This window comes from Anolis carolinensis, chromosome 5 (genome assembly GCF_035594765.1).
Source record: "Anolis carolinensis isolate JA03-04 chromosome 5, rAnoCar3.1.pri, whole genome shotgun sequence".
NCBI lineage: Eukaryota > Metazoa > Chordata > Lepidosauria > Squamata > Dactyloidae > Anolis > Anolis carolinensis.
The window spans coordinates 155,512,670-155,584,758 of NC_085845.1; the positions used below are offsets into that span (position 1 = coordinate 155,512,670).

General features: G+C 41.0%; 1 long non-coding RNA gene across 1 annotated transcript; it reads right to left on the reverse strand.

Moving 5' to 3' along the window:
* Nucleotides 1–37,664: 37,664 nt before the first annotated feature.
* Nucleotides 37,665–52,831, reverse strand: LOC134299545 (uncharacterized). Its single transcript, XR_010006763.1, has 2 exons — nt 46,837–52,831; nt 37,665–39,637 (listed from the first exon to the last, which is right to left on the reverse strand). It is a non-coding gene; the product is annotated as an uncharacterized LOC134299545 (long non-coding RNA).
* Between the last annotated feature and the right edge of the window lie 19,258 nt (nt 52,832–72,089).

Genomic DNA, 72,089 nt, shown 5'->3' on the forward strand with positions numbered 1-72,089 from the left:
ATGTCTTTGTTTTTTTGGTTAGTGTGGAAACCAGTATTCAGCTTCTTCCTCCACACTGACAGAAGCCCTCCGTATAACATACAGTAGAGTTATTGCAGCTTCCTCCATGGCCATGGAAATGTCTGCATGTTTGTTGGAGAAATGCCTGGATATGTCAGTGTAGCCAGAAAAGAAATTTAATTATCTGCTGAGACTTTCAGAAGAACCCAGTGGACTGTAGTGGATAATGTAATAATTTTGTATCTGGCTACAGAGACAAAGCTAGACAGTTCTCTGATCTCCCTCCAGTCTCCACCATGAACAGCATGGCCGTGAGAGGAGCTGCAATAATACTACAGCAAATCAGGAGGTTGGTGAATGGCCATCTCTAGCATAGTTCCACATGTGGAACTACTGTGCTACACTGAGCAATGAAGGATGCCAGACTATGATCGTTGTCCCAATAACTTAAAAACAATATGAGGAAAGCATTGGTTTACAACATTGGACTCTCTGTCTGGATACTGGCTAACTTTTTTCATGAATGTTGGACAAGCATGGTCAATTGTCCCTGCAGAGCCATCAAATATTACACTAAAATTCCAGGCCAAAAGCATCATGATCTACCACATATTATTTATTATTCCCAAAGACATGCAATCCCTGCTAGTTACGCATCTGTAGCCCAGCTTCACCCTAAGCATTGCCAATAATTTAAGAATGCATATACAGAAGCCTTTGGAATTGGCTTTCAGATCTGTATTTGTCTCTGCTGCCATGTGGCTCAATTCTCATGTGCCCATTGCTAAAAATGAGGCTAACAAATGTTACCCATTTTAATAATTAAACTTCACAACTCTGCAGAAAGAATGCAAGTTTTTGATTTTTAGTTTTTCTATTGCATTTCCCCCCCTCACTAGTATCCCAAGTGGGTAAAAACTTAAGAATTGAAAGCAGTCAAAATACTATAAAAACTGTGGGAAGGAGAGCCTATGGGCATGCAATTTTTTTTGATTAAAATTATCTTTAATTTAGTAATGAGCCAGACTGGGATGACAAATTGCCAAGTGTAGATCAGATCTGGACCAGGAAACTATCTAATCTGACCGCTGATTTTACCTTACTAAAATTGTATCAAAGTTTACTCAGGAACCTAAATATCCATGAAAGGGCTGGATTTTACAGCAAGTAACATATGTTTGGAGACCAAAGTAGCCTCCTGGACTACACTAATAACTCGTGCCTCACTTTATCAAGATAGGATATTCCTATGAGACAAATTTGCTCTTTGCAATACATGTTGTTCTGAACTCTGAAGCCCAAACTGAGATTGCCTAGAGCTAATTATGGGCTCCATGTTTATCAAAAGAAGCACTTTCAAATATCATGAAGATTATGCAGAGAAAAGTTTTGTTTATAAAGCTGATAAGTTCCATAGCATAACACATAGCATGGCTGAAGATAGATGATACTGTAACCTTGTTGAAATTAACCAGGCATGGCACTGCCCGAGTAGAAGATCACCTTATATGTATATTACATTGAATTCACTGGAAAAAAGTTAGGTGCAAGCATCATGAATAATATAAACTGTTTTATGTTATCTGAAAATATTTCAAGAAATATCCTAGAATCCTTTAAAAATATTTTTGCAATTCAAATTTCTTACCACATTAAATTTACTGAGATCATTTCTGTTCTATTTAGATTAGTTGAGTGAATTAATTGCCAGTTGTTTATAGTAAAAAAAAAAATCCTGATCATTATCCCTTTCCCACCAATCTTTCTGTTGCCTGTAAATGTATTATTCATTGCATTTTATATTTTGCATAAATAACATCCAGTCAACCTTTAAGCAAATTTAAATGAGGAATGTTCCTGTGGACTCTTATAAAGTATCCAATACTTTTTCATATAGGAAATCATAGCATTATAGAGTTGGAAGAAACCTCGTGGGCCATCCAGTCCAACCCCCTGCCAAGAAGCAGAAAAATCGCATTCAAAGTACCCCCAACAGATGGCCATCCAGCTTCTGCTTAAAAGCCTCCAAAGAAGGAGCCTCCACCACACTCAGGGGCAGAGAGTTCCACTGCTGAACAGCTCTCACTGTGAGGAAGTTCTTCCTGATGTTCAGGTGGAATCTCCTTTCCTGTAGTTTAAAGCCATTGTTCCGCATCCTAGTCTCCAGGGCAGCAGAAAACAAGCCTGCTCCCTCCTCCCTATGACTTCCCCTCACATATTTGTATATGGCTATCATGTCTCCTCATAGCCTTCTCTTTTGCAGGCTAAACATGCCCAGTTCTTTATGCCACTCCTCATAGGGCTTGTTCTCCAGAACCTTGATCATTTTCATTGCCCTCCTCTGGACACATTTCAATATCTCCCTTAAATTGTGGTGCCCAGAATTGGACACAGTATTCCAGGTGTGGTCTGACCAAAGCAAAACAGAGAGGTAGCATGACTTCCCTGGATCTAGACACTATACTCCTATTTATACAGGCCAAAATCCCATTGGCTTTTTTTGCCGCTGCATCACATTGTTGGTTCATGTTTAACTTATCCTTGAGGACGCCAAGATCTTTTTCACATGTACTGCTGCTGAGCCAGGCGTCCCCCATTCTGTATCTTTGCATTTTATTTTTTTCTGCCTAAGTGGAGTATCATGCATTTGTCCCTGTTGAACTTCATTTTGTGAGTTTCGGCCTATCTCTCTGATACTTGGATCACTTAGGTTAATTTCAGTCCTGATTTCTCCAAATGAATTTGGAAAGCGTTTGTAGAAAATTGACCCTAAAGTTTCTGTGACTTTTATGATTTTCAAACCATTTTGTTTTGCCTGTTATCCTGCTTTCTTCCAAATATTAAGATTCTAAGACCCCCTTCCACACACCTGTATAAAATCCACATTGAACTGGATTATATGGCAGTGTGGATTCAGATAACCCAGTGGACATTGTGGATTATCTGCCTTGATATTCTGGGTTATATGGCTGTGTGGAAGGACCCAAACTCATATCAGAAGCAGCATGCCTCTCAGTACCCATTGCTAGAATATAGGATGGTTTTGTTAACTCATATCATTCTTGTGGACTTTCTGTGAGCATCTGTTTAGTCATGATTTTGCTCTGAACCAGTCCAGATCTTCTAATGTTCTTCTTAGGGCCCATCCACACAGCCATATAACCCAGAATGTCAAAGCAGGTAATCTACAATAACTGCTTTGAACTGGATTATCAGAGTCTACACTGCCATATAAGCCAATTCAATGTGGATTTTATATAGCCATGTGGAATGGCCTTAATTTACCCCAGTGAAAAATCTAGTTACGTGAGCTTGATCTTAGATTAAAATTTATCATAACAATTAAAAAATAGGATGCTGTCAGAATCATGGAATGTTGATTATTTACAGTTTATTTGCTGAATAGTCACAATAAATAGAAGCAACGGACAACTGTTTAGACATTCTGATATGTTTATAAACACTACATGCCATTAAACTAATGGGATTGAATGCATCTGGGAAATGAGAACTTTTACTATATTATGAATCTCTTGGTGCATTCAGGTCTGCTTTCTAGTCATGAGTCAAATGTGATTCTAAGTTGTCCTGACGTCTCAGTTAGTTAGTTACATAACCCTTATGAACCCTGAATGCAAGATCCCTCTCAGTATGTTTATAAGACATCAACCACAAGCAACTAAATTTATTTCTCTTTGAAGAATTTGACAAGCATTGTTTAGATTTCTTGCCCATTTAACTGAACTTTATTAGTTCCATTCCATTATATTTTGTCCAGGCCAAAATCAACATAGCATTGTTTTAATGGATCTCTTTGTTTGGAAATGAAAAGAAGGAGATATCTGAAGCTCCCTGATTTGCATTTGTCCTTCAATTCCTCCTCTTACTAATGTATGCACCCCAATTGAAAGCAGCCCCAGTACTAAGTACTCTTCGCATAGAGTTAGGGCCCTTCCACACAGCCCTGTAACTCAGAATATCAAGGCAGAAAATCCCATAATATCTGCTTTGAACTGGGTTATCTGAGTCCACACTGTCATATATCCCAGTTCAAAGCAGATTTTGTTCAGCTGTGTGGAAGTAATAAAAGATAGATCTGAAACAGAAACTGATTGATTTCTTTTCTTTCTTCAAGGTCACAATTGACACCAACCAATTTGTTATTAGAGAAATGTCCACCATTTGACCTCAAGTTACAGATGTATAGAAATGTATTAGTATACAAATTGAACATCAGCACAACGATTCATAAAAAGCTGTTTTTATTTCCCTAAAACTGATAGTGTCCTCACAAAAAAGAACACATATTTGTAGGCTTGTAGAGTGTAATGAAGACCATGAGCTCAAGACCTCAATAAAAGCTGAGAAGAAGCAATGGTATTTTGTAAAGCTGATACGGAATACAAAACAGGCATGTTTGATGAAGATATAACAAATAAACCAGTGTGAATCCCAGTGTAGTAATGAGATACATAATTATGCATAAGCAGCATTGTGTCTTGCCTAATTAATCTTCCTTAAAAACCCTATTACTAACTTGCTGTATCAGCAAAATCCTATTACTAACTTCACTGGCTGTATCGACTATGCTTATGTTGTTGTTTTTTAAAACAACCCTAATTGCCATCTGGAAAGTAGCTGAAATAAACCGGTGTCAGGACTGCACCTCTTTATTGAGAAGGCTCAATTACACAGGGAACTGTTAATTCCTCTTTAACAATGAGACTGAAATCCTCCTCTTTTTAATAAAACGTATGAGATGTGAATTCCACCTTAATTCCAAAATAATTTCAAATAAATATGCATAAAAATCCTACTGAGTCTAGTGGACTTATATTCAAGTAATTACTCGTAGGAATAAGATTGAAGCCTTAGCTATTTTAAGTGTATCAGTTAATGAATTTCCATCAATAAAATACATTCAAAGCATTTTCCAGTAATAGATTTAGAATTGGTTAAATTCAGGAGTGTCCCTTGTCTGTGTAGCTGGTGGTGATAGTTGTGTGTCTTCAAGTGATTTCCAACTGATGGTGATCCTAAGACAAAGCTATCATAGGCTTTTCTTGGATTGCCTTTGCCTTTCTCTAAGGCTGAGAAAATGTGACTTGCCCAGGGTCACCCAATGTTTTTCCATGGCTAAGTGGAGATACAAACCCTGATCTCCATAGTCATAGTCCAACACTCAAATCATAGGGATGTTCCTTACCTCTATTTAAAGCAAGAATGTCTATTTAAAACATCCCTAATTTAGACTAGAACCCAAGGCTGATTCCCCATTCCATTTGACACCGAAGCTGTTAGCTGCCACTGCTCCTGAGACAATCTAGGATTTGATATAAGGGAGTTTTATGGAAATAACATACAGTGGGACCTTGACTTAAGAGCATCCCAATTTAAGAGTGTTTTGAGTTAACTGCTGTCACTTGGCCCTGGTTTCACTGAGACATATGAGCAGCATTTTGAGTTAAGAGTTAGAGCAAGAGGGAGCACTAGTGCGAGAGTACAGGGTTTTAGGGCTTCAAGGAAGCAGTCTCCGTGCCTTCATGCCTTGTGCTCTTGTCAGCTTGGAGAGATTGCTGTCTGCTTTGCTCTTGCCTGCTTTGAGGAACTGTAGGTTATTTTTTTAAATTTATTGTGTCAGAAACAAATTGAGGGTACAATTGTAATGTATTTTTAAAACACAAAGTTAAAAACTTGACATTATACTAGGTTTCCTTTGCCCAGAAGCTGGCCACTTGGAATGCCTCTGGTGTCACTGTGAGAAAGTCCTCCATTGTGCATGTGGCAAGGCTCAGGTGGCATTGTAGTAAGTGGTCTGTGGTTTGCTCTTCTCCACACTCGCATGTCATGGACTCTACTTTGTAGCCCCATTTCTTAAGTTTGGCTCTACATCTTGTGGTACGAGAGCCCAGTCTATTCAGTGCCTTCCAAGTTGCCCAGTCTTCTTTGTGCCCAGGAAGAAGTTTCTCATCTGGTATCAGCCATGGATTGAGGTTCTGGGTTTTAACATGCCACTTTTGGACTCTCTCTTCCTGAGGTGTTCCTGTGAGTAATGTAGGTTAGTTGATTTTGGGCCTTTAACTGAAACCAAATTAATTCTCAACAAAGTAGGGTATTAATTAGATACCTGTTAAGACCAGGCCTTACAAGTTGTGGCATGATCCCAGGCCCAATCCACATAACCTTCTTGGTTTTTTGGGCTCCATGAGCCCGAAGAACTGAGAGGGCACCCACCTCCCTCTCCCAAAATAATCGCTAAAAGTTTTGAAAACTTACTGGGCACCATTATTTTCCTCCTCACACTTTCCTAGCATGAGGAAATGATGTGCCAGGAGACCGGGGGAGGGGGCGGTGAGTAGGAAAATCACTCCTTTTTAGGGGTTATTTAGGGGGGCTTCAGGGAGCTATATGCCATCCAGGTAGTTACCAGGATGGCATGTAGACACCTCACATGAAAGCCCGAGTTTAGGGGGGTGGGGTGGGGACTTAAACACACGCCGAAGCTGGTTTCTTAAACCTGCTCCGGCACACGTATAAGTCTAGTGTGGACGTGGAAGCATCCTTACTGTGTTTTTTTTAAATTTCTGGTATGTTTGGCTTCATGAAAAGAGAAAGAGGGAGACAGCAAGAAAGGGAGAGAGGCCGGAATGAGTATAGTATGAAGAAAATGATGCTTCTGCCTCTTCACTTTGTGCTTTGCGCTTCCTTGCCACAAATGTGTGCTTCTACCATTTTAAAGTTGTTCTTTTTTATTGTCCTATGTGAATGTGCATTTAGACATTATTTGTTATTCATAAAGTACAAACACTAATCTATAGCAACAATTCTACTGGTTAATCTTTATCAGATTGTTTTGTGGAAAGAAAAAAAAGAAGAAATAATGAGCAAAAACATAACAAAATACATAGGTGTTGGGGGCATTTTGGAATATATATATTCCATATATATATATAATAAATATAAATGAGGGGCTGTTCTTCAAGATCTCCTAGGGGCCTAATGTACCCCTTCCACAGATGCCCACCCCAAATTTAGAAGTCATTTTATTTGTTAAAGTCAAAGCACAGGAAATATCAGGCAACAGCTGATGCAAGAATGCCTGAATGTTGGAGTGGGAGAGATGTCAAGCTTGCACGGTCTGCTATATTTTTTATTAGAAACTACCAGCCAGAGCCAAATTCAAAACAGAAACACAATAATATGGATATATGCCAAATAATTCAGAACAGTTCTCCTTTCAGCACCTGTTAGTCCAAGAATGTGTAACCAGGATCAGAAAGCCCTTATGCATACAAAATATATAACTCTTTGGTTTTGCCAAGTGTTCTTTTTCAGCAACATATTTTTGATAAGGGGAGTTTTTTAGTTACTATTTTCAGACAAGTGCTGAGAATCAAAAACCCTTACTGATCTGCTGCAAATCACACAAAAATGCCTGCTTATCTTCTTCCCACTTCTGCTGTGAATAATCCCTCCAGCCCAACCATCCCATCATTTATCTTCCCCAAATGTTGAACTACTGGAGATGTCAGCAGACCTCAGAAAATTACTTTTTAAAGGCAACTTGTTAGCTAGCCTATTGCAACCACCCCTCTTTATTTGCTGCTGCTGCTGATAAATTATTAAGTTATTATGTTTACCATTAATTCAAGCCACCTTTGGTTGAATAGAATAGCGTAAGATTGGAAAAACTTCTCAAAGCACCTTTGAAAATTCCCTCTAAAATAAGTTTTAGAAATTGTGTTGTTCCTCACAATTAATTTTGAGCTCATGTTTTTTCTTGTTCTGTTACTTTTGAAATGTACGACTGTTACACAAGAGTACATTTCAAACATAACACAACTACTGTTGTTGTTATTTATATAGAACTTGCTTTCCTTTCTTAAACAGGCTTAATTTTGTGGGCCCAGCAAGTGGTTCCAAAAATAGAACAGATGGCAAATCCACTCTGGATTTCAGTTTAAACTTTAAAGGATCAATTCAAGGTCCCTTACCTACTTTGTTAACAGTCTAAACAAACCTGAGGTGGGTTGATTACCCCATTGACATAAAAGCCACCATCAATACCACTGGTCACAAATAAGTTGCAGCTTTTTATGTTCTGGGAAATGTGGAAAAAAGAAAACAACAGACATCACAATAGCACAATCTGCATAAACAAAGAACTATTTATTGTAGTTAACAAAGATATATATTTAAGTCAACATATATATTTAAGTCAACAAAGTAGACTTCCTGCACATTATCTCTTCAACAGAGGGGCTGCAGTGGCACAATGGGTTAAACAGTTGAACTGCTGAATCTGCTGACCTAAAGGTTGGCAGTTTGAAGTCATGGGTCGGAGTAAGCTCCTGCTGTCATCCCTAGCTCCTGCCAGCCTAGAAGTTCAAAAACATGCAAATGTGAGTAGATCAATAGGTACCGCCTTGGCGGGAAGACAATAAAGAAGCCTATGCAGCCATGCCAGCAACATAATCCAGGAGGTATCTACAGACAACAGGCTCCTTGGCTTGGAAATGGAACAAGAGCACCTCTCCATGGCCAGAGTTGAGCACCGTCTCCAGAAGGCCGGAAATGAAAGGGAAGCCTTTAAGTTCGTTCTGTGTATGTCATTGTTATTTCACTGTATTAAGGCACTGAATGTTGGCCTACCTGTATGCTGTGATCCGCTCTAAGTCCCCTCGGGGAGATGGAGCGGAATATAAATAAAGGGTGTTATTTGATACTAGATGTAGAAATAACAAGAAAAAACAGCAATAGGGTCTTTTGCCACTAAGAAGAATACTTTGTGTTTCATCTATTTTTATTCAAAAGAAACAGTATAGCATGTTAAATTAAACAAACAGGTCTGATAATCTTGCATAATAAATAAATAAAAACTGGACCTTCCATAGATCACCAGAAGGCTTCTTCCAAAATACAAGGATGCCTATCTTGCCTCCCCCCTCCATTTCTGTTATATTGTAGCATCACAAGTAACAGTCTAACTAAATCCAGTTCTCCAAGACTTCTGTTGAAAGATTCATGGTTAGTCACCGAGAACTTGAACCAAAAATTCATATGCTACCTTCAAGGTTATACCACCATAAAGAAAGAAAAATGGTAGCATAAGCTTTCATTAAAAGCCCATCTACATGAGCCACATACCCCAAATCAGGCCAGAAGTTACTCTTGGACTTCTACACAATGTTCAGGGACTTCTGAGCCTGAGGGCAGGTTAACCTGGTTTTCCTCCATGCTAGTAGAAGTTGGAGAATGCTTCAGAGCTTCCCTGAAAGTCCAGATCACCCTGCACATCTGGTTTGATGTGAATAGCTGGACCAGTTCCAGTTCTGATTATGTTCTTGTGGGACAAAAGCAAGAGGAAAGGTGTCTTAAGCCAGAGTGAGTTGATGAAAATATGAATAGTGGATGCAGTTATTGGGCTGGGCTGTGAATTGGAGTATCTGGGAATCAAAAAGGTGATGTAATATACTGGCTAAGAGAGCTCCCATAAGGCTGGGGTGTTGACTAATGTTATACTATGTGTACTGTGCCAGGAAATACTGTCTTTGTTCAACCCAGTGTCAATGGACTGGAGTTTGTGGAAATATCCAATTCCACTGTTTCTCTTTCTAATCTTCCTTTGTAGTTTTTGTTTAAGGACAGCTGTTTTCAAGCCAAAGATGGATTGCCCAGGAATAATTAAGTATTTTGCAATTATTTTTTGTATATTCTCTTTCCTAATGTCTGATTATACTCATTTTTATCTTCTGGCATAGAGACTGGTCTGTTTGCTCAATACAGAGTGAAGGGCATTGTTGACAGAGAATAGTATATGTTACATTAGTGGATGAACATGAGAAATATTATGGATGATGTGGTTAAGTCTGGTGATGACATTTCCCAAGTGGATGTGTACAGAGTTGGCATCTGGGTTTGTGGCAAGGCTCCCCATCTATACTGTGTGTCCCCCTATGGATAAGTGACTGTTTAAGCTTAGGAGACTATTTCTAGGCAAGTAAAGATCTGTCCCCAAGAAGCTTTGAAATGGCAGTATTATTTTCCAGAATAGGTTGTACTTCATTGATGATGCATCTGAGTGGTCTAGTCTCAATTGGGAGCTACATGTGACAACTAGTTAGATCCCACCACTCCCTGTCTTCAGTCTGTTCTGTATTAGATTACTTCTGATACAAGTCTTGCATTATTGATTTATTTATTTTATTTTTTTGCTTCATAGTGTGGGTACTATAGATTGAGGAATGGTTCTTGTAATTTGATGAGTTTGACATCTTTGTCTTGTTGGTCTGAGCACATGCAATTGTATTGAAGGGCTTACTGCATACTATGAATTTGGAGGCTTTCAGAATGGAAACTGGAGGCATGTAAGTAAGTGTAAAGGTCAGTCAATGGTGATACAGTATAGTGCATGGATGTTTATTGCTTAGCTTGTAGCTGTGTCCAGACTACCGATATTCCAGATGAACTATTTCTTTGAATTAAAAAAAAAAAAGATAATCTCTGTCCTACTGAATTTGGAGGAGACTTAAGGAATCCCTTACAGGAAGTTCCTCTACCTGTCTCTCCTTCCAATATGCAAGTTTTTGTTCCAATAAACATTTGGTAGAATCCTATTTAATCTGCTGTATGATTCTTCATTATATATTGAAAGTTGATTTGTCACTACAGCTTAAAATGTGATGGGTTTGCTGGCACCAATGGGAGGCTTTCTCTTACCCTGAATAAAAGCCTATTTCTAGCCATGTGTACCGTGTTTCCCCAAAAATAAGACAGTGTCTTATATTAATTTTTGCTCCCAAAGATGCTCTAGGTCTTATTTTCAGGGGATGTCTTATTTTTCTATAAAGAAGAATTTATATTTATTGTTGAACAAAAAATGAACATTTATTATATACTGTACAGTAGTTGTCATCACAAACCAGCATAACCAGACAAACTGTAAATCCTATCAAAAATTTCTTGTAACTACCATTATTTCTATGTACAACAATCTATGGTATGTACATTTACCGATCCTGCATGCTCTGGTGTTCTGTTCGATGGGCATGCTTCCAAACAAAAACTTTGCTAGGTCTTACTTTCGGGGAGGTCTTATATTTAGCAATTCAGCAAAACCTCTACTAGGTCTTATTTTCTGGGGATGTCTTATTTTAGGGGAAACAGGGTACCCAAAAGACTTCATAAAAGGAAGCTTTGTTCGCAAAGGCTTCACTAAGAGCCCTTCCAGACAGGGTCCAAAATTTGGCCCCTGTGGTACTTTTACCTGAGGCATCCAAATGACGGTAAAAAGATAATTAATTCAGGACAAAGAAGGAAAACCCTATTTTGTTCCAAATTAATTAGATACCCCATTAGACTCGGGTCTTCCTGAAAGATTCAGGTCCAATGGGGTATGGGCCCGGGAGTCAGTCCCCATAGCCATCTTGCACCTTTTGGGCTCCTAGAGCCCAAAAATGTGGGATAGCTCCCACCCTCTTCCCAACCTATCCCCAAAAGCCTTAACATTTTAAAAACCCTTAGTGGGTTGCTATGAGGCTGCTCCAGCAGCCCTCCTGCCATGTAAAAATGATGCGCCAGGGGGCATTGGGGGGGGTGGGTGCTCCAGGAGCAGCTGGAGCACCCTCATGGCAACCTGGTAAGGTTTTTAAATTTTTTAAAGGCTTTTGGGGTGAGTTGGGATGGCCCCATTCCAGCATGGTAGTTGCCACACTGGAATGGGAACATGACCTGTTACAGTCATAACCTTTTGGAAGAAAACATTCATAACCTTTTGGACACAAAACCTTTTGTGAAGGCATGACTTTCAGAGAAGAGATTAAAAATACATTTGAGTGAATCTTCTCTTTAGTGGTAAATATCCACCAACATCCACGCAAGGCAATGTGGCTTCAGTTACTAGACTGAACCTATAGTCTCTGATCTGTTAGGAACAGAGATATGCCAATGCACAAAAAATATAGCAGAGTTACAGAAGTGTTACAGTAGAGTCTCGCTTATCCAACGTAAATGGGCCGGCAGAATGTTGGATAAGCGAATATGTTGGATAATAAGGAGGCATTAAGGAAAAGCCTATTAAACATCAACATAGGTTATGATTTTACAAATTAAGCACCAAAACATTATGTTATACAACAAATTTGACAGAAAAAGTAGTTCAATACACAGTAATGCTATGTAGTAATTACTGTATTTACGAATTTAGCACCAAAATATCACGATGTATTGAAAATACTGACTACAAAAATGTGGCTTCAGTTACTAGACTGAACCTATAGTCTCTGATCTGTTAGGAACAGAGATATGCCAATGCACAAAAAATATAGCAGAGTTACAGAAGTGTTACAGTAGAGTCTCGCTTATCCAACGTAAATGGGCCGGCAGAATGTTGGATAAGCGAATATGTTGGATAATAAGGAGGCATTAAGGAAAAGCCTATTAAACATCAACATAGGTTATGATTTTACAAATTAAGCACCAAAACATTATGTTATACAACAAATTTGACAGAAAAAGTAGTTCAATACACAGTAATGCTATGTAGTAATTACTGTATTTACGAATTTAGCACCAAAATATCACGATGTATTGAAAACACTGACTACAAAAATGCGTTGGATAATCCAGAACATTGGATAAGCGAGTGTTGGATAAGTAAGACTCTACTGTATTTCAGTTGCCTAAAAACATCTACTCTCGCTTAAAACATCTTGGTTTAAATCATGCTTTCAAGAGACAAAAATAAAAAAATCTTTATTAAAATAACATAGTTGGTTTACTTACAAACTTCATGTATTCAGCATTGCTTATCAATCCAGTTACAAATAGATTTGAAGTCGTTTCTCTGAGTAGATAACACGGGGTCTCTTTCTTAGAATCAATGGTCCAAAGTCTAAACCATCTCTCAGAGTCTTTACCCTCATGAAGTCTGTACAGCCTGAGAGTCTGTCCTCTAAAAATGGAGTCTGGAGTCTGAATAGTCTCAGTTCTGAGTCACATGGTTTATAGTCCCTCCCACAACATAGAGTTAACATAAAACTGCATACCAATACACACATATACAATACAGTAAGCAATCTAAATTATATACATAAAAAATTACCGGTACTAGTATATAATACTATTCTAGTATTGTAGAAGGTTGCTATCTCCAACACGGAGCAAGTTTCTTAAACCCACTTCATTGTGGTTTTAAGTCCTGTGTGGAAGCATCCTAACAGAGGTATGTATGCCTGTATGTCAAACTCCATCTCAAACAATATCCTAGAACTCAGTATTATAAGTGAAATGACTGCTCTGCATCAAACTTTAAATATGCACATAGATGCAAACAAATGCAAAGGCTCATGTAGTACTGTATATAATTCAGAGCAGGGTTTTGCAGTGCAGTAAATGTGGTTTATATTAGATCATTTGAAGCATCTGGGAAAACAGCCAAATGGGGCTTTATGTTACTGCTACATATGTGAAAATAACTGTCCCACTGACTAGTGATATACTATTGTTTTACTTTAGTTTTCTTCAAATGGCTTTGAAGCTTGCTTCTATTATGTTGGAGAGACAGTGGTTCACGTCTGCTCCAAGAGAAGCAGATGGTGATTTGTGCTCTAAGCAATTGCTTTGATTGACATTGACATCACAGCCAAGCAGCTATGCCTGCAGCTCATTAAAGGACAAACCCAAATATTCCAAAATCCAATCAGCCTTTATTCATAACTTTCATTCTTATTCAGTAGAGTGGGGGGAAGGAAAGGAGGAATCCCATTTCTGTCCATTTTCATTAGACTTCACTGCGTTACATCATACCAACCTGGCAACCATTCTTTCAAAGATAGTAATTACCGCCCAAGTCAGCAGACAAATTCTATGAATTATGCAGTGTGCTACAATTTGTTTGATTTTCTGCTTCGCTAACTGCTTACTTTAACAATGCAGCAAATGTGTCAGAACCATTTGTCACTGATATCTAAATAAAGAATATAGAACAGGCAAAATTTTGAAAATATATACTGTAGTATACTTTTATGTAGCTCAAGAAAAAAAACAGTCAGGTAACCTCTCAGTTCATAAGAATCGGTGTAATTTTGTCCACTTTGACAGAAATGTACATCTTGACTTTGCCTTGAAAGTATCAAATTCAGCAAAGCAATATTGGCGACCTGTCTCACTTAGAATTTCTTAATTGTCTTTTAGAATTCCAGCTTTAGGATCAGATAATCTCTGAAATATAACAGATCCATCACCAGAATTCAGAAAAGTTATCTTTTGAACACAATGAAACAACAGGAAATAAATGTAACCCAAAAAATAATAAGCCTATCCTTAAAAAAAACTCCTTAGGTTAATCATACAAGCCAACATCATCCTTGTCCCTTGTTGTTACAAGAAGTTATCATTGGACAGTTTTGGTTTTAAATTGCACTGCCATTTAATATGCCCTCATTTTATCTTCCAAGTAGAGAAATATGTGACACAGCTCACAGCCAAAGATGGCATTCCCTGTACTGACATACTCCAAGCATGTCATGTGGTATCAATGAGGAAATGAGATCATACATTGGACCAGTTCTTGTTAGGGCAACGATTAGACAAATTCTCTTCCAAGAAAAGCTGCTCTTTATCTGCTTTCCTCTTACGTTGTTTCTCACCTTTGCCACTGTCTACGCTCTGCTGTGGGCTTGTGAATCTCCTGAGATTTAATAAACAGCTGATGTCAGTGTCACATCCTTCTTTGCAAGCCTGACCCATACACACTATATCGGTAACTTACTACCTCTACTGTATGAAGTTTAACATAGGCAAAGCAAAAGCAATGCTTCTGCTCCAAGACTGACACATGGGTTTCAGTTTAGCACATATAATTTGAATTCTATTCCTCAGCCCAGTGGTTCTTTATCTTTGGTTCTCCTGATGTTTTGGATTTCAGCTTCCACAATTCCATGATGCTATTTGGTGCTTCTCTAATGTGAAGCCCAAGACTAAGGATTGAAGACCACAGCCTTAGCCAATATTCAGAGCCAGCTGCCTGGGGCAAAGCTGCCTGGGGCAAAGCAATGTGTCCATTCCACATATAGAATCTAAGTGGAATAGCAACTTATTTTAACAATGGTGAAAGGGTGACTTCACATATTAGAGTGGACAATGTTGGATAACTTAGGACATATGGTGGGGAACTGCTATTCTACTCCAAGCATCTGCCATGAGAGTGAGTTGCTAGACCAGTGGTTCTCAACCTATGAGTCCTCAGATGTTTTGGTCTACAACTCCCAGGAATCCCAGCCAGTTTACCAACTGTTAGGATTTCTGAGAGTTGAAGGCCAAAACATCTGGAGACCCACATTAGATTCTGCCTAATGCAGACTCGGGAATATGACTTCCTTGACTGGGTTTATCCATCTCTAATATGATCATTCTCTTTTCCGACTGCTTTCTACCTTACCAAGCATTATTGTCTTTTCTTGTGAGTCATGTTTCCTCATGATACAGCCAAAGTACAAGTCTCAGTTTAGTTATCTCGGCTTCTATGGAGAGTTCAAGTTTGATTTGCTCTGGGGCCCATATATTTGTCTTTTTAGCACTCCATGGTTCTTCTCTACATTTCAAATGAGTTCAGGTTCTAACTATCAGCTTTCATGACTGTCCAGCTTTCACAATCATACATAGAAATTGAAAATATAGTACAACTCCCATTTCCACATAAATATGTGAAACCACAGATAATAGCAAACTGTTATTTTCAATGGGATTAGTGATGGAGGCATTGAGAAGAGGGTGTAGCTTGTATAGGAGGCCCTAAGTTAATGACTGAACAAGTGAAAACATGGATAAGTGAAGCTGCATATATCGGTTCCATGAATGGATGTGAGGGCAATCTGGCTGCGACATATGTCACCCCATTGATCACCAGGGTTGATTCTAGCTGGCTAGATGGGTGTCCCGTTCCATGTGCGTCCCACCCGAAGCTGCGCGCTCAGTGGAAGAGGACGATGTCCCAGGTTCCATGAATATGGAGGCTGTACTATACAATGACATGGACCATCCTAACTTGAGTATTCAATAATATATCTTTACTCTTCAGGATCCTGTCTACATCTTTCATAATTGCCTTCCAAGTTGAATCTTCTGATTCAACTACAGGTTTCATTCTGATTCATAACATGGTTTGGAGATCTATTTCAATGTACGCATAACAAATGCATGGATTGAATCGAGGAAGCCATGTTCTTGAGTATACAAGATTTGAAAGTGACCTGGAGGTTTCTCATTTATAGCATTGCCATAAGTCGTAGCTGACTTGACAGCAGTTAACAACAAAATGAGACTACAACTTCCATGCTTGTTTATCAACATACAAGAGTATAAGCGCACCAAATTCTCCCCTGTTCTTCCACTTAGCTGTTAGGCAAAAAGAAGCCAACTATAGAGACTAGGCAATGAGTGTGGAAATTTCTGACTGCTGGAATTAATGTGGGAGTGAACCAGTGTTTCAAAAAGAGGACCATATGGCCCACCTCACTTGCTGTGCAGTGCTATGAATCATGGTGTAATCAAAATATTTATATTCAACGTTAGGATCCATAATGAAACCCATGCAACTAATGGATCACTACTTTTCTTTTTCTGTGGGCGGTGTCCTATGTAGAAAATGCAGAGTTTAGGCTGAGTAGAATGACATGTAAGCATTAAGGCAAAATCTGTAACTCAGATTTGGAGAACAAGCATTCGTGACTAATGACTAATTGATTAGTCATCATACCTTAGCTCCTTCCCCCTTAGTTTTAATAGCAATTCTTGAAAGCAACTATTTCTCAACTGATGTTTGAAGAACATAGGAGTTTTCTGCTGTTTTGGATGGCAGAAGTGGGAAGGACATTGTCTTGTTCAATCTGTCTGGTGTCTTTTTTGCAACTTCCTTGGGGGTATCACAGGGCAATGCTTACATGCGTGGGAAGGATTTCTGGAAACAGATGATAACATTATTTACACAAGCTTGGGAAGCAAAAAAATTGCACTGAATGATGAAAGACAGGAACTAAGTACATTGGGAAGGACAAGCGAGTTTTGTTTCACTATTTGTTTTAAAGTATAAATATGGCCATTTGTATTCCATCTGGGCTTTAAAACTGTGCTGACTTTTTCAGTCATGGCTCTTTCAGATGAGCAGTTCCCAGCAAATCATTGCTTTTCTATATAAACTGCAACCTCGGTTGATTATTAGCTTTTCAAAGCAGAGTCTGCAGCTCTTTCCAGACTGGCAAACAGAATAGAATATCCGGTAAAAAAGAACATTATTTTGGAACATTCTCAAACCTCAAATGCTGGTGTCATTTATGTTATCCTGGCATTACATTAATAAAGAATGGTGATGAAATCTGATCAGTTCCAAGGGACTGCTTTAAAACTAATCTGCTTCAGAAGGCTAGAGCCTGCTTCAAGCCACATCTGTTTATTTCATCTTTAATATAAGCCGTTGTTACCTCCATACTGAACATTGCCAACTAGAACACAACTGTAAGAAAAGATTCATTCCCTCCAGAGGCATATGCTGCAAAAAATAAAAAACATAACCTTATCTTGATTTCTGTTTACTATATTTTTGCCAGCTTCCCATCTCAGAAGAAGGTCTTGCCATGTTCAGGATTAGCCCCAGCATGCCTTCCCCAGGTCTTACTGTTTATGTTGTTTTGCAGGTGACTTCCTCACAGTGCGATGAAGAAAGGCAACCTGTGATGGTTTTTAAAGCTAACTCTGGGGTTGTAGAAGGCATTGAATGTTTATCTGTAGAGAATCAATTCACAGAACCAATACATTTTGGAGAAAAACAGCCAAGACTATTTATTCCACAGGTGTACAGATTCATTACCCAATAGTGGAAAGTACAACATCATCAAATATATCTCAAAATACGAAGCTTTTATTAAAGTACTGAATGTGTAGAACAAGTTTCCAGCTTTCATTGTTACAGAGTAGTTTGGTCATGTGAAAATTCTGAACCAGAACAATAGCTCAAGGTTCAAAGGACAGAGCTTGTTGCATGCGTTGTCAAAGGCTTTCATAGCTGGAATCACTGGGTTGTTGTGAGTTTTCTGGGCTGTATGGCCATTTTCCAGAAGCATTCTCTTCTGATGTTTTGCCCACATCTATGGCAGGCATCCTCAGAGGTTGTGAAATATATTGGAAACTAAGCAAGGGAGGTTTATATATCTGTGGAAGGTCCAGAGTGGGAGAAAGAACTCTTATCTGTTGGAAGTGTGAATGTTGTAATTAATCACCTTGATTAGCATTAAAGGCCTTGCCAGCTTCATGGCCCGACTTCTTCCTGCCTGGGGGAATCCTTTGTTCGGAGGTATTAGCTGGCCCTGAATGATTCATGTCTGGAATTCCTTTCTTTTCAGAGTGTGGTTCTTTATTTACTGTTCTAATTTTTGAGTTTTTTTTAATACTGGTAGCCAGATTTTGTTCATTTTCATGGTTTCCTCCTTTCTCTTGAAATTGTCCATGTTTGTGGATTTCAATGGCTTCTCTGTGTAGTCAGACATTACAGTTGTTAGAGTGATCCAGCATTTCTGTGTTCTCAAATAATATCCTGTGTCCAGGTTAGTTCCTCAAGTGCCCTATTAGGGCTGTCTTCTCTGGTTTAGTCTGCAGTGCCTTTCACATTCCTTGATTCGTGTTTGGGCGATGCTGCGTTTGGTGGCCCCTATGTAGACTTGTCCACAGCTGCAAGGTGTACGGTAGACTTCTGCAGAGGTGAGAGGATCCCTCTTGTCCTTCGCTGAACATAGCATTTGTTGGATTTTCTTAGTGGGTCTGTAAATAGTTTGTAGGTTGTGTTTCTTCATCAGCTTCCCTATGCAGTCAGTGGTTCCCTTGATGTATGGTAAAAACACTTTTCCTCTGGATGGATCTTGTCTTTACTCTCATGGCTTGTTCTTGGCCTTGTGGCTCTTCTGATATCTGTGGTGGAGTATGCATTGGCCTGTAGATCCCAGTTTTGGTGGCTTAGTTCACCTTGGAGGAGGTGGGGTTCGCAGATTCTTTTTGCATGGACTGCCAGGGCTTTGATTGTGCCTTGTTGTATGCCTTCAAGTACTTTTCAACTTATAGCACTTTTAAGGCAACTCTATAACGGGATCATATTGGAAAGATTTATTCTGAGAGGGTTTGCTATTTTTTTCTTCAGAGATTAGGGGAATGAAATTTATCCAAATTCACCTAATATATTTCCAAGGCAAAGCAAGAATTTGAACCCTGTTCTTCCAGAGTCCTAATCCAACACTCTAACCATGCTCCTGCCTCTCATAGTTAATAGTGAACACAAATATTTATGACCTCTTTCTAGCAATTAGCCCTCCTTGCTTGTGAATAATATACAGTAGAGTCTCACTTATCCAACACTCGCTTATCCAACGTTCTGGATTATCCAACGCATTTTTGTAGTCAATGTTTTCAATACATCGTGATATTTTGGTGCTAAATTCGTAAATACAGTAATTACTACGTAGGATTACTGCGCATTGAACTACTTTTTCTGTCAAATTTGTTGTATAACATGATGTTTTGGTGCTTGATTTGTAAAATCATAACCTAATTTGGTGTTTAATAGGCTTCTCCTTAATTTCTCCTTATTATCCAACATATTTGCTTATCCAACGTTCTACCGGCCCGTTTATGTTGGATAAGTGAGACTCTACTGTAGCTCCTACTCTGAGTTACAGCCATTTCCCAGAGAATTTAGCCATACTAAATATAATAACAAATTATTTTATTAAAACAATCACATTATCCTTGCCATGTGAATGAAAAGTTTAGTACATTACTGAAACTTATGGACATTCTCTGTTTCCAAGTAGGTTTTGATGAGCTAAAATGATATCTAAAGTTAAATAAAACTAAAATAATAACATGTAGAGGTAGATCATAATAAAACCTCTTCACCTTGAAAGAAATATTTCTACAGCAGGAAGCAAAGGGCAGCCCAGAAATAGAAGCTCTGGTTGAAGAAAAAGCAGGTGTTAGGTGATCCAGATGCAAGTGTTAAAATGTCAATTTAAAATGAAGCTTATGTAAACAAGAGATGGCTCACAAGGCCAATGAACTCAGCGTGCTATAGGAGGGCTTCAGAGTTGTTGGCATCAGTGGTGTTTTCCCACGCAGTTTATCTAAACAGAAGCAAACTAGGATGCTAGTTATCAATTTTAAATTGGATCACTTAATGTCAGCACGTAAACATCTAGGAACTACATTTCTAAAAAGCTACATCAAGCATTTCCCTTCTCCTTGTTTAAATATTGCTGCATAACACAGAGTTTGGAAAAGTTACATTTTGAATTTTAACTCAAATTCCCACAGTCACTATGACAAATGAGGCTCCTGGAAATTGTAGCAAAAAAAAAGTTAATTTTTCAGACTCTGATATCAATTTACCACCCTGGGGAGCCTCAACATTAATACATTGGCCAGATGCACTTGTCTCAACAAGCAAAAATATGCATAAACCGAGGATGCATTCATTCTATCCCTGTCCCCTGTGGGTATAAGCCACAAAACCTATGGGCCCCTGAAAATAATGTGCTAAGAGATATCATATCACCTCAAGAACTGAAGTAAAGCTGCATCTACACTGCTCTATATTCCAGGATCTGATCACAGATTATCTTCTTATTCCTGGGCACCTTGCACACAGCACTATAAAATTCACATTAAACTAGATTATATGGCAGTGTAGACTCAGATAATCCAGTTCAAAACAGATATTGTGGATTATCTGCCTTGATATTCTGGATTTTATGGCTATGTGGAAGGGCCCTTAGTTTCAAGTGGATTTTGCACAAAGGATGAGAAGTGGATACCATCTTCTTTGCCTTAGTCTGCAAAATGTCTTGGGTTGACCATGCTCCTAGAGATCCTCCAACCATTTCCCAATTCATATGTCAACCATCTTTCAGATTTGATTCTTCCATCTTGGTGGCAGTCAATGAATTGAAACCCGAGAAGAAGATACACCTTGTTTTATATAAGTTATCAAAAAAAAGTAGAGAAAAACATGGAGGTTTTTAAATATCTCCTTTTTAAATATCTAGAAATATCTGGTTTCACTGTAATTCAGATCCTCCAAGAGCTGTATGAACTGCTCCTCCAAGATAGGAAACTAAGTCCATTTCTAGTTTTGAAAAAAGTAGCTTTTAAAATGTCAAACAGTCCAGAATCTTGTTAGTGTCTTAAATATGCTTACATTATAGAAGTGAACACTTTTATTGAATATAGCATGCCCATATGCTGTTCAAGAAAACAACAGAAAGAGAGGTGTATTTGTAGTACCGTTTTGCAAACAGATTCTAATGTGCATTCAGTTCTGTATTCCATTGCATAACCTTGCCATTCAACATACGGGGTTCTAGGATGTGCAATGTATAGTTTCACGTGATTACTCAAATCTTCAAAAGTCAAATCTACAAACATGGAGGGAGGACTGTATATGTTTGAATGCACCTTTAAATGGAGGTAGTAAAGTTTTTGCATACTGCTGTTTGTCTTGCTTTCCTAAAACTAGCCTCAGGCTGGATCTACACTGCCATATAATCCAGGTTCAGAATACAGATTAACTACATTGAACTGGATTATATGCAGTGTAGAGTCATATAATCTGGTCCAATGTGTCGATCCTGCCCCAGGTTGGATCTACACTGCCCTATCCCAGGATCTGATAACAGAGTATCTGATTATCCCAGATTATTTGACAGTGGAGACTTATATAATTCAGTTCAAAGTAAGAAATCTGAGATCAGATGCTGGGATATAGGGCAGCCTCAGGCTCACTGCTGTATAAAATCCAGATTATCTGCTTTGAACTGGATTACATATCAGTGTAGATTCATATCATCGCACCAGTTCAAAGCAGATAATGTGGATTATTTACTTCGATCATCTGGATTATATGGCAGTGTAGAAGGGGCCTCAGTAACACTGAAGAGATTCAGCAGTTCCACTTGTAAATTAAGTGAGTCTCAATTGAACCAAACTCCACCTTTCCCAGAAAGGGAATGAACACCATGGGAACCTACTCCTAATCCAGCATGATCCTTGACCAGCACAGGATCCGGCTACTCTGTCAAGCCTGAAATGTTTGTAGGATGCTACTCTGTCCCTTTCCCATCGATAGCCTGCAGGTAATTTTGCTTTGGATGTTCATTCTAATGTCACACTAGTAGAGTTAATATTTTATCAAAGAAAGCTGTTAGTTAGCTTTATTGATGGCACATGATTTCATAGCACGCAGGGCATCTGTACCGCAGAGACAACTGCAATGCACAATTCTTTAATTCTTATTTTTCTGCTAAAATATAGTTATAAAATATAGTTATATAGTAAAACAGTAATACATTATAAAATAATCTATAAATGATATATCTATTTGTGTATGTATACATAATGCCTACAATTGGTTACTCTATTTCTATATTTCAATATCCACTCTGCCAGAAATCCAATTCATTAGTTGAAGGTTCTTCACAGTTTAGTTCTTAAAAATACATTGAAATAGGCAACAAGTCACATCCTACAATTCAAAGTTTCATGTTAGTAATTAATACCTTCAATGTGTAAAATAGGAGCCCCTGGTGGCGCAGTGGGTTAAACTCTTGTGGCGGCAGGACTGCTGACTTGAAGGTTGCCGGTTCAAATCCAACCTGCGGATGAGCTCCCTCTGTCAGCTCCAGCTCCATGCAGGGACATGAGAGAAGCATCCCACAAGGATGGTCAAAACATCAAAACATCCGGGCATCCCTTGGGCAACATCCTTGCACACCAGAAGCTACTTGCAGTTTCTCAAATCACTCCTGACATGAAAAAAATGTGTAAAAATGCTTTATTTGAAGGAGAGAGCTATTGAAAAAATGTAAATGTATGCAGCTTTTTTTGACATCTTTCTAAATCTAACCACAAGCAAAAAAGCTGAATAATAATACATTTTTTTTCTTTTTGCCATTTTTCTGAATCTAACCTCAAGCAAAAGAACTAATAATCCCAATGTTTTTATTTAATCATCTTAGCATAACTGCAGTATTTGTCTGGCCCATCATAAGGGAAGCAATTTAACTCCAAATTGTTGCACTGAGCTCAGAAGAAATCTTTATTTATTTTGCATTTATTTCATCTCTGCGTGTCTGCTGTGGTTGATCATTATTTCCTCCTCACACCTGCCCAGTCATTCGTACTGGCTGTTAGGCAAGAATGTAATTGCACCAGCTTCAATCAAAAAGGAATATTGATTTGTACGTAAATCAAAAACAATCCATTCATCGCCTAGTTTTATTCACTGGAAAGACAAAGCGCACTTAAAAAAGCAATGAAACCAAAATCCCACATTTAAGAATGAATGTGCTGTCTGCCTGTCCTGACAAGGTCTTTTTTCCCTTGAACAAAACATAATCAAAGGAAAACACACACACAAATCTCCTCCACAAAGAACAGCCCTGGCTCAGTTTGCCTCCCAGCATTCCTTAAGGCATCAACAGCTTTTGTTTCCACTTCTCTATGCTCAACCTGTGAAGTTTTCAGTTAAACACATCTGCTTTTTTTCATTAGCAAGGGCTTTGTCCTATTAATGCAATGGATCTTTTCCTGCCTTTTTAAAGTACAAACTCAGTGAGGTTGGATAAGGTTGGAGAACGTCTGGTTGTCCATATTTTTTGGCATTATATTTCCCATAATTTTTCACCATTGAGTATATTGGCTGTAACTTATGATTGTTGTTGTTTATTCGTTCATTCACTTCCGACCCTTCGTGACCTCATGGACCGGCCCACACCAAAGCTCCCTGCCCACTGTCGCCACCCCCAGTTCCTTCAAGATCAAGCCAGTGGTTTTAAGGATACCATCCATTCATCTTGCCCTTGGTCTGCCTCTCTTCCTTTTTCCTTCCTTTTTCCCCAGCATCATGATCTTTTCCAAGCTTTCCTGTCTTCCCATTATGTGGCCAAAGTACTTAATCTTTGCCTCTAATATCCTTCTCTCCAGTGAGTAGCCAGGCATTAATTCCTGGAGTATGAACTGGTTGGATCTTCTTGCGGTCCAAGGCACTCTCAGAATTCTCCTCCAACACCACAGTTCAAAAGTGTCTATCTTCCTTCACTCAGCCTTCTTTATGGTCCAGCTCTTGCATCCATAGTTTACTATGGGGAATATCATTGCTTTAACTATGCGGACCTTTGTTGTCAGTGTGATGTCTCTACTCTTCACTATTTTATTGAGATTGGCCATTGCTCTCCTCCCAAGAAGTAAACGTCTTCTGATTTCCTAGCTGCAGTCTGCTTCTGCAATAATTTTTGTGCTCAGCAATAAATAGTAACTTATGGGAATCCCTTCAAAACATCTGGAAGCCAAAGCCTCCCTTCCTCAGGTCAAAATGCTCTAAGTTCCTCTTTTAACCAGAAGTTGAGAGAAAGTCAAGTTTTTCATGACTGTTTTGCAATCACTTATGACACATCTGCACTGACCACTTATGTGATCATCCCCACTGCAACTATACAACGCTGGGAGTGGTGGATTAACCCAGAGGAAAACTGGATAGATCTAGAGCAACTCAGTTGTTCCCAAAGTTAGGGCCTGTGCAGACAGCTGAGCCCGTTCCTAAATATAACCGAACACAACTGTCTTGATAGCCATCCCACACCCTCCGGGCTCAGCTGGCCCAGGGATGTGGGGTGGCTGTTCCTTCCTATCCCTTCCTCCCATGTCACAAAGTCCACAGCCACAACATCACGTTGGGCAGTGGAGGCTCCCTGCCATCTAGGAGGCAGCTTCGGGAGTCCCGTTTGGATAACCATGTGGGCTCGATCCTGCATCTAAGATGCTGGGACAGATCCACATTATCGATCCATGTTCAAGGGCCCTTATTCTTAGGTATTTTTTCCTACATGAGGCTTTTTTTCTTCCATGAGTTCACCATACAGATGGAATCATTCTGGTAATTGTATTTTAAATCCAGAAAACATATCCAGGGTAGCTATATTGGTTATGTAGCAAAGTACAATGGAGCCTCTGGTGGCTCAGTGTATTAAAGCGCTGAGCTGCTGAACTTGCAGACCGAAAGGTCCCAGGTTCAAATCTGGGGAGTGGAGTGAGCACCCCCTGTTAGCTCCAGCTTCTGCCAACCTAGCAGTTCGAAAACATGCAAATGTAAGTAGATCAATAGGTACCACTCCGGCAGGAAGGTAACGACACTCCATGCAGTCATGCCAGCCACATGACCTTGGAGGTGTCTACGGACAACGCTGGCTCTTTGGCTTAGAAATGGAGATGAGCACCAACCCCCAGAGTCAGACATGACTGGATTTGACGTCAGGGGAAACCTTTACCTTTACCTAGCAAAGTACAACATTCAAAACTCACAAATCAGCAATGCCTTCATTGGGCCAACCAAAAGTGGGAAAATGTATTTTGAAGCTCCACTGGCTCCACTGAAGCTCTTTCTTCACCAGGAAAAGGTACTATAAAACATACAAGAGAAGAATAAAAATGACGATATTAGAGTCCCAGACCTACATTTTGTCGAGGTGTTTTCATTGTCGGTTAAGATGGTCTAGCACAGGGGTCCCCAAACTTTTTTAACAGGGGGCCAGTTCACGGTCCCTCAGACCATTGGAGGGCCGGATTATAGTTTTTTTAAAAAAAAGCTATGAACAAATTCCTATGCGTACTGCACATATCTTATTTTGAAGTAAAAACAAAAACAAAAAAGGAACAAATACAGTCTCAATGTTAATAATAATAATAATAATAATCATCATCATCATCATCATCAAAATAATAAAGAGGGTTGGAAGAGACCCCTTGGGACATCTACTCCCTCCCCCTTTTGCTTTTGTGCATCACATCATAATCAAAGCACCCCTGACAGATAGCCACCCAATAACAGCAACAACAACAACAACAACACCACCATAATAAACATGGTTGGAAGAGACCCCTTGGGCCATAGAGTCCAACCCCTTTCTCCCCTTGTGAACCAAAACATAAAGCACCCCTGACCAACAACAACAACAACAACAACAATAATAATACACTAAAAATCAGGGTTGGAAGAAATTGCTAGCCTTCAAGAAAAATGAATCCACGACAGGGCTGCAAAGGAGGGAGTCTGTGTGGCAAGATAAAACGGGAGCCCTCTACCTTTTACCACAGGCATGCCCCTATTGTTGTTTCGCCTCCTCCATTGCAGGAAGGCGCATACCAGGTGAGGGAGGAGGAGGAAAAGGAGTGTGCGAGGTGAGCGAGGAGGCAGGAAAGGCACGCATCTTTCCCTCCTCTCTCGTTCTGTGCAGGCCTTCCTCAGCGGTAGCGAGGAGGAAAGGAGGAAAGGCCCACGCCTTTTCCTCGCCCCATGAGGCCCTTCCTCGACAGCGGGAAAGGTGCGTGCGTGACGAGGAAATGGCGTGCGCCTTTCTCACTTCTCTCACCTCACGCGCACCTTTCCCACTGCCTTCCTCGACGGCGGCAGCGGGAAAGCTGCCCGCGAGGTGAGGGAGGAAAGTCACATGCCTTTTCCTCGCCTCGTGCAGCTCTTCCTCGGCGGCAGCAGCAGCGGGAAAGGTGAGTGCAGGGCGAGGAAAAGCCATGCACCTTTCCTCCCTCACCCTGCGCTCACCTTTCCCGCTGCCTCCCTCAGCAGCGGCAGCGGGAAAGCGCCCCACGCAGCGGGGGAGGAATGCCTTTTCCTCCCCCCGTGCAGCCCTTCCTCGATGGTGGGAAAGCTGCCCCTGGGGTGAGGGAGGAAAGCCGCACACCTTTTCCTCGCCCCGTGCGGCCCTTCCTCAGCAGCGGCAGTGGGAAAAGTGCCTGTGGGGCGATGGAGATAAGAAAGGCATGTGCCTTTTCCTCCTTCTCCACACTACATGCACCTTTCTTGGCGGAGGAGGAAGGAGCCACCACCGCGGGGGCCGGATAAATGGCTCCGATGGGCCGGATGTGGCCCGCGGGCCGTACTTTGGGGACCCCTGGTCTAGCAGGATGTCAATACAGATGGATACTTCTGAGCTCTGAATCTCATTTTGGTTATAAATTCAACTAAATAAATAAATAAATGCATTGCTCAGAACAGGTATTTCAGATTGTCTGATGGAGAATAATGCTTTAATAATTTCCGCTACTGAAATGTGTCTTATCCAAACTAAGTGTACTACCTAGGATAAATTGGGATTTTGATATTTCTGTTCTACCGTGTCGCTATAGAAGAAAACCTCAGCAGTAGTGGTAACAACTTAAACATAGTCATTTTGACCAAAGCCTTCATATATCATATATCAGAATGGTCTACCATTGTTTGGAAAGATTATATAGCTGTTTGCCTAAGAAGAATTAAGTCCCACCGATCTCCAGTGCAGCATATTTCTGAGCTGACGTAAGACTGCACTGTACTGCATCATCTGTAACTTAGATCCCAACCATAAAAGTTATCAAAATCTACTTCTGTGTCAAGAGCAGGCCTTTTTTTTGCTCTCTCTGCCCATCTGCCTCCCAAATTCCTTTCTGAGAATATGGCAGCTGCTTATTCATCACATGACCCAAGGGAACAGCGACTACGTCCTTGGCTGCTTGTGGGAAAGTTTGAAGGAATACAAATGATAACACAACTAGCACGAGGAATAGAACAATCACATGTTTTAGATATCGGAGTACATTTCTGATTAAGAATTTTCCACTTTAGAGGAAGACAAATATATGACTCAATACAGACAAAAAAAAAGGGAAATGATCAGACAGCTATGAAGCTCCTGAATTTAAGGATCCTTCTGTTGCTGTTATTTGGGTGCATATCACTATTTATTTGCTCTCTGAGCCTGTACCAGCATCCTTAACAGATGCTGGTAAACCAAGAAATCATTGAGATTTTTCATTAACACCTGAGAATGCTTTCAGACAATCATGTACCCCAAAAATGTTTTAAGTTGTTGGAGTTTAACATCGACAAGCAAGTTGTTGTCAGTGTTGCCTCCTTGCTAGAGGAGGGCAAATTACCATTTGATCATCCTTAAATATCAAAATACTTAAAAGCAAAAATATGTACATACATGTGATTTGTGTAGCTTCCTCTTGAGTAAATGTGCCTAGTATACCTCACAACCTCTGAGGATGCCTGCCATAGATGTGGGCGAAACGTCAGGAGAGAATACTTCTGGAACATGGCCATACAGCCTGGAAAACATACAACAACACTGTGCCTAGTATAGTTTGGAGCTAGTTTTTATCACTCCTGAGAGAGCTCAATTGCTATCACTGTTTTAATATTTCTAACTACCTGATTATTTAGTACCTTCTCATTGATAATAATAGCAGTCTTGGTGGTCCAATTTTGCCAGTTCTTTTAAGGACAAGCTCAGTTCCTCAAGCCTATATGTTTGTTTATTTATATTGTGCAAATGCTTATCTTAAAATCTTATGATTACATATTATTTATTTATCAAAATATCTATATCTTATTTTATATCCCAGAGTGATATGCTGATAAAACAAGTTGTTAAACAGAGAGAACAATATCAAGTTAAAAGGTCCAAAAGACTGCAGTTTAAGACTACATCGTTTTGAACATTTTAGTGTAAAAAGGCTTCAACAAACAGCAGTTTTTATTTGGCACTGGAACGAAATCAGTGTTGGCACTAATCGATCATCCAAGTAAATTCTAGAAGTTTTGGTTTTAAAAAGAAGTTTTTGGCCTCTTCATTTAGAATAATTGAAATTACTGTCATGGAAGAGCACACACAGCTGAAGTTGTATAAAGAGTTGAGTCTGAAAAATAATTCCACATTTGCTGAGTTGGTAATATTTACCTTATGTTAAATGTGCCTGAGCTCCCAGTATATGTGAGGCTTATCTACAGCAACTGAAGACTATGATTATTTGCTTTATCAAGACAACTTGTTACACCCTGAAGGCCTATGTTCTACTTTAATTAATATTAAACATGCTTCTGTGAAGACCTGAAATATGTACATTAACCGTCTATTTGTTGAGTCATAATACAAAAGGATTAAAGGTCAGTATAAAATATTGACTTGAACAAGAACTTAATAGGTCTTTGAACACACATATCTTAGCATACTATAATAATGCTTTTCTTTTGAGAAAGGACATCCTGTTCTGACCATCTTCAGTTCTCTATGGCATAAGACGTTGCTCTGGCATTTGGTAATCACTGACTTGGGACAGCACGTGGAGTGACACTGAGGTTTCTTCCACACAACTGAATAAAATCCCACATTATCTGCTTCAAACTGGAATACATGGCAGTGTGGATACGGATAACCCAGTTCAAAGCAGATATTGTGGCATTTTCTGCCTTGATATTCTGGAGTATATGGCTGTGTGGAAGGGCCCTGAGAAATTATCCAGTTCTGGTCTAAATCCAGGTATTCCCAAAATCGGAACCATGACCAAATATGGGGCTTTATGAAGAAGATACCAACCAAAAGGCTGTTGGGCACCTAATCATAATTCCTGTTACAGCGGAAGAATATAATTTTTAGGGTCATACTAATCATATACCGTACCCATTTCTGATTCTAACATAAGGACTGTAGTTGTACTTGTTTCCAAGAAGGGACTTGTACCATATGAAGTGAAGATGTCAATATAGTCTTATGGGTATGTATAGATGGAGTTATTTAAAATAACTCTGATCTATTTGTCTGGGCTTACACTAAAGTAAGTTTTTTTTTCATATCAGGAGTGACTTGAAAAACTGCAAGTCGCTTCTGGTGTGAGAGAATTGGCTGTTTGCAAGGATGATGCCTAGGGAACATCTGGATGTTTGATGTTTTACCATGTTGTGGGAGTCTTCTCTCATGTCCTCGCATGGGGAGCTACTGCTGACAGATGGGAGTTCACCCCGCTCCCCGGATTTGAACAGCAAACTTTTTGGTCAGTAGTCCTGCCGGCACAAGGGTTTAACTCATTGCGCCACCGGGGGCTCAAAGTACTCAAATAAGGGCCCATAGGGTTGCAAACTTCACATTATCTCAAAAATCTGTCCTATAAAAAACTAGTCCTACAGAGCTATACAGAGCTTTGGTAAAGGAGACTTTTGATTTCCCTGAAGTTCTTTGCCTGGAAAAACTATATTTAGGGTAAAAAAAACTCTTACAGATTCTGGCAGTTGTTGTTCAAAAGGGTCATAGTATTTCCAAACGCTGTCCTAGATCTTGGTACTACAAAGAGTCATTTGGCTAACAAAATTGAATAGCTATTGTAAGCATAAAGTGCTTCCAGAGTGCAGGGTGTGGGCCTCAAACAGAGAGAACTCAGAGTTCAAACATGTGATGAAATTCAGGAAATGCGGATGCCTCCAGATTTATTCACATAAGTCTTTCATCCATACAGGATGTGGGTTACTGTGCTTCTTTTCTGCTGTTTGAGTGATGTTTGCCTGATTGCTTCACAGATTCCCAGCAACCCCATGATAAATCACATACCTTCCTTCTCTCAGCAGGACTGGTTATATTTTCCAGTTGGCCTAGCTGCTGGCGGTTTACTGTTGTGGGTGTTTTTGCTGCTTTCATTTCAAATAGAAAGCGTTCAAGATGAAGCTGCAATGGACAGAAACATAGCTAGCTGGCTCTTCTGCCTTTTGTTAAACACATTGAAACAGTTTAATAGGACCAAGATGTGAAAATGGAAAGTTATATGGTTAATATTGATAATTCTGGGGAAACCCTTCTAGAATAAAGTCAGGAGCATATGTGTCCCTGCACTACAGTTCAAATATTTTCCAGATGTTTGTGAGTCTGGTTGGATAAAGGAACTTAAAATCAGTAGACTCTTGTATCACCTTTTACTTGATGCAACTTTATACTTGGATGAATAGTTGAAGTGTTAAAAATGTATTAGTTAATTGTGAAGATGCATATCAGACAGGAGTGCCCAATGAGCATAGGGACTAATGGGTATCAGTGCATAGGTCACATTGGTACACAATGCATGTCAGTGCACAATGTGCATCAACCACTTTGCTGAATCTGCTGCACAGTTACATAACAGCAGTTACATACTCAGCTGGATACAGAAGTTACAAAAGGTACCAGTTCTAATCCCCATATAATTCATACACTTATGAATATGTAATTCTCAACAAGAGTCCAGTCATAGTATTTATCACATATTGTTCTTTTTATGTTGTGCATTTTTCTACTTAAGACTAAAGGTATTTTAAAAATCTCTGTATCTGATATTTGGCTGAGTTGTGCAGTTAAAGGAGAGCAAGTAAGGTCTAGACTTCAAGAAGTCTGGAAGAAAACAATCAAAACTTATCCATATACATCATATAGCTTTTCTATTACATTAAATGAAAAGTTGCTATTGAAGCTGTTGGAAAAACATCAGGGATGGGAATAATGTGGCCCTGTCAATGTCGTTGAAATACAGTTCCCAGCATTCTTCACCATTGGCTATGCTGTATTGGGCTGTTTGGAGTCACAGTCTAGTAATATCAGAAGAGCCACACAGTCCCACTCCAATATATGAAGATGAAGTCTCCGGAAAATATTCTATTCATAAATTATCTAATAGATTGATAGAGCTGCAAAGTTTATTTGATAGTTGGGCTATATAAATACAATAATTTATGGACTGAATCTCGATCTAATGGTTCTGTTCTAGGTGTGATTTATGGTACTTTCAGATGAGGCTCTTAGTGGATATCATTCATATTTTCCAGGAGATACTGGTCTTTAACAGTTTACTTTAATTTTCCAGGTAGTAAAGCATTTTCCTTAGTTTCATCCATTTCATCCGTCCTTCCGTTACTTTTGTTACCTTCAGGAGCGCGTAATGGGAAGGCCCCTTCCTGTACGAAAATCAGCTTGACACAAAAAAAGAGAGCCAATCCTAGCTCCTTGCCTGCTTTTCTTGAGCATGTGGCGCTCCATGCCGCCTTGCCTTGAAAAGAAAGTGTGTGTGTGTGTGTGGCGTGCAGGCCCAGAAAGCGTGTGCACCTGCCTGCAGCTGAGCACCTCCTCTAGTGTAAGAATGAGAACTTGCCTCCTTGCTTGGGAAAAAGAGTGTGTGCATGTGTGGCATGCAGGCCCAGAAAGCACATGCGCCTGCCTGCAGCCAAGCATCTCTCCTCTAGAGTAGAAACAGGTACAAAGCCTCCTTAAAACATGCGCCTGTCTGTAGCTGAGCACCTCTCCTCTAGAGTAAAACAGCTTCAATGCCTAAAATGATGAGAAGGGCAGTTTGGAAAGCACCCCCCCCCATAGTGGGCTGATAGAAAACGGATCTTTCAGTACCCCAGAGCGAAAACAGATATCTGCCGTCCCAATTCTGGAAGACTCTCAAAAAATGGATTGGGTCCCCTACTGAAAGCCAGGACACGAAACAAGTCAAGGTTTACCCCAAAAGCACAACCTAATTCTCAAGTAACATCTACACTGTAGAAGAAGTGCACTTTCACACTACTTTAACTGCAATGGTTCAATGCTTTGGAATCTACAGTGTAGATGCACCCCTGTCTCTGACCACCAATCTTTCAGCACTGTTTTTCTTACTAGAGTGAAGAAGGAAATGTCAGAATAGATATGCAATGACTTTTGACTGATAGTACTAAGAGACCTCCATTTGGAACCACTGTTTATTCTGATTCCACCAACTTTTACTGGGGGCTCTTTCATACTACTCTATGATTCCTTCAACTATCCTTGCTGCATCCTGTGGATTCCTGGGATTTGTAATTTGGTGGGGCACAAGAGATAGAAAAATTGAAATACTTCCCCCTAAATTGAAAATCCCAGGATCCATTCAGATGGACTCAAGGTAGTTGAAGTGATATTATAGTGCTCCAATTGTGTTGTGTGAAAGGGCCCTGGATAACACATCATCTTCTGTAAATGTTGCTTGCAGAAGTCTTAGGCCCCTTCCACACATTTCTATAATATCCACATTGGACTAGATTATCTGAGTCCACACTGTCATATAATATTGTAAATTATCTGCTTTGATATTCTGAGTTATATGGCTGTGAGAAAAGGCCCTTAGTCCTAAATGCAAATTCAATGTTCTATTCAGAGACTGAAGGGCCAGTTGATCCCATTGCCTGCCCCTTCTCCAATGCTAGCCTTCCTGAGCCATGCCTCCAGCCACACTCCTACCTCCTATGGTTGCCTATATGAAAACTAAATAGGATTTCTATATCTGTAAAGGTTGTGTAAAAGAGAAAATTTCAACAAGCTTTGTTTGTTACCTGGTTGCATAATAATCAACATCCATTGAATTTCTGTCCTGTGCAGTTTTCAGTCTAGCAATACTATTCATCTCCTATGTCTACTCATAAAATATACAAAAGCCACTATCGTAGCTATGTTGGAGATGGAGGAAAGAAAGAGAGGTTAGACCTGTTTCAACTATTAGTCACAGTGAAACAACTGCTTCAGGCAGTGGATTTTGATTGTTGAGGGGTGAAAGCAACATCTGTATTATTTAATTTATCATTGCATTTTTATTTCCAGGGAGGTATCCCTGTGAGGCCTTTTGCCTCTATCACCAAAATAACTAGACTGTCCTTGGATACCCCACACCTTCCTTTGCAGGGATAAGGGCTCGTGAGTTTTGCTGTCAAAAGCATCAAAACGTGTTAGGCTGGACCTCATAGAAGTCTTTAGCTACAAACCTGAGTCCTTGACTCAGACTATCCTATTTATTGGTTCTTGTGAAAACAAAATATAGCTCCACATTCTGCAGAGGTAGAATGGGATATAAATTTCCCTGCTGTTTCTTCTGTGGTACAAAGAAGATTCACTCATTTAAGTCTGCTGTGCTTTAATTTAACTCCTTGATCAATAGGATCTCAAATGTCTTCAGTCTGCCTGACTAATGGGGCTCTGTTTTTATCTTCTTCAAAGAGAAGAAGTGAATGATTTTCACCATGCAATTAGTGTGCCAATTGCAGTGGGTTTTTTAAAAAGTTGGAAATGAAAGTTTTAAGTTCATTTAGCTATTTCAAGTAATTACATATGTCGATGGAGGCATATATAGGCTCAAACTACCAAAGCAGAGTGAATGATTTGAAAAGACCACATGCTGCTGCATTGCTGAAGCTAAAGATGTGGAAACCCAAACAGGGGCAGGTTTGGAAGCTGCAGGGAGCTAACACTTTGAAGACAAGCAAGTATATAAGAACAATTTAGGACATCTTCCTCCCAGCCTGACAGACCTTTCAGATATGTTGAGTTGTGACTGCCTTGATCGTCCGCCAGCAAAATTTGTAGTGATGGGAGTTATATTCCAACATATCTGAAAGGTCCACCAGGATAAGGATGCCTAGATTAGGACTACTGTGTCTTGGGCCTATTCCACACAGGTGAAAAGTCCAGTCCAACCTGGGTTTAAAAAACCTGGGTTAGGCCAGACTTCTGTCCCCACACCAGCAGAAAACACCACACTTTCCTGGGTAGGGGGTGTCCAGATGCTCTGCCGGACCTTCTGGCAAGGCACCCGGACAGCAACAAAAACTTCCCAGAAAAGCCTTAAAAACTAAACACTACTTACCTGGCCGTGTAAGTAAATTTTAGTTTTTAGGGCTTTTCTGGGGGGGGGGGGGTAGGGGAGAGAGTTACAGCCCTCTGGGTTTTTCGGGTTCATGGAGCCCGGAAAACACAAAAGGGCAGTCCAGACAGCGGCCCTACTGGATTAGACCTGGGTTGTCAGGAAGACCCAATATCTAATAGAGTACCTAATTAATTCAGCACAGAGCAGGGTTTTCCTGCTTTGTGCTGAATTAATTCATTTTTACCTGAGACGTCATTTGGATGCCCCAGGTAAAAGCATGGGAGCTCACGCTTTTTGAGAGCTGTGCGGATGTGCCCTTAGAATGAAGCAAATGAAACCAGCTGTTTACAGCCAGTAAAGGTTCCTGCTTATCTGCAGGTTTGAATAGGGGCAGGCTTTTTGCTTCTGGTAATAGGCACCGAAGGCCCCCTCCACACAGCTGGATTATATGGCAATGTGGACTTAGATAACACAGTTCAAAACAGATATTGCAGATTATCTGCCTTGATATTCTGGGTTATATGGCTGTGTGGAAAGACCCTTAACAATGTCTTTTCCCCTCTTTGGGGAATTTGCATAATAAGGCCATCCAGGAAGAAACCGTGATGTACAATAAACACTGAGACACTGAAGACTCCTAAGAGATGTTGTAAAAATGTTGCAACATACTCACTGATAATGCTTGTGTAATTTGGAAATGGCCTTGAAATGTCTTCAACAATAAAATACTGGTAACAGTATTTGACTGGACGGGTGCTTTTTTGGTTGTTGTGTCCACATTGCTTGCAGTGTGTCACCCACAAAGAATCTGGGTAGGCAAACATTACCCGTAACTATAAAATAGGATTGTCCCCGACCTTTAGCCCTTCTTGGTCCTGAGGCCATAACAATATTGGGGTGAGGTGAGGTCAGCCTAGAGATATAAAATATAAAATTGTTTCCACAGTTTCTTGTTGGGTGCCTACAAGTCATTTCAAACTTATGGAGACCCTAATGTGAACTGACCACAGAGGTTTCTTGACATGATTAGTTTAAAGAAGGTTTGCCTTTTTCTGAGTATTTTGCTAGGGAAGTGAGGGTGGATGTGCATTTGGGTGCGGAGGGCATTTGGGGAGATGTTTGTTTAAATATTGCGGTGGTTTACTGAAGGGAGGGGATAGCCTGACTTTCTTGAGACCCCACAGGGAGAATTCAGTTCCTCCTCAGGTCTAGTTGAAGGATATTAGGGGAAAGGATCCCAGGAAAAGTAGTTTCTTAAGTCTGATGCCTTAACTCGGGTCTGGTTGAAGGATAGTAGGAGAAATGACCCCTACAGAATACCTTTTTAGGTTTTTTTTAAGTATTTCCTAAAAATCAGGGGATGACCCAAACATTCTGAAACTTGTGGTACTGGCAGTGGTAAATAAGTCCTCCTAATGTGGCAATTTTCATCCCTTTAGCCTTAAAATGATGGAAAGGAGAATCTTGGAAGTTTCCCCATTGCCACCAATGGGCCAGATCTTCCCAGAGCGAAAATGGATCTTTTGGCTGCTGGATTGAAAAATGGCATCTTGCCCTCCTGAATTCGGGAAGCTCCTAAAAAATGGAATTGGGAGGGGGGAGGGTTACTGAAATTGGACAATGAAAACAGCACGGTGTTTATCTGAATTACACACCTCTCAGCAATCCATCTTTGTTGAATAACAATTATCTAAAAATCCCTCCAGAAGATAAATAAACTGATTATTTTGGAGCTTATCTAAAGCATTCATATATTAGCATGGTGGGAATGGGATTATTGCCCAATTACTTCTCCTAATGGATTTTTCATCTCACCTGTAGAATAGTCAAAAGTGCAACCATATGGGTTGCTAACAATGCATGAATCAGTGTACCAGTGCTAATGTTCCCAGACAAAGCTGCAATTTAATGTGAACATTACCCATGGAGTCTGTGCAATTTATAGCTCTATTCCTGGCCTCAAATATGAAGATGGAACACATGCGTCTTCAGAGGGGAAAGCTTATATGCATATATTTGTAAATCTGCTTTGTAATTCACATAACCTAGAGCCCCAATAGGAAGCATTTTGAAAATGCCTGAATATGTTTTCCTACTTCCATAAATTACAATTATGAAACAGTGTCTTGCCGCAGTGAACCAGTTTTTTGGTGAAAGAACATGCTAACCTCTGAATCAGACCAGTGACCCTATGTGTTACCAAAGTGATTGTTGCCTTAAAGTATGCAGTTTTGAAATAGTACAACTTAATTTTAATTTTTCCCTAGTTTTAAATATTGCAGCATTACTACCATGATGATCCATGTTCTCAGAATGGCAGTGCCATAGACCTTAGTAACTGACATTTTGTGAGGAAATTACAACAATCTGACAACAGTACTGAATATAAATAAGGATTTCCCAAGCTAACCTTAAATATGAGTAATATTTTAAAATTTAAAACAGTGATAGAGAAAGAAAGAAAGAAAGAAAGAAAGAAAGAAAGAAAGAAAGAAAGAAAGAAAGAAAGCCGCCCCACCCACCACCCACCCCCAATTGCTTCCAGTCTAGCGGAAACTGTCCCAAGGACATCTATCCTCACTCAGTGCGGTGGGACAGAGGCTTCTCTGGGGCCCTCTGTGGCCCCAGATAAGCCTCTCTTCAACCCCCTCTTTCCTTCCCTTCTTGGACCTACATTGGCGCCATCCCTGTTCTGAATTCAGCTCCTTTCAAACCTCAGCTCTAATTATACAACTTTGCCCTGTATGGGCTCAGATCAAGACATGAGATGACCCACCTAGATTAACAGAAGTGAGATTCTGCATGAAAGTCACTGTCTGGATCCCCTGCAATCTGGGAGAGAAGCCAGGCTTTCTGCCTCTCAGTTGGGCAAGACCCATGTCACCTATACCCTAAACTCCAACTCCCAGAAGCCCTAGCCAGCTTGTCCAATGGTCAGGAATTCTGGGAGCTGAAGTTCAAAACACCTGAAGGGCCAGGCAGCCATAAGGAAACCTGCAGTTGCTCCTCCTGGGTATGTATGACAACGTAGAGGGGGAAAAAATAAAGAAATCTTATTTAATTACCTGATAACAGCAGTAAGAATGACATATGCTAAGGGTTGGAGGGGGAAAAAACAGACCGGAAATAAAAAAAACTGGTTTATTAAAATTTTGGAAATTATGAGGGCAGACAAATTAACATACTTACTATCGAACATTCAAGGCAAACCCAAAAAAACAAACATTGGGAATTAGTTACAAACTATTTAAGAACAGAGAACTGTAAAGTGATAATATAAGGATACACTAGCCAAAGATAAAAGACTACACAACTGTCCCAGAATAAACACTAAAGGAGAGAAAAATAATACAACAAACAAATAGAAGAGGAAATACAAGGGTATAGTTGATTCCATATAGTGAAAGCAATGGTATTCCCCATAGTAACCTATGGCTGCAAGAGCTTGAAGGAACTGGGGGCGGTGACGGCCGACAGGGAGCTCTGGCATGGACTGGTCCATGAGGTCACGAAGAGTTGGAGACGACTAAACGACTGAGCAGCAGCAGTTGATACCAAATGAATACGATACATAACAACACACATCTGATGGAAGTCAATTTTAATTATATGTGATAACTGTTAGTATTTAAGTGATGTTCTGATTTTTTGTTTTTTGCTTTTTGTTTTCTGTCTCTGTCCTCTTTTTCCTTTTGTTTCCTGATGTAGGGTTTTGATTAATAGATTTCTCCTAACCGTCTATATATTTTTTTTTACCCCCATGTTATCCCCCCTCACGGTGTGTAATTGTCGATTTGATTCACACTCCTTGGCAAATGACTTTAATTTTTAAAAAAAGGAAACCTGCAGTGAGGTGTGATAGGCACATAATCCCCTTTCTCCCCAAACCTGGATCTCATCCCATGAAAAATTATTCAAAGTTGTGATGGAAAGAAGACTAGAGTCTGAATGAAGACAAAACTCAGAGGGAGAAAATTTGTATGCTTCCTTAAGAGACCTGACTGAAAATGGATATTGGTTTCTCCTAATTGGCCAATTCTCATGGTGAGCTGCATTTTGAGAGTTTTGGGGATTCTAGTAGCAGGAGCTTGGAAACCAACTCATACACCATCTGCAAAGGGAAAGGGAAATACAGATTATTATATAGACTACAAAATAACAAACTGCAGATTGGAATGGGACAAAAGGATGAGCTTGATAAAGACTGGACTCCATTAGTTAATCATTGTATTAAACTTCGGCCTAGAGGAACAGTGACCTTACGTGTATTGTATTGATGTTAATTTGCACTTGGAAGTAAGTAGTTATAGAAACAGTTATCTGTAATTAGTACTTTTTTCAATAAACTGAATATAATTTGGATATGTTATGATTATAGTCTAATGAAGAGAATTCCTTTGGGCTATAATTGTAATTGATTTTAACTACTCTTCATTATAATTCATAATTATGGGAGCACACTACTTAAACATGTTTAGTACCAGTGGTCAGCAATGTATAGCATGCTGGTGTTTAACTGTAACTAAAATTTACTGCTTAATTATATTTGAATAACAAGAACTTAAAATTGCAAGAATAATATGAACCAACTTTTCTGGGTTTTGGAACTGTACCTGCAACTAATTCTTACAGTCACTGAACAGAACTGGAATCGTAGCAACAACAGCAATAACAACAATAAATGAATATGCACCTGGCAGTTTACGCACTCAGTTCAGTCAACTTGGAAATGATAATATACAAATAGATTACCATGATCTAAATGGGTGTGTGTCAATCAGAATGCTACTTTATACATTGCATAAGCATTTCTAGAAACTAACAATTACTGTTTCATGGTTTGTCATATGGAATGATGTACTAGGAAAGGAATGTCATTCTGTTTTTTTGAAAACAACCTATAACAGTTTTCACGTCAAGTTTTGTAATGCAATGAGTAATGGCATCCTAATAGTTTCATATCTGGTTTGTGCCAGCTGGTAAAATTCCTTTCCTTCTCTCATACAATTAAAGGGAAGGAGGGGAGATAAAGATGCCATTTCTCAAAGGAGAGAAAAATAAAGGTCATGTTGTCAGAGAATGCTGCTGTAGCAGGCAAAGACTGAACTGTTCCGTCCCCCAGGACGATGGTTTGCCTTACCTATTGGTCGTTTGTTTGTTTTCCCTCCTTTGCATTTTGTTTGAGCCTCTGGCTGCAAAAGCCTAGGAAAAGTGGCTTGGAATCTGCAATAGCTGGCTGCAGTTTTCTTTGCAGTGATTGGTCAAAGAGTGCAACATCTTAGGACCGCCCTTTTTACCAGGGTCTAGTCTCCATTTTGGAGCTTCATTCTGGCTATTGTCTTCCAACGTGCTGGAGCTGTGCAAGGCTAACTGGGACAAATCATCCTCAAAACCAGGCCAATCTAAGCCTATCCAAATTAGATAAGTATTGAATTATATTGATCTGGAATAGGAAATCTAGTTAGAGGAGCAAAGTTATTCCATCGCTTCTAGAACTAATCTTTGCTGTAAAGATAGGGAAGGAAAGAGTTTCTCCTTCTAACATAGGCAGCGTGATTAGGGTATAGTGGTTTTATAATCACTTTTGCCTTCTGGAACCAGGGATAATTCTGCAACTAAAACCTATGGAAATTTGTTTCATTTTCTGCAACTTTAAGATCTGTGCCAGGTTTACAACCTTGTATGAATAAACATCCTTTTTTGAAGTTATCCAGACTCAGTCGTTCAATATCTATAGGACAGCTTATAGGGATTTGCAGTTCGCCCGGATAAAGGACAGCACGTTTCAGTTTTATAGCTTTTTATTGTCCGGCGGACGGCACAGTTTTGAGGTCGATCAGCGGTTTTTCCGCTTCAGCTAGCTTGCACGGCTTTATAGTTTTTTATAGTTTAGGAAGTTTTAGTATAGGCTGCGGCTTTTCCGCCTGAGCTCAGTCTGCATACCTAAAGACTCTACCAGCGTCTGAGGCAGTGGAGCCCGCTCTCAGACCTGAAGGAGTCAAATAGTGGGGCTCTATTTCCTTGCTATTTGGCTCGCGTGTGCGCACGTAGCCCAGTGGCTTTCTGGGTTTGCACAGGCTGTGCAGTTCCCAGCAACGTCCAGGGCTCCCTCGGCGGTAGACCTCGAGCCGCGGAGCACCAGCGACAGTTCTTTGGCTGGCTCTGAGGCGTGGAGCCCACCAGAACCAGGCTAGAACCTGGACAGGCCTGGCAACGCTGCTGCGAGTTCGGCCGGAGCACTCAACCGGCTTTGACAGCCTCTTCATCAGGAGTTCGGCCGGAGCACTCGGCTGGCTTTGACCTGCCTCATGGTCCGGCGGTGGTGACCTGCCTCATCGTCCTGCGGTGGTGACCTGCCTCATTGACCTGCGGCGGTGACCTGCCTCATCGTCCTGCGGTGGTGACCTGCCTCATCGTCCTGCGGTGGTGACCTGCCTCATCGTCCTGCGGTGGTGACCTGCTTCATCGACCTGCGGTGGTGACCTCCCTTCACAGCGGGGAGGAGGCGTCTCTTCTCTCCTCCTTTCCAAAGCCAGCCTCGGTGCTCCTTCGGCGGCAGGCCTCGAGCCGCAGAGCACGAGGTGCTTGAAAATTTGGCGAAGTCGCCATTTTGGCAGTTTACGTCACTCGGGCAAGGGAGGTATCAAGTGGCAAGTTGCTGTCAGTTGACATTTTGCAGCTTGCCCACCAAAGTCTGGCGCCAAAGGTCACAATCTTTGTAAAGTATAGTTACTTAGTGATATATATTGCTATGGTTAAGTGCTGTGAATTGTATTATATATTGAATTTGCTTTTATTGTAAATTTACTTGCAGGTATATTGCATTTGCCTTTGTTGTAAATTTACTTGCTATTAAGAATACATAATGTCTATGCAATTTCAAGATGATACAGATGGTATACCTCCTTCTGAGGCTGAAAGTAGGAATGAAAGGCCCCAAAGGATAAAGCACCCTTCAGCCAAGATGCTAGCCCATCTAATAGATGAAAAGGAGCTCCTCCATGTGAGGTTAGGTTCGGCATGGGAGCGAATTGTAACATTAATGGGCAGAATAGAGAGCTTGGGTATTACAAGGGTGCCATCCATATTACAGACAGACCTTGAAGAGACCTTCGGTCTTTGGAGGGGTTTGGTGTCTAAGATAGTCCAGGTCCTCGAGCGCATTAACGCCAAGGATTCAGAGTTAGAAATAGTGAGTGTTTTAGCTGACACTAATGAGAAAGAAAATAGGGTGAGGGCAATCCTAGCTTCCTTATGCAGCCATGAGACCAATCTTTTAAAATCACCTGCTGTGGCACTTAGTCTTAAGTCCAACCGCTCTAGTCAGGTATCTAAACTAAGGGAGCGTGCATCGTCTAAACACAGCCACTCTAGCAAGTCTTCTGCTGCTGGGAGTGCCATCTCTTCCCTAGCTGCCTTGCACATTAAGGAGGCTGCACGTCTGGAGCTGCAGAGTAAAGTGGCGGGGGCGGAGGCTGATGCTAAGGCAGCTGATCTCACCCTTCCCTTTAAAGAAGAAGAGCAACGACTGCAAATAGAACAGGCCCATAGACGAAGCGAAATGCAAATAGAACAGGCCCATAGACAAAGCGAAATGCAAATAGAACAGGCTCGTATAGAGATGCTTAGAATAAAGATGGATGCCGCAGCCAAAAGGGTAAGGGCTGAGACTTTGGCCAAAGCCCTAATTGAGCCACTCACAGAAGAAAATGTAAGCCAGTTACCAATACAGGATCCTTCTGCCAAAGTGTTTGCGCACCTTGGCAGCATGAACAGCCAGTTTTCGGATGAGGAACAGGAAGACTTCTCTCCTTACCCAGAGCAGGGCCCCAAAGTCACTTTTGAGTTTCCTGCAGAGCAGAGCGTCATAGCGGGGAGCTCACCCTTGCTCGAGCTACCTGTGCCTCCTGCTAAAACCCTAGGTCAGTCAATCAGGGCCTCAAGGCCGAGTGCTAGTTGGCCCCTACAGACAGCTGCACAGGGAGCCATCGATTCGTCAGTGGTCGATGTCATCCCTCCAAGAGGCCAAAGGTTGACGCAAGGTGCACGGTGGGAGTCCACTCCACAACAGCAAACTCCTCAATTGTTCCCTTCGACGCCAGAGTCCCAGCTTGTCTCCATCATCAGAAGCCCCAGAAGAGATCTTAAGGACAAGGGTGTCGAAAAGTTTTCGGACAAGCCTGAGGAATTTCTTCTCTGGAAGGCCACCTTCCAGAGAGCAATCAGAGACTTAAAGTTATTGCCTGAGGAAGAACTGACTCTTCTGGCTGCATGGTTGGGCCCAGCCTCATCCTCACAAGTTAAGAAGATCTACGCAGCCCACGTAGCCGATCCCGACAAAGCCCTGGAAAAGGCCTGGGCCAGGTTGCAGCAGAGGTATGGGGCCAGCACAGAGATTGAAGCATCTCTTATGGACAAGCTCCAAAGGTTCCCAGCTTTAAAACTCAAAGACTTCAAACTCTTGTGGGACCTCAGCGATCTCCTTGCGGAATTAGAGTCGGCCAAGGAGAATCCAGAACTGCCCGGTTTGAAGTGCCTCGATCAGCACCTGTCCCAGAGGCAGATCTTGACCAAGCTGCCCTTCACTTTGCAAGAACGCTGGGGACAGGAGGTCTTCAACTACAAGGAGGCCCACTCCCAGGCATACCCTCCATTTTCTCATTTGGTCCAGTTCATCACCAGGGCAGCCAGAGAAAGGAATGATCCACAGACGGGCCTCCCCACCTTATACCAAGGGACCCAGCCAGAGAAGGCACCTGAAGTGGACAAGAAACCACCTAGAGAGGCCAATAGACCTGTCAGCGTAAAGGCAGTCGAAACTCAACACAAGACTGACGAACCCAGGTCGGAGGTAAAAGAATTGCTTTGCCCTATTCACCAAAAGCCTCACAGCTTGGCCAACTGCAGGGAGTTTAGTAGAAAGACATACAAAGAAAGGCAACAGCTAGTTCAAAAGCAGGGAATCTGCTTTAGATGCTGTGGAGCAACTCCACACTTTGCATCCAACTGCAAAGAAAACATCAAGTGTGAGAAATGCAACAGCCTCAAGCATTGCACCGCAATGCACAACTCCAATATCATCTCCCACCCCAAAGAGAACGCTTCACCAAAAGAAAAGTCAGCAGTCGAAGACACCGACAAGCCAGCCGCACCAGAGATGCAGGTGGAAGTTTCAGCAGTCGCCTGTACAGAGCTGTGTTCTGACTCGCACCAGTACAGAGTTTGTCATCCTATCTGCCTAGCGGATGTATATCCAGCCAAGAGCCCTTGGCTTAGAAAGAGACTCTATGTGGCCCTGGATTCACAGAGCGACGCCTCCCTGGCTACTCCAGAGTTCTTCCGCATGTTTGACCTTAAAACCAAGATGGTCGACTACACTATGACTACGTGTGCAGGAAAAAAGAAGTTGCAGGGTCGCATAGCATCTGGCTTCGTTGTCTCCTCTTGCGACCAGAAGAGACAGTTCAAGTTGCCAGACCTGATTGAGTGTTCCTCCATCCCTCGGAACAAAAAACAAATTGTAACTAGAGAAGTTGTGGAGGCTCATCCACATTTGCGACGGTTAAAGAATGCTATACCAGCCTTTCGGCCAGATGTGGACATTGCCCTTTTGCTTGGCTCGGACTGCCCGAGCTTGTTCTGTGTGAACGACCAAGTTAAAGGACCTCCAGGTGCACCTATCGCACAACAATTGCCATTAGGCTGGACAGTCATAGGCCCAGTGTGCATAAACAAGATGCACCCACCATCGTCGTTGGACTCCAATCAAGCACAGGTGCTTAAAGGTGGACGTCCTACACTTGTGCGCAGTTGCCTAAGTCATATCTCGGTCTACTGCCAAGCAATAACTCCAGAGTATTCCTCCATCTTCAAAGTCTCTGAGAGAGACGAAGCCACAGCGCTCTCGAAAGATGAGCAAAGGTTTTCGGACATTATGAATGCTCAAGTCTCACGAAGTGCAGAGGTGAAAGCCTGCAAATCAACCACAGAAATCAAGATGGGCCAAAGATCTTACCTGGAACTACACCGCTTTGAGCATTTTTTAGAGTGGCACAGTCTTCTTAGAGCAGTTGCTAGGCTTATACATCGCTTAGTCTGCAAAGATAGTCAGCCTTTGCAAGTTCAGGACATGCTAAAGGCTAAGGGAGTAATACTCAGGTCAGTTCAGAGGCATGAGTTTAGTCAAGAAACAGCCAGGTTAGAACAAGGGCTTAACACCCCCAGCCGGAGTTTCTTGCGTGAGCTGAACCCATTTCTGGATAAAGAGGGCATTTTAAGAGTGGGAGGGAGGTTAGCTAAGGCTAAACTCAAAGTGTGTATAAAGAACCCCATCATTGTACCCCCCAATAGCCATATTGCTTTGTTGTTGGTTCGTCACTACCATGAGAAAATCCATCATCAAGGTAGAACTCTGACTGAGGCGACCCTTAGAAATGAAGGCCTGTGGGTGGTAAATGCTAAAAGTTTGGTCAGCAGTGTTATTTTTAAGTGTGTCAAATGTCGGCGACTCAGGCGAAACTGTCAAAGTCAGTTGATGGCAGAACTACCTCAGGATAGGACTTTGACAGACCCACCCTTTTCCCATGTGGGAATCGATGTGTTTGGTCCTTGGGAGGTTGTCACTAGGAAAACCAGGGGTGGTGTTGTAAATAACAAAAGATGGGCGGGTTTGTTTACTTGTTTGTCAAAACGAACTGTCTATATAGAGGTTGCAGAGGGAATGGACACTTCATCATTCATAAACGCATTGAAAAGGTTCATAGCCCTCAGAGGGCCAATTAAGTCAATTCGGTCGGACTGTGGCACCAATTTTGTAGGTGCGACCAAAGAACTCAATTGTGTGTCTAGGTTTGGGAGAGACCCAAAGGTTCAGAACTTTACGAATACTGAACAAATTATGTGGACTTTCAATGTTCCTCACGCCTCCCATATGGGTGGTGTTTGGGAGAGGATGATTGGTATTAGTCGCAAAATCCTTAATGCCATGTTTTTGAGTCATAGGTCATTGACGCATGATGTTTTGGTGACACTTATGGCGGAAGTTACCGCAATTATCAACAACCGGCCGCTGGTTCCCCTTACCAGTGACCCTGAGAACTTACAACCACTGACTCCTGCACTTATTTTGACACAAAAGGTGCCAGGATGGAAGGACGTCATGTTGCCAGTTCCGGACGGAACTCACCGTGCCCTGTGGAAACAGGTGCAGTCCTTGGCCAACCACTTTTGGAAAAGGTGGAAAGCTGAGTACTTAAGCCAGCTTCAAGCTAGAAGAATCTGGCAAAGCCCACAGGACAACATTGAGGTTAACAACGTTGTGTTGTTAAAGGACAAAGACTTGCCCCGCCATGCGTGGCCCATGGGCATTGTATTAAAGACCTTTCCTTGCCCGGACGGTAAGGTCAGGAAAGTTCAATTAAAGACTTGCAACAGAGGCAAAGTGTCCATTTTGGACAGACCAATTAGTGACCTCGTGTTGCTTATTGGAGATGTTTAAAGTTCTAGTGTTTGTATTGTTGTGTATACAAAGGTGTTTGTATGTTTTTGATTGGTAAATTCCCACATCCTGGGAATTTAGCGGGGAGTGTTCCGTCCCCCAGGACGATGGTTTGCCTTACCTATTGGTCGTTTGTTTGTTTTCCCTCCTTTGCATTTTGTTTGAGCCTCTGGCTGCAAAAGCCTAGGAAAAGTGGCTTGGAATCTGCAATAGCTGGCTGCAGTTTTCTTTGCAGTGATTGGTCAAAGAGTGCAACATCTTAGGACCGCCCTTTTTACCAGGGTCTAGTCTCCATTTTGGAGCTTCATTCTGGCTATTGTCTTCCAACGTGCTGGAGCTGTGCAAGGCTAACTGGGACAAATCATCCTCAAAACCAGGCCAATCTAAGCCTATCCAAATTAGATAAGTATTGAATTATATTGATCTGGAATAGGAAATCTAGTTAGAGGAGCAAAGTTATTCCATCGCTTCTAGAACTAATCTTTGCTGTAAAGATAGGGAAGGAAAGAGTTTCTCCTTCTAACATAGGCAGCGTGATTAGGGTATAGTGGTTTTATAATCACTTTTGCCTTCTGGAACCAGGGATAATTCTGCAACTAAAACCTATGGAAATTTGTTTCATTTTCTGCAACTTTAAGATCTGTGCCAGGTTTACAACCTTGTATGAATAAACATCCTTTTTTGAAGTTATCCAGACTCAGTCGTTCAATATCTATAGGACAGCTTATAGGGATTTGCAGTTCGCCCGGATAAAGGACAGCACGTTTCAGTTTTATAGCTTTTTATTGTCCGGCGGACGGCACATGAACGAATACTGTTTTATCCAGTAGGGATTGCTGTATGTTTCTTATCAAGTCTGTTTAGCTCTTCTGCAGGAGATGATCAATGTAGTGCCAAATTTCTCCAATCATAGGATTTACCTTTTTGTTTAAGTGGAGCTGGCTAATCTACTAACACTTTACACAATTGGATCAAAATCTGCACAGATACAGAGCTTATGCATGATTGATTAAAGGTGTGTTTTAGTAACATTGAATTAAATGGAATTTGAATAGATATTAAATCCTATTGAATGAAGGCACTGTAATGCATTGGAGTGGAAGTATTTTACATGGATGAATAACAGTTCTAGTTACTTTCAAATATTACTTATTATCGTTATTTTTAGATACATTTTACCCCCGTTAGGTAAGGTAAACGTTTCTCCCAGCTCTAGGGATTGGTGATCATCTCCATTTTTAAGCTGAAGAGCCGCCTTTGTCTGTAGACACCTCAAAGATCATGTGGCTGGCATAACTGCATGGAACACTTTCGCACCGGAGCGGTACCTATTGATCTACTCACTTTTGCATGTTTTCGAACTGCTAGGTTGGAAGAAGCTGTGGCTAACAGCGGGAGCTCACTGCACTCCCCCAATTCGAACCATCGACCTTTCAGTTAGCAAATTCAGCAGCTCAATGGTTTAACCCGCTGTGCCAGCGGAGGCAGATACCCCATAATCTTATCAATATTTTTGCCTTCTTTAAAAAGTAATGGAAAGTAACAAAAAAAAAACTCCAGCTATTCTGCTCCTGTCTGTCACATTCTTCCAAATTTCTGCTTCACTATCTTTTCTAAAGCTCAGGTTTTCCCATACAATTAAATGAATGGCTAAGAAAAATCAATTCTACTCAAATGACCATTACTTAGCTCTGAGGGAAATAAACAATCTATGAAATTCTCATTATTATTTGTTTCATACAACCACATAAGCTGTCTTTACATCTGGGATCAAATCCCTTAATGCTGGTTTGTCTGGCTAATGGCCCTTTGAAAACCACTAGTAGTCTGATCCTTGTAGAGCAGGTGGGAAGAATTTTGCTACTTACAAGGAAATCCTTGTCCATTCTGCCAAAATTCCTTGGCAACTTCTATGCCTCGTTAAATATTCTCAACTTGTTACATAATGGATAGGTTAATTGGCATGTCCCCGACTGAACAGGCCACCTGTCCACTTTCAGAAATATGAGATCCCTTGAGAAAAATTACAAGACAGACTCATTTTCCTTCAAGAAGTAAAATATATCTTACTTTACCATCCATTTTGTTACAATTAATTTTAGCATTTGAATTTTCAGAGGAGTCTTAAAGAAGGAACTATAAATCTGTCGAAGAGTGTTGTCAGATTAGTATAGATTTCTTGCTCTGATACTCAAAATGCTTACTTCTATTTATTTATTTTTGCTTCATAAAATGTCCAAATGGCTATAATTTTTCAGTGTGCTTATTAGTGGTGTGTATTTGTATGAAATCTTTAGCCGTTTCTATTTGTACCATTCGTATCGCCCCATTTCCATTTCCACCCACCCTATACGGAAATGGGCGCCTATACAAATGAGCTCTTCTGTCCAAGGTCCGAAAAAAACAAAGATTTTTTGGGCTTTGGGCAACAAAGCACCAGGGCCTACATCCAAGCGGGCCCGGAGCTCAGCTGTAGACCCTGCCTGCCGGACCTATGAGCATTGAGCGCTCGGCCGTAGGCCCTGCCTGCCAGGCCTACAGCATCGAGCGCTCGATGACTCATAGGCTCTTCCTGCTGGGCCTACAAGCTTCGGGTGTTTGGCACTCGACTGTAGGTCCTGCAAGCCAGGACTATGAACATACTCCCGGTGCATGGCTGTAGGCCCTGCCAGCCAGGGCCTACAGCTAAGCACCAAAAATCAGCTGACCAAACATTTGCTCTTTTTTTCATTTCACTGCTTCTTTTGTTCTGGAGGGGGTTGAACCATTCCATGCCATCTGAAAGGACAGAATGGTACAAAACCACGAAAGAAACAGATGAAACAGGATTCGGGTCCAACTCTAGTGCTTATACCCAATGCTAGCAAGAAACAATTTGCTCAAACAGTTTCACTATCTCAGAAAGGATAGCAGGGCAGAACTATGCCATGTCCTGGGATTTCAGGGCCAAAACCAAAAATCTAAGGGACCTTCCATGCTGTTCTTCATCCCAGGATCTCATCCCAGATTATCTGCTTTATTATTATTATTATTATTAATAATAATTATAATAATAATTTTATTTCTTATCTGCCTCTCATGGTGGCTCAAGACGGGTTACAGAAAAATTAAAACACATAAACATTGTAAAAGTACTACAAATCCACATATTGAAATATATTTCTATAAATCTACATATTAAAGCATATTTCTATAAAATACATATTAAAATACACAAAACTGAGATTAAACACAAGACACAAATTTAAAATTCATGCTTAAGGACTGGCTGGGTAGGCCTGCCAGAAGAGATAGGTCTTTCCATGTTTTAAAAATTCTGACAGTTGCTATAGCTGTCAGAGCTCTACCTGCAGGTTGTTCCAGAGTCGTGGGGTGGCTGATGAAAAAGATCCTCGGGATTGTGGTTGCCAGTCATGTTCTGGCTGGTTGGAGCAGACACCCCCAGAGGACCTAAGAATGCAGAGCAGATTGAATGGGAGAAGGTGGTCCTTCAGGAAACCTGGACCCAAACCATGTAGGGCTTTAAAGGTCAAAACCAACACCTTGTACTTAGCTTGGAAACTAATTGGCAGCCAGTGGAGTGACTTTAGGATAGATGTGATATGCTCACTCCTGGAAGTTATGGTAACCAATCCGGTTGTCGTATTTTGAACCAGCTTGAGTTTCCGAACTTGGTAAAAAGTAGCCCAATGTAGAGCGCATTGCAGAAGTCTAACCTTGAGGATGCCAGTGCATGCACTACCATCTGTGGGTCCTCCAAAACCAAGAAGGGGTACAGCTGGTGTATCAGCCAAAGCTGATAGAAAGCACTCCTGACAGTGGCATCTACCTGGGCTGACATTTGGTGGGACAGATCCAAGAGCACTCCCAAGCTGTGGACACAGTTTTTCAAGGGGAGTGTAACTCCATCCTGGTCTGGTTGACACATCTCCCCACCAGAGTAGGACCCTTGATGGCAAATACCTTTGTTTTGTCTGGATTCAGTTTCAATCCCCCCCCCCCCATCCAGCCTTCTCCAGAGGAGAGATGCTATCCTTAACTGAGACTGTTTTTGAAGGCATAGAGAAATATATTTGGGTGTCATCAGCATACTGATAACACCCGCCCCATGCCTATGGATGATATCTCCCAGTGGCTTCATGTAAATGTTAAAGAGCATTGGGGATAGAATGGCACCTTGTGGGACACCACATAATAGCTCCTTTTGAGGAGCAGTTGTCCCCAAGCACCACCTACCTTAGAGGTATGACCGGAACCACTACAGCACAGTGCCTCCAATTCCCGGCCCCTTCAGGCATTCCAGAAGGATATCATGGAATATATGAGTCCCCACTGCCAGAAAACTTGGGATAAACAGATAATCATGTATGAGATCCTGGGATATATGGGCAGTGTGGAAAGGCCCTAAGAATGCCCTGTTGTAATGATACAGAAATCAGACCTTGGTGAAGTCCAAAACACCTGGAGAACCAAAGGAACCACTGTGTTAGGCTGATGTTACAAGGAAAAGCCCACAGCAATGCCATTTTACATGAAACATTAAGCATCAACTACATTTGCACAGAGTATTGTTGTTGTTGTGTGCCTTCAAGTCATTTCCAAACTATGGTGACCCTAAAGCATTTCTATCACAGGGTCTTTTTGTCAAGATTTATTCAGAAGAGGTTTGCCATTGACTTCAATAGTCTAACTAATGGGTCTAGTGAATTAGGAACACACACGTCTTTCAAGGCAAGACTGTCTCTCTGACTTCTTTCCCCTCAGTCAAAAGCAGTGGTTCTCAACCTGGGGTCCCCAGATGTTTTTGGTCTACAACTTCCAGAAATCCCAGCCAGTTTAACAACTGTTAGGATATCTGGGAGTTGAAGGCCAAAAACATCTGGGGACCCACAGGTTAAGAACCATTGGTCGAAAGACTGGAAAAGAGGAGCCAGTCCCTGAGATTCAAGGATAGGCCCTAAGATTTGGCAATTCTATTTCCTAATAGTTGTTTAAGTTCAGCCAGTCATTCTCTAAGTACACTCACAGCCCTTTCTGTCTCCCTTGACTGACTTGGTGAGTGGAGAGCTAAGTAGGACAAAATCAATTACACAACAGTGAGATCTAAAGAAGTGGTTCTCAGGCTGTGAGTCCCCAGGTATTTTGGCCTACAACTCCCAGAAATCCCAGCCAATTTACCAGCTGTTAGGATTTCTGGGAGTTGAAGGCCAAAACATCTGGGTACCCAAAGGTTGAGAACCACTGATCTAGAGCAATAAAGCTGTTTTATACTACACAGAAAGCATATAGGATGTTGGCCGTAAAGAGGAGAAAGGGGGAAATGTCTCACCATCTTCCACACATACAATACAAAAACACATTCCAATCCTAAAATTGCTCCTTTTCAAGAAAGATACCAATGATTGTTTAACCATGATTGCTATGTATTACTTCCAGAGGCAGAACATCTCTTGTAGTACTGACTTCTGGGGAACTATTGTGCTTATGTCCTGTTTATGGGCTTCCTGGGGGTTTCTGATTGGCCGCTGTGGTTCCAAAATGTCGAGCTGCATGAAGCATTGGTTAACTTCTGCTGGTGAAAGGCTATACATCATGAATTTTAATTTGCCCTGTCAATCACCTCAGTCAGGAGTAATAGTTATTAAAGGGAGAAAGCCTACACTCACTCATTGTCAACTTCATGTGAGATTTGCTAACTTCACCAGGCTTCACTGGTTTCCTTCCGCTCATGTCATGCTCCACTGAGAAGTGCTGAATTTTTGTATATTTTGGCATGAAGGGGGCTTGTGGATCTGTATTTCTCAAGATGAACTTCTGGGAACACTTTTCCTCTCAGACTGTTTTTGTACCTCTTTCATTCCTTTCACCTCTGAAAGATTAGACACTCTATTTTAATAATGAGGCAGCTGTCAAGGCCAGCAGGAAGGCCTGCATGTGATAAAATCCCACAAAAATCTACCCAACAGGTGTTCTAGAAATTCAGTTCATTACACCTGCCCCATTGCAAGGAAACAGCAGATTGCACGGATGGACACCATGGGTCCCTTGCTGTGGGAAAGATGGGATAGAAATTAAACAAATTAATCAATTAAACAGATAAATAAATAAAGGAAGTGCTGGGTTTCCTGCAGCTTCTTCCATAGGTGAAACACACTGCTGAGAACTCACCGGTCCACAACTTTTAAAATCTAATGTTTGCATTATGGCAAGCAATGTATTTTAAATAGCAATATTCTTTAACATACGCATGACACATTTAAAGTAGGAAACAATGTTTTGGAAACATTGGTTTCTATTGATTCCTATTTTTAAATATTACATGTTTAGTTTTATGCTGCTGCTTACTTATATGTTTGACCAGTAGAAGTTGCTTTAAGAGCCTTGTAAATTGTAATGCTTAATACAGTAGAGTCTCAGTTATCCAACATAAACGGGCCAGCAGAATGTTGGATAAGCGAATATGTTGGATAATAAGGAGGCATTAAGGAAAAGCCTATTAAACATCAAATTAGGTTATGATTTTACAAATTAAGCACCAAAACATCAGATTATACAATAAATTTGACAGAAAAAGTAGTTCAATGCGCAGTAATGCTATGCAGTAATTACTGTATTTACGAATTTAGCACCAAAATATCATGATGTATTGAAAACATTGACTACAAAAATGCGTTGGATATTCCAGAACGTTGGATAAGTGAGACTCTACTGTATATGTGTGTTTATTGTACACTGAAGTTAAGGTGTTCATCACACACTGGGGTTAAGGTTAAGGACCCTAGCCTCTGGCTATCCATAGCTGAGTGAGGATTCGTGCCCTGGATTCCAGAATGCTCAAACCGCTACATCACACTGGTACTCATGTACCAAAACCCAATAAAAGCCCTATCCTTTCAGTCTGGCAGAGGCCCATCCAAAAGGTTTTTGAAGTGCACTTAACCACTGGTAACTTATGCCTGCTGTGATCCATTAGTCACAGGACATACAGTATTGAGAAGAGGTGGATGAATGGGTTCCCACCTCAACTGTTTTGCTCAATGGCTGGGAGAACCCTGCAGATGCAATTTCCCAGTATCCCAATCTGTAATCTGTCTCAGTAACCCTTTGATTGGGGCACTGCCAGACTGAAACGGTAGGTAGTAAAATCATAAACACTGTTTATGATCTCATAACTACTGAGTGAGACAACAGTCCTAATCTTTATAAACAAAATTCATTTCTGTCTATTCGTCTGTGTGTGATCATACCACATGAAAGCAGCCAAATAGACTTTCATCAACTTTGGAGGGATTATTTGGTGTGGTCTGATTTAGGATGACACACTTGGTGAATACCTCAAATAACATTGATTGGACTTTCTACAAAATTAGAGCTTGAGTTTGGAATGGCCTGATAGAAAAAATATCTGATGTGGCATATACAAGATCGGCTTGGCAAGACGTGCTGAATACTTCATTTTTTTTTCATTGAGTTTTCACTCAATTTGGAAAGTACCACTAAGTTAGGAGTATCTAACTTAAAATAAGATCTAAGTTTTGTCTGACTTTAAATAAGCTCCATGATGTATACAAAATTCACCTGTAGATGTCCTTATGGGGCACCCCAGTAATTTTTCCCCCTTCATACAGTGTGTTTGGCTGTTGTTTTTTACAGGCCTGTTTTTTCAAGGACAATTGAGGCTGATGCACAAGGAGAAGAATGCTCAATCATCCAAAGAAACAAGTATTCATCTTTCAATGGAATTGAAAATGATTATCCTGAGGAACAGTGAGCTGTATAGGTAAACATTAAGGTTTTCCCCTGACATTAAGTCTAGTTGTGTCCGACTCTGGGGATTGGTACTCATCTCCATTTCTAAACCAAATAGCAGGCATTGTCCGTAGACACCTCCAAGGTCATGTGGCTGGCATGACTGCATGGAGCGCAATTACCTTCCTGACAGAGCGGTACCTACTGATCTACTCACATTTGCAGGTTTTCAAACTGCTAGGTTGGCAGAAGTTGGGGCTAACAGTGGGAGCTCACCCCGTTCGAATTGCCAACCTTTTGGTCAGCAAATTCAGCAGCTCAGTGGTTTAACCCACTGCACCACCAGGGGCACCAGGGGCTCCCTGGTATAGCTAATATTACAAAGTCAAAAATATCGCCTTCACTTTCTAAATAATCCTATGAAATATATTGTTAGGATTTCTATTTTGTTAATGAAGAATGGGAACAAATTAATCCTCTCAGGCATGTTTTCCTTCCTTCAACATTTCTCCCACTCAAAAACACATATACATAGCACTCCCACATCACTTTTCAACCTTCTGCATTGTGAATGCCAGTGGCAAGGCAGTTTATTTGCTGGAATGGTTTTTTGTAAGAGCCTCCTCATTCTCTATCTCACACACAGATAGATATTGTTTGCAAAGGTACTAATCCCAAGAAAAGCATCCATCCAGACTTCTAAAACCTAAAAAAAATGTTTTGCAAAATTATTCACTTACTAATTGCTTCTTACTTTTTTTTTATAGATTTCATTCCGTTACTGAAGTCTAAATAGACACATAGGTATGTCCCAATGATTCAATGGGTTTACTCTAGTCAGGGCTACCAATCGGATTTATGCCCACATGTGTCTGTTGCCAGCAAGTTTCCAGGCTGAGTCTGCTAACAGCCTGTGTTTGTATGATCAGTGCTGTGTTTGTATGAAGAGGGGCAAGCATTCAGGTCCACTTTCACAAAGGAGCACTCCATTAGACCCAAATGCCAGGCAAGTATGTTTTCAGGTACCACCCAAAAGAGATCTTTCATTTAATCGTTTTTAATGTGCTGTGAAGGAAATGTCTATTTTTTGCCATAAGTTAGCAAATTATAAAGAACATGGGAATAGAAAATTAATCCTTAATTTTCAGAATAAATAACATAGTTCATAACTATGTGAAGAAATGTCCTCATTTAGACAGGTGTTTTAAAATAGAGAGCTCCTGGTGACTGCTGAACTTGCTGACTGAAAGGTAGGTGGTTCAAATCTGAGGAGTGGGGTGAGCTAATGTTGTTAGCCCCAGCTTCTGCCAACCTAGCAGTTTGAAAACATGCAAATGTGAGTAGATCAGTAGGTACCGTTTTGGTGGGAAGGTAACGACACTCCATACAGTCATGACAGCCACATGAGCTTGGAGGTGCCTACGGACAACACCGGCTCTTCAGCTTAGAAATGGAGATGATCACCAACCCCCAGAGTCAAACACGACTAGATTTAAAATGAAGGAGAAACCTTGACCTTTACTTTAAATTAGGACTGGGAAAATGGACATTAGTTTGCAGTATAGAAGCCATTTATGTCAGGTGAGGAACAGGGAGGGAATGCATCTGGAAATTTTGCATTACTGTTTTCATAGCTATTATCCCGACAGCCTCTTTAATTGCATGTGAACCTGCACATGGTGCATAAGAAGGCTCCCATCCCCTTCCATGTTCTGGTTCTTTTTATGGCAGCAGCTCCTCATTCTCCACATATATTCTTGGTCCACTTCTTAGTAGGGCTTCAAGGGGGGGGGGGGGGGCACTAATAAAGACAGTGTACTTCCAGACACAGTGCGAAGTCACGTGGTTCTTGATTTATGTGCACTTCAAACAACCTCTCCCTTGCTGTTTCTGAAGACACTTTCATCTATCTTTTTCATCAATTCTTTAGCAAACATCCTGTCTGATCTGCTTTCCTTCATTTTTCTTCATAGGAACAAGGGTTATCTTGCATGTTACTGTAAACTACTAAACTTCCTCTGCCAGGATTTTGTCAATTCTGCATAGGAGAGTCCCATGGGGCACCAAATGGAGTTAAACATAAACAAGGCATGCACTTAGAATCAAAGGACAACATGCCTCTTAGTTCTTGACTGGGTGTAGAAAATGGTTTTCATGGCTAGAATCAATTGAGATCACAGGCCGTTTGGTTACATTCTGAATAGATTGCTGCAACACGCTCTATGTGGGGTTGCCTTTGAAGACTGTTCAGAAGATTCCAGTGGTTAAACAGATGGCAGCCAGATTTCTCACTGGAGCGGGCTCCTGGGAGCACACAACTCTCCTGTTATGCCAGCTCCACTGGCTGCCAATCTGCTACCGAGCACAATTCAACGGGCTGGCTTTAGCCTATAAAGCTCTAAATGGTTCCGGTCCAGCTTACCTTTCCAAATGTATCTCTCCCTATAAACCGTCTCGGAGATTAAGATCATCCAGGGTGGCCCTGCTCTCGGTCCCACCTCCTTCGCAGGCGCGATTGGTGGGAACGAGAGACAGGGCCTTCTCTGTGGTGGCCCCTCGGCTATGGAACTCCCTCCCCAGTAAGATCAGATCAGTCTCTTTTCTCCTGACCTTCAGGAAAAAAACTCAAGACCTGGCTTTGGGACCAAGCTTTTGACAAGTCATTGGATCAGTGCGATATGTGACTATGAATCAATGTGATTGAAAAAATGGAACGGCCCTGGGTTATGTTTTGGATGGCATGATTTCAATTGATGTTTTAATAATTCATGTTTTAATTATTGGTTTTGATTGTAATTGTTAATTTTGATATATGTGTATATGTCATCAAATTGCTGCTTGTTGTAAAGCTGTCTAGAGTCCCCTCTGGGGTTGAGAAAGGCGGGATATAAATCTGGTAAATAAATAAATAAAAATTAGAAAAGTCCACTTTCAGTTCTTGAGTGCCTTCAAGTCATTTCTGCATTATGGAGATGCTAAGGTAAATCCATCACTGGAGGGCAGAATTTGTTCACAAGAGACTCACCCTTGCCTTTTTCTGTAGCTGAAAGAACCTGACCTGCTCCTAGGTATTCCGTAGGTTTCTATGGCTGAGTGGGGATTCAAACTTTGGTCATCCAGTGTACTCATCCAATACTCATAGTATTATATACCATGCTGGCTACTCCCAGATTTTCATAATCGTTGCATCTTGATTTTTGCAGAAAAGGTCCTTTCAGTTTTTGTGTTGGTACAATTATATCTTGCTGATATAATGTAAATTCTACAAATTTCTCTTAAAATACCCTGATCTAGCTTGTGCCATCCCCTACAACAGGGGTCCCCAAACTAAGGCCCGAGGGCCGGATGTGGCCCTCCAAGGCCATTTACCTGGCCCCCGCCCACAGTTTTAGACTTAGGCTCACCCAAAGTCTGAAATGACTTGAAGGCACAACAACAACAATCCTACTTGATTGGCCAGAAGCAGGCCCATACTTCCCACTGAAATCCTAATAAGTTTTCAGTATGTTGGTTAAAATTATTTTTATTTTTAAATATTGTATTGTTCTTTCATTTACCAATATTCTAAATGAAATATTGTTAATGAATGATATGGTAATAATATAATATATTGTGTATACATACAATATTGATAATAATATTATAATGTAATAAAATATAATATTTATTTATTTATTTATTTATTACAATATTTCTACTCCACCCTTCTCACCCAATAGGGGACTCAGGGCGGCTAATAATAATAATAATAATACTACAATATAATAATATTGTATAATACAATAATATTAATTATATATTATATATTAAATGTAATATTACTAATATAGTAATATATAATGCTAATATTGTGCTATGCTAATAATATAATATATTGTATGTACATACAACTTGTAAGTCGCTCTGAGTTCCCTTTGGGGTGAGAGAGGGTGGGGTATAAATATAGTAAATAAATAAATAAGTAATTGTTGCTGGGGGGTTTTTTTTTGCACTACAAATAAGACATGTGCAGTGAGCATAGGAATTTGTTTGGTTTTTTTAAAAATGATAATTCGGCCCCTCAACAATCTGAGGGACCATGAATCGGCCCTCCACTAAAAAAGTTTGAGGACCCCTGCCCTACAATATGGAGTCAAGGAAAATGTTGAACTGGAGGCAAAAGGATATAGCTCATTTCATTGCTATACTAATCTCTATTGCTACCATCCTTCACAACAGTCAGTTTTGAAGAATGGGATGCATACTCATTCAAGAATCCTATTCCTACACAATCCTACAATGAAAGAGAGTGTATTAGAGAGTAAAATAAAAGGGTGTCTTTATTTCTGTCCTTACAGCAGAGGTTTGCCCGTAGAATATGGCTATTAGGAACCACTTCTTGATGACTCATTCTGTACACCATGCACTCCGTAGATGCAGGAAGAAGTGATTCATAGTTGCTGACCTTTACCCTTGCAAAAGCCAAGTAAAAGCACATATGTGAGGATTAAGAGAGCCGGAGCTGTTTCTGCTAGCAGACAGCTCGCATGGTTAAAATCAACATCAGATAGCAAATCATGTTGTCTTCCATATGCCTTGCTATCAATCTGATTTTCTTTGCAATAGATAGCACTGATACTGGGAAATATTTGACCTGGAAGAAAGTGAGACAAGTCAGGTGCATTGTGGAATGGTCCTGTGGAATGGATTAATTTCAATTTTATTCATGGAAAATACAAGCACAAACAGTGAATTCTTTTCAGGGCAAATACAATGAAAGAAAGAGCCCCCAGAGGTGCAGCGGGTCAAACCACTGAGCTGCTGACTAAAAGGCTGGTGGTTCGAATCTGGGGATCAGGATGAGCTCCCGCTGTTAGCCTCAGCTTCAGCCAACTTAGCAGTTTGAAAACATGAAAATGTGAGTAGATCAATAGGTACCATTTCGGCAGAAAGGAAACAGCGCTCCATGCAGTCATGCTGGCCACATGATCTTGGAGGTGTCTGCAGACAACACTGGCTCTCCGGCTTAGAAATGGATATGAGCACCAACCCACAGAGTCGGACACGACTAGACTTAATGTCATGGGAAACCTTTACTTTTACTTTAAAGTGAAAGACGAAGCCCTTTTTAAAAGACAAATAAAAAACAGGTTTGTATAAATTTAAATTTTTTTAACAACACAGAGAGGAGCCTCCGGTGGCGCAGCGGGTCAAACCGCTAAGCTGCTGAACTTGCTGACCAAAAGGTTGATGGTTTGAATCCAGGGAGCGGAGTGAGCTCCCGCTGTTAGCCCCAGCTTCTGCCAACCAAGCAGTTCAAAAACATGCAAATGTGAGTAGATCAATAGGTACCGCTTCTGTGGGAAGGTAACAGTGCTGCATGCAGTCATGCTTGTCACATGACCTTGGAGATGTCTACGGACAATGCCAGCTCTTTGGCTTAGACATGGAGATGAGCACCAACCCCCAAAGTCAGACACGACTATACTTAGTGTCAGGTGAAACCTTTACCTTTACCTAATAGCATAGAGAAATCAGCATGCTATTTTATCTTGTTATAAACTTAGATAAAACTCTCAAAAGAAGAAAGAAACTGAGGTTGTTTCTTTACAAGACTGAGATCCATGTGATCCTATGCTGTGCATGAGAATTGGAGAAACCCGTCCTGTACAGTCACCTGCCACTAGAAAGTACTGAAGGGAGTGCAAGGAGTAAAAAGTGCAGAGATTTCCTAAATGTGTCTTTATGTTTTGGTGGTTAAAGTATGGGTCTGGGACTTTGGAAATCCGGGATCAAGTTGTGACTGAGCCATGAAACCCACCTGGCAACTTCAGTTTAGGGCTCACAGCCTGAACTACTTACTGCAGAGGATCGTTGTGAGACTAAATTGTGTTGGAAGCAACCAAACACACGGCCTTGAGCTCATGGGAAGAATGATAGGAGATAAAGAGATAAAAGAAATCACAACTGCTGCAGCCCACCACCAATGTGTATGATTAATTTTCTCAAACAGAGGATCTGAGACATTATTTTGTTGTTATAACAAAGTCCAGCATTCCTTCTCCAGCAATACTGTCTATATACAAAGCAACAAATCCTGAAGAATACCACAAACTTTTATTCAAAGAAACCTATACATGCATTAAAAAGTAGAGATCAGCCATAGAGATATCTGTAGTCGCATGCACTAGCTTCAGCTGTCCAAGGATTGCATCTGTTAGTGCCATCAGGTAAGAAGCCTGCTGTCATTCCAGCAATTATCATGCCTGCCTTTGAAGCCTCCAGACTCAAGGCTTCCTGTACGTTTTCTGCAGGACTGTCTTTGAAAGCTTCTGAGCCTGTAGCTAATTACACAGGAAGAGAAGCCTTAAGATGTAATGGGGATAGGTTGGGGAGGGAGGCAGTTGGTACATTGAAATTCTGAAGACAATCGCAATTGTTTTTGTAGGGAAGAAGAAGTGAACAGTGAAGCTTGTGTTTTAGGTAAGGACAAGTGTGCCAACGGAAGTCATAATTCGTCAGATAATTCACGTTACAAGCCTAAGCTCTACCAAGGAACAAAGGAAGTATAATCAGTTTGGTTTCTCCTAGAATCTTCTCACATGAAAGTGCGGAAATGTGGGGAAAAGCGAACCTTCAGGGATGATGGCCATCCCATGTCATTTCCCCCACCTTTTCTTGCTTCTATCCAGCTTCTCTTTTCCTTCTGTCATTGGGTGTCAAGTAGCACCCGACTCCCTCCGTTTCCTTGCATTTCCACAACTGAGTCCCATGGGCAACCACCGGAAGTGGGCTTCCATCATGTAATGACCTCCGTGGGACTCTGTTTCAGCAGCACAGAGATATGGAGAGAAGACTGTGTGTGGATGAAGTCCATAGGCTTTTATGAAGGTGTCCAAATAACATTAATTTGATTTCAGGGATCGTTGTAAGCCCCAAGTCTCAGTCTTTCCTTTATCTGTCAATTAACACAGTAGGGATGGATATTCAGGGAGATCATTAAAACTATTACTGGAAATATATCATTAAGCAACCAGGAATATCGCGGGTAGTTAAGAACAAAGCTATTCACTCTCATGTCTTTGAAGCTTCCCTTAATTTATGCATGAAGAATGACAACACAAACAACCAGTACAGTATATTAAAATTAAATACCAGCAATTGCAAGCTCAGCTTGTACTTATTATGGCTAAGATCAGCTATTATCTCATGTGTGTAGATTACAATACCAGGGTTGTATTTGTTTGCTTTCATTCTCTATTTATATCCTGTTTGCAAGATAAAGGTTCTTCCTGAAGTGGCTCATATTGATTATTATTTTTTTATTAAAACAAACCAAATGTAAGCTATGCCTTCATTGCCAGATTTCCACACTGAAAATATGCCAAGCACAGGAAGTAGGGAATGGGGAAGGTAGAAGGAGAGATTAGTTTTTCAAAGACACAACAAGGAGATGTGCTTGAAGTGGGCATTTATATATAGTTGGCCTTCCTAGTAGCTTCCAGCAATAGCAAACTGGTCCTTTCTTGTGTGCTTTTCCTCATCTTCTGTCATCTTGATCACACTTTGGTGTTGTTTGGCGATACACATCCCATATGTGAAATTTTGGACAAGGATGTGATGCTATGAATAACAGACCACCAATACTCAATTGTTGGTTACATTGTGGGGCTTGGCCATCTTACATACAAGATGGATCCATGGTTGGGTAGCCCGAAATATCTCCATGCCCTTCCATTTATTTATGCTACGCATTTTGTGGAACCTATGAAAAGGTGTGCCCTGTGAACAATCAGTGTGATGTAGCTCCAAAAAAGTAAAGTACAGATCTCAAATCAAAAGGGTATGGCTAACACTGTAAAAACAGAGAAAACAAAAGCCTTGTATGAAGTCAAAATCAGTTTGAATGTCACTAGAATCAGCTTCCATAAAGGTAGCCATGCTGGTTAGTTTCTGGCACCAAAAGCAATATTCTGAGATAAGAATTGAGCTGGAGATAACAATGGGCTGCCACCAATAAACCTTACTTATCTATAAGGTGCAATAAGACTCCTTTTTTCTTTTCTGATGGTCAGTGGTATCATCTCAATAGAGCCTTCTACCATATAATTGGAAAGTCAAAAATTGAAATCTAATAAATGTCTTCAACTTTCGACATTCCAGTGGACATGTAGGCTGAAGATGATGGTATTGTGATCCAATGCATCAAGAGGGTGTTAAGGTAAAGGTTTTCCCTTGACATTAAGTCTAGTCGTGTCCGACTCTGGGGGTTGGTGCTCATCTTCATTTCTAAGCTGAAGAGCCGGCGTTGTCCATAGATGCCTCCAAGGTCGTGTGGCCGGAATGACTTGGAGTGCTGTTACCTTCCCACCGGAGCGGTACCTATTGATCTACTCACATTTGCATGTTTTCAAACTGCTGGGTTGGCAGAAGCTGGGGCTAATAGTGGGAGTTCACCCCGCTTCCTGGATTTGAACCGCCGACCTTTCAGTCAGCAAGTTCAGAAGCTCAGAGGTTTAACCCGCTGCACCATAGGGGCCTCAAGAGGGTGTTAGTCTAGCAGAAACAGGTTCAACAAAATGAGAGTGTGGAATGAAATAGAAAGCCGATTTGATGTTTTCCGAGTCTGCTGGAGCTCTGTTTTTGGATTTAGTCAAAGCCTCCTGAGACAGTAATCACCTGCAATCTTAACATTAATTACAATGATCATATCATTCTGATTCTCAGGAGACCTCTCCAAAGTATGTGTTTTTAGGACCACGGCCAAACATTTCCACTTACATTAATTGCAGCTGAGTGAGCGACAGCCAAAGGTCCTGTAAGCTCTAATCCTGGGGGTGTCTTTTCTGTTTTAAGACTTTACATCATGTTCCAGTATATCTAACCTGTCTCGTCTTTACTGGGAAAGGCCTGGGAACACAATTTACTCAGTTTCATCTTACTTGTCCCGCTTCCCAAATTTGCAGCGAAAGCAACTGGTACATTTGCCAAAGGACTATTGTCTTTATGAAAGCCAGGTGTTGTTTTAATATCCAGAATCCATATTCCACAACTGGCTGAAACATTTATCAGCTAGGCTTTACAAATGGCACAAAATAAGTAGCCCTTTGAGAGACAGACAATTATTATTAGTAAACACACATATACAGCATGGAAGATATAAGCTTGCATCCTATTCAGACCTCGAGTAGACCCATTGAATTTATTATTCAGTTGTGAATCAACACATAGTTAAATCCTATTGATTCAATGGACTGAATTTAGTTGGGATTGCAAACTAGAAACAGGTTACTTTTTTCACAATGCTTAGACAATGTGAATATTTATTAAACTGACAGCAAAGTAGTGTAATTGTGTTGTCGAAGGCTTTCAAGGCCGGAATCACTGAGTTGTTGTAAGTTTTTGAAGCTGTATGGCCATGTTCCAGAAGCATTCTCTCCTGACATTTTATCCACATCTATGGCAGGCATCTTCAGAGGTGTGAGGTCTGTTGGAAACTAGGCAAGTGGGGTTTATATATCTGTGAAAGGCCAGGTTGGGAGAAAGAACTCTTGTCTCTTTGAGGCAAGTGTGAATGTTGTAAATGGTCACATTGATTAGCATTTAATGGCCTTGCAGATTCAACGCCTGGCTGCTTCCTGCCTGAGGGAATTCTTTGTTGGGAAGTGTTAGCTGGCCCTGATTTTTCTATGTCTGGAATTTCCCTGTTTTCAGAGTGTTGTTCTTCATGTACTGTCCTGATTTTAGAGTTATACTGGATTCCCTCAGGCAGGTAGCAGCCAGCTTTGAAACAGCAAGGCCATTAAATGCTAATCAAAGTGATTAATTGCAACATTCACACTTGCCTCTAACAGACAAAAGGTCTTTCTCCCACCCTGGACATTCCACAGATATATAAACCCCACCTGCCCAGTTTCCAACACCTCACACCTCTGAGGATGCCTGCCATTGATGTGGGTGAAACATCAGGAGAGAATGCTTCTGGAACATGGCCACACAGCCCAGAAAACTCACAGCAACCCAATGTTAAAATTCTTTGTTCCACATTTTTGTATAAACTTTTGATCTACTATCCAAATGCTGTTTGTTTCCCTTGATTTCAAAATATACCACAGCTAGCTATTTGTGCAGGACTCTTTCCGTGATAGATGAAGGTAATACCCACAGCCTATAGTAAAGATCCCTGCAGAGAATATAGCTGTATGAATCCTGGAATAAAAGTACTGTTATAATACCACAAATAAATGGAAGTGCTCTTGAGAACACCTCAGGGCAAATAATTATTCTCCAATAGCTATTGCCTCTTGCTCCACTTTATATAGACTTGCCTGAGGCCACCGGATCTTTTTCAAAAATGAAGGGAGCTTTGAAAAAAGCAGGTGCAAATAAACCTTAATGAATGCTATTCAGGAAGCCATATTTGCGGGTGTGGAAGAGGATGAACAAACTTTCTTCATATTTCTAATTTCCTCTAAGAACTGCAGAAAGGAGTCTTAAAGGACATAAAGTAGAATTGTCATGAAGTACAATTGTCATTGAAGCCCCCCCCCCCCGCCCATGCCACTTGCTGCATAATGTTAATTATTAATTTTAAGCCTTTAGCCGCATATACAGCTGAAATCATTATCCTTGAAGGAGCTGCAGAACAGACCATTCAAAATGCAATCTCCGTACTTAGTACCCATAAGCAAGACAGTGGCAAGACTCAATGAACCTAGCAGAAATTGGTAATGTACCTTTTGGGAAATTCAGTTTCTCAAAGCCCAGAATTACAGATGTCACTTCAAATTTGTATTTATCTATATGCTAAAAATGGACTATTGCATGATCAGTTTATAACAATGAGTTAAATACAACTATGTATAGAATTTGGTTTCAAGGTCAAACCTTGAAAACTTATCTTGCCCACTTTTGAAACTCTGGTTGCTCTTTGTAATACTCATTACAAATGATACTCATTTCCAGTGTTAGGTATGCAAATGTTCTTGATAGTGTTGGATAAGCCAAGATGGCCAGGATCTCATGCGTATGCTTATCTTCTCTCTCTTTCTTTCACAGACAAAGTTGCTCTAAGACTGAGACAGAGGACAAGATAGCAACCTAGTGCAATATTCCACTCCATCCCTGGAAACTGGCTGCATAGAAATTGGCTTAATTGGCATCTGCATCTTATTTCAACCTTGAGACAGTATCCTCTAATGAACTTCAGGGTAGGAGTCTAGTTGAAAAGTAGAGTAGACTATATTACACATATAATGCTGTCCTCCAGACTGTTGGAGGTTGTAGAAATAAATAAATAGAATCTTTACCACAGTTTCTGAATTAAGATAAACCCTGCAGTATAATAAAGTGTCACTCGGGTTTGTGTAAGATATAACAATATCTTTACTTCAGTTCAAAAGATCAAACAGGGCAACAATATATATAGCAATCTTTCTGAGTTCATTTGCCTTATAAATAATCAGAGTATGGCAGCCATTTCCTTCCTGACTATTTCCAGTTAGCTGCTCTCCTCATTCTCCGAGCTCATTCACCAAGTTAGAGACAGCAGCCAATCAGAATTCTGGCTCTTGATTGGCTCAGCCAATCAGCTGTCAGCACATTCCCTTTCCAATCAACTCACCACATCATGATGCCTCTTTTACAAATCCTCGCACAGACCAACCCAGCTGCTGCCTGTCGTGTAGCATCTATAGAACGAAGTAGTGATTCACTTCCATTTTGAGGACTACAGCTCCCAGAATCCCCTGTACACCAAGTTGTCTGGACCTGTTTATGGGAACTGTTGTCCAGAAATGGAACTGCCGAGATGTGCTCTGAAGTAGAGGTCTAGTGGTAGATCTGGGTCTCGCTAATATGTACCTGATACTCATGCACATCCCCAGCAGCAGCAACTGTGATATTAATTGTAGTGGTGTGAAGTGAGCTAAGATAAAAAAGCTCCGCTCCTTCCCATTGCTGATCCTGATCAAGACTGTTGTTTCCTCACTGCTAACAGTAGTTCTGGAATGCAGGAGAAAAATCCAGGTCAAATATTTTGCTAGTGGTGGTTTTGTTCCCACGGTCCTGGAGCAGCAATGAGAGAAAACACACAGAATCTGCCAACTCTGAATAGCCTGTATCCACTGGCTTTCTGCACCCATGGTCTATTTATACTCACTACCACTATCTACCACTATAACTATCAAGTATAAGATGGGATCACTATCACATATAAGGTGCAGATACTGAAATAATTCAAGATTTTCAATACCATGGCTTGGTCATTAATCAGAATGGAGATTGCAGTTTCAGAAGACTTGGAAGGGCAGCTTTTTTTTTCTGTGTCAGGAGCGACTTGAGAAACTGCAGGTCGCTTCTGGTGTGAGATAATTTGTGGTCTGCAAGGGCATTGCCCAAGGGACACCCAGATGTTTTGATGTTTTTACCATCCTTGTGAAAGGCTTCTCTCATGTCCCCGCATGGAGCTGGAGCTGGTAGAGGGAGCTCATCCATGCTCACCCTGGGTTGGATTTGAACAGGTAACCTTCAGGTCAGCAACCCAACTTTCAAGTCATCAGTCCTGTCAGCACAAGGGTTTAATTCACTGCGCCACCGGGGGCTCCTGGAAGGACAGCTATGAAGGAACCAGACAAGATTATAAAATGTAGAGGCATATCATTGAATACTAAAGTTAGGATTGTCTAATAAGCCATTGTATTTCCATTTCTGTGCATGGACAGTTTAAAAAGTTGATAGGAGGAAAATCAGCTCATTTGGGGTATGGAGATGAGTTCTATGGATACCATGAACTGCTAAGAAAACAAAAAAAAAATTGATCCTAGAGCAAATCCAACCAATTCTTCCGAAAGTCAAGATTACTAAAATGAGACTATTTTACTTCGAGCATATCATGAGAAAGCATGACTCACTAGGAAAAAACAATAATCCTTCGTAAGGTAGTAAGAAAAGAGGAAGACCACATTCCAGGTGAATCAACTCAAACAAGTAAGTCACAGCCCTGAGTCTGTATGATCAAAGTAGAGTTGTTGATGATAGGGTGATCTGGAGTTTTCCCATTCTCGCTCCATTATAAAGTGGAGAAATCAAGGTGCAGGTTATCACCTACAAAGCCCTAAATGGTTCGGGTCCTGCCTATCTTCGCGATCGCATCTTCCCCTATGAACCTGTGTGGGCTTTAAGATCTGCTGGGGAGGCTCTTCTCTCACTCCTGCCTCCGTCACAAGCACGATTGGCCGGGACAAGGTGAAGGCCTTCTCGGTGGTGGCCCCCTGGCTCTGAAAATCTCTCTCTAGGGAAATTAGATTAGCGCCCACCCTATCCACCTTCCGTAAAAACCTGAAAACTTGGATGTTTCAACGTGCCTTTGATTAATCGGTTCATCTATTGACTAGGCCCCCCTAGCCCTACTCATTTTCTGGCCCCATAGCACTTTATTACCCGCCCCGCCCTTACAGCTCTATTGCACTTGCCCAGTGGTTCTCAACCTGGGGTCTCCAGATGGTTTTGGCCTACAACTCCCAGAAATCCCAGCCAGCTTACCAGCTGTTAGGATTTCTGGGAGCTGAAGGCCAAAAACATCTGGGGACCTCAGGTTGAGAACCACTGGGCTAGCCCTTGCCCCGCCCTCCTAGATCTGAAAACGCCCACTGTTCCTGGCTACTGCTTGATGGTTATTGTTGTACTTATGTTTTTATGATGTCTGTTGTTGATTTTACTGTTTGAATTAATGATGCGTAATTTATTTAAATTTGTGTTATATTTGATTTCTGTTGGGCTTGTTCCCCATGTAAGCCACCCTGAGTCCCTTTGAGGAGATGATTGCAGGATATAAGAATAAAGTTATTATTATTATTATAAATCCCATTTGTGGTGTGAACTTTGAAGATATAGGCCCCTTCCACACAGCTGAATAAAATCCAGCATTTTCTGCTTTGAACTGGAATATTTGGCCGTGTGGACTCAGATAACCCAGTTCAAAGCAGATATTGTGGGATTTTCTGCCTTGATATTTTGGGTTATATGGCTGTGTGGAAGGGCCCATGGACAAATCATGAATCAGAGGTTTTCAGCACGAGACCCAAGTTATGGCAGCTAACTAACATAAGGATGGAAATTCCAGAAAGAAAACATTCAACTCACTCTCCATACACATGGATTCTGCATCCATGTTCCACTCTGCCTGAAAATATTTCCCCAGCCCCCGCCAAATAAATCCAGAAACCAAACCTTGATTTTGACATTTTATCTGCATCCAGAGAAGCTGGTAGAAATGTTCACAGGGAAATGTCATTTAAATTTATTATGATGGCAGCAAGGCTTTCAAACAATCCTTTCACTTTTTGCAAGTAATTTTACAAGGAAAAGAGCAAGATGCACAGTTATTTTAATGAAATCATATGTCTTACCACTCCTTTGGCACATTTTAAAGGTCATCATATACTCCAGGGACCTTTCACATTCTTCAACTAGAAGTGAACAATTTCTTCAATGTGCCTTTTCCCCTTCTCATAACAGTGCCACGAAGCTCACTGCACAAAATCTTTTTACGGAACAATTTTAAATAGGGCAAACATAACCATGTGCTAATAAGGAAGGTGTAATTGCATGAACTTAACTAGACGCCTAAACTGAAGAGCTTGCAATGGCCCAAGAAAAAATGCTGTGGGATATGGAGCTTGCAAGTATATTTCCTATATATACACCACGTTTGAGTATGTCTGCATGTTGATGGAGAGGGAATCAGCATAGGATTTGCGTAGGAACTGTATAGCTTGCAGGGAAGTTGCTTAATAAACCCACTCTAGACCTTGAAATAAAATCAGAGCTTGAAATAGATGGTAGTAATCATATGTTGCCTTTCTGTCAAAGCACCTTTATCAGCTGTGCAACAGCCCCAAATTAAGCAGGTGAGGCTTCTAATTTGGAAATGAAGATGGCAGAAATTCAAAAACACTGCAGTCACCATCACAGTAGTGAGGGCAATTCTAGTGAAGGGGAGAATATATTTTCCTTTTGCTAGTAGGGCGTTATCAAATGAGGCTCGAGTTTGAAGCTCCCTATCCATAAATGGAAGCCCTAACCATCACACAATGTCATTGTAAAGTCACACCAAGCCAGTCTTCAATTCATGTCAAATGAGTTCTTTCCAAAGAATGGGAAGCTCTGGTTTTTAGGAAGCTAAAAGCACTTCCAGCACTAATTCAACTTGAACACCAATTCAAAGTGCTTTTAGCTTCCTAAAAACCAGAGTCTGAATTGATGTTCAAAGTGTTTTCAGGTGGTGAGATAATCCAAAAGCACTTTTGTGTTGAGATTTGGGACAGTCATGTGCACCACTTTGAACTTCTCCACTTCCCCACAGCCATTTAACTTCACGAAACACATATTTATTTTTTCTGTAGTTTTCAGACAGCTGATGCAAACCTGCTAAGACTGTTTTCTCAAGAGTAGCTCAGGATTTCATGGACTCCATGAGAACCATGGGTCTGTCACAAATAGTCCCGGTTTTACCCATGTTGCTGGATACACTCTGAACTAGACTTGTGCATGGGTCCATTTTAGCCATTTTCCTTCAGCTTCTTTGGCTTCTCCAGATGGCCGTAATGGTAAGGGCTCAGCCGCCATGTTTTTTTCACCTCGCACGGCCCACATGGCTGCCGGGCATGGCTTCTTACCTTCTATTTGGGAGTACACGGCACATGCTTCCTTAACCCCATTCCTCAAACCCAGTGTTATATCCCAGCCGCCTTTGGGTGTTATATCCCAGCCGCCTTTGGGTTCTGAACCTGGTTCAGAAATGAACTTTGACCAGGATGAAGCTTACTCTGACTTTTCACCCAGTTCTTCTCCGAGTTCCTTCCAATTACAGACCCCAGCTGTGGATAGCTCTGAGGCTTCCTTAATTGGGAGAGATACTGATAACATTACTCCCGTGGAAGAACCAGATGTTCCAAGCTCCCCAGGGAATGTATCCTTTAACAGAAGACAGATTTTGCAGCAACAAAGATCCCAGACACAGCAGCTTCGCAGGAGTCAACGATTGGCATCTAGAGGGGATACTGGATAGCAGATTACTTTGGGAACCTTTAGGGAATTGGGTTCCCTTCGCTGTTATTAGATCTAATGTCTATAAAAGTGTCTTGCACTGTGAGCCAGTTGTGGTGTCAACGTAGCGACTTCACCGTTTCTAGTTCCCTGATTTTCAAGCCGAGTCTCCTGCTTCCTGGCGGCCAAGCCGAGCTGCGACTCCCGTTTTAATCCGGTGTGAATTCATGTCCTTGCCTTGTTCCTGAATCCAGATTGCTTTTAGCTTCGTCTTTGACCTGCCTTGAAATTCAAGACTTTCTAGTGACTTTGGACTTTGTTATTTACTCCTGCTTTCTTGTTGTTTTCCCGCTCAAGAACTTTTCATCAGTTTTGAGCGTGTTTCGGTTTCTGGACTTTGGACAATAATATTGGACATATCTCTTCAACGCTTTGGACTAATTCATACCATTCCTTAAAGGACTATTGTTCACTCATCCTTTCCACTTATTCTTTCCTGAATTTATTATTGTTTTAATAAAGATATTATATGATTATAGGTCTCTGTTTGGTTTCCAGTGTTCAAGCTGCCTTGGGGTGCAACACCCAGGCACCCTTGAAGGGAAGAAAGGGTCCTAGGAAGGGTGCTTCCTTAACCCCTTTGCTCAAACCCAGGCTCCCTTGAAAGGATCCTAGGAACAGAAAGGGGGATCTTGTAAGTTCCCCATTGGCCAGATCTTCCTGGATCTTTTGGCTGCCTAGCCAAAAACAGATTTTTCTATCAGTTGATTTTCGGGAAGTTCACAAAAACGGATCTAGGTACCCAACAAAAACGAATCACCCTCCAGCAGAATTGCACAAGCCTACTCTGAACCTTATTTTCTGTGTTGGATTGAATGATGGTGATCCTAACATGGAGGACCAATCATTGTTGTGGACCAATCATTAGCTGGTCAGGATTAGATTTGCTGGGACTCAGAACCTCTGCCAGGAAGAGGGACTGATTAGGATGGTCCACCCAAAGAGGCTGGTGGATCTGAATAGTTTATTGATGGCTCTTGCGGGTTTTTCCTGTTACCTTAGCAGGTGAGGTCCCAGTTTAGCTGCCACCCTATGTAAATCTGGGATTAGATTTCTCTCCCAGACTGTTCTAAATGCTCTTGCTCAGATGAATGAACAAGAAAAGTAGTTCTCAATATTTGGTCCTCTTCCAAGTACTTCGGATTTCAACTCCAAGAAACCTGAGCCAAATAAGACAACGTTAAGGAGTTCTAGGAGCTGAAGTCCAAAAGTGTGGAGGACCAAACATTGAGACCCACTGGATTAGAAAATTTGAATTGTCTCCCCAAACTAGAAATTGCATGTTTCTCTAGTTTGGAGCCATGACAATTGAAGTGCAATCAAACTGGTACGATTGTGCAGTGTGGATACATTCCATATTTTTTAAAAAATATAAAAGCTATATTTTGAGAGCACAACATCTGTTGTCAGTTATCAGAAAAGCAATGTGCATTGTTGGATGTGCTTTCAACCAAGGGATGGGGGGAGTCAAGCGTTGCCAAGCAAGCATCCAATAGAATCAGATATATTTCTCCCACTGACTGAGGCCGACTGCTGTGTGACTAAGCAATTCCCTTCACATTCACTTTCATTGGGTAAAATGGAGGTCAGAATGCTAGCTGAACACATGCCAAACACTAGTGCAGAGGATCAGCATGCACAGACAGACAGGGCCTTGTTTCAAAACATATGATATTTATAGTACTTCTCTTTCCTTACGGGAAACTAGATGATTGGGATTACTTGTGATGTGACCTTTCCCTTAAGTATCATGCTATTAAAAATACACATTGTAGGGCAGGGGAGAGTGAATAGCATTGCAATGTCCATCATTCCCTGCTAAGGGGCATATTGAGTGTGGCTGATGGGGGTGCAGTCCACCAAGCAACTAGAGAGCCACACATTTTCTACCCCTGCTGTACAGAATAATCGAGAAATCAGCTTTTGGGGGGAATACAGTACATCAATGCTTTTCTCCATTTTTGTTTTAAAGCTTTAATACTATATATCAGGGGCCCCTAAACTAAGGCCCGTGGGCCAAATGTGAACCGTCCCTCTGCTTGAAACTGCTTGAACTGTGAACCGTCCCTCTGCTTGAAAAGTTTGAGGACCTGTGCTATATATGATCACCTTGGATTAAGGGTTAATTCAACTAAGTTAGACTGTTTCTTTGTAGTTATGTACAGGGTGACTAGAAAGGGCAGTGATTCACACTAATGTAGTGAAGCTGCAAAATGTTGAT